Source organism: Paramacrobiotus metropolitanus, unplaced genomic scaffold (genome assembly GCF_019649055.1).
Source record: "Paramacrobiotus metropolitanus isolate TYO unplaced genomic scaffold, Prichtersi_v1.0 Parri_scaffold0000302, whole genome shotgun sequence".
Lineage (NCBI taxonomy): Eukaryota > Metazoa > Tardigrada > Eutardigrada > Parachela > Macrobiotidae > Paramacrobiotus > Paramacrobiotus metropolitanus.
Window position 1 is genome coordinate 1 of NW_026570522.1, and position 61829 is coordinate 61829.

The 61829-nt window shown below is 47.3% G+C and overlaps 6 protein-coding genes across 6 annotated transcripts; 2 read left to right on the forward strand and 4 right to left on the reverse strand.

Annotated features, from left to right (window-relative positions):
• Window positions 1-23311: 23311 nt before the first annotated feature.
• LOC129601940 (BTB/POZ domain-containing protein 6-B-like) lies at window positions 23312-25166 on the forward strand. The gene is made up of 6 exons (XM_055500882.1): window positions 23312-23379; window positions 23452-23574; window positions 23789-23954; window positions 24028-24203; window positions 24268-24403; window positions 24505-25166. Exons 1-6 carry the CDS (start codon window positions 23312-23314, stop codon window positions 24736-24738), a joined length of 903 nt encoding a protein of 300 aa, XP_055356857.1. The 3' UTR covers window positions 24739-25166.
• Window positions 25167-28963: 3797 nt separating this feature from the next.
• Window positions 28964-39975, reverse strand: LOC129601935 (uncharacterized protein K02A2.6-like). Its single transcript, XM_055500877.1, is given in 6 exon segments — window positions 28964-29101; window positions 36531-37243; window positions 37246-38016; window positions 38085-38759; window positions 38762-39382; window positions 39531-39975. Coding segments are annotated over 6 exon segments (3363 nt in total).
• Window positions 39976-44572: 4597 nt separating this feature from the next.
• Window positions 44573-48129, reverse strand: LOC129601937 (BTB/POZ domain-containing protein 3-like). Its single transcript, XM_055500879.1, has 8 exons — window positions 47959-48129; window positions 47672-47786; window positions 47227-47351; window positions 47034-47156; window positions 46798-46957; window positions 46008-46239; window positions 45807-45942; window positions 44573-45195 (listed from the first exon to the last, which is right to left on the reverse strand). Exons 1-7 carry the CDS (start codon window positions 47976-47978, stop codon window positions 45839-45841), a joined length of 879 nt encoding a protein of 292 aa, XP_055356854.1. The 5' UTR covers window positions 47979-48129; the 3' UTR covers window positions 44573-45195; window positions 45807-45838.
• On the forward strand, window positions 47866-50982 carry LOC129601936 (BTB/POZ domain-containing protein 3-like). The gene is made up of 6 exons (XM_055500878.1): window positions 47866-48110; window positions 48188-48310; window positions 48460-48625; window positions 48970-49145; window positions 49744-49879; window positions 50286-50982. The coding sequence occupies exons 1-6, from the start codon at window positions 47977-47979 to the stop codon at window positions 50784-50786; spliced, it is 1236 nt and encodes a 411-aa protein (XP_055356853.1). The 5' UTR covers window positions 47866-47976; the 3' UTR covers window positions 50787-50982.
• Window positions 50983-52253: 1271 nt separating this feature from the next.
• On the reverse strand, window positions 52254-54593 carry LOC129601938 (skp1-protein-hydroxyproline N-acetylglucosaminyltransferase-like). Its single transcript, XM_055500880.1, has 2 exons — window positions 53439-54593; window positions 52254-52837 (listed from the first exon to the last, which is right to left on the reverse strand). Exons 1-2 carry the CDS (start codon window positions 54341-54343, stop codon window positions 52522-52524), a joined length of 1221 nt encoding a protein of 406 aa, XP_055356855.1. The 5' UTR covers window positions 54344-54593; the 3' UTR covers window positions 52254-52521.
• A 789-nt stretch (window positions 54594-55382) lies between these two features.
• Window positions 55383-59033, reverse strand: LOC129601939 (uncharacterized). Its single transcript, XM_055500881.1, has 7 exons — window positions 58906-59033; window positions 57996-58094; window positions 57783-57905; window positions 57059-57504; window positions 56678-56824; window positions 56392-56605; window positions 55383-55870 (listed from the first exon to the last, which is right to left on the reverse strand). The coding sequence occupies exons 1-7, from the start codon at window positions 58979-58981 to the stop codon at window positions 55596-55598; spliced, it is 1380 nt and encodes a 459-aa protein (XP_055356856.1). The 5' UTR covers window positions 58982-59033; the 3' UTR covers window positions 55383-55595.
• Window positions 59034-61829: the final 2796 nt, after the last annotated feature.

Here is a 61829-nt window from a genome sequence, read left to right on the forward strand (position 1 = left end):
AGGCACACCTCTTCTTGTCTTCATACGAAAACTTGCTCACACATAAAACAGACATGTCACGGAAACAACACGAAAGTGCCGTGCTCTCTCCGTGAATGGCACCCGTGGCCGGGATGAAGGTATTGCACTAAACCTGGGGATTTTCGTTCTGGACTCGAATGATGGGGTGCTCTGGATGAAAGACCACCAGCTACCGGCTTAGCAGGACTGTTTGTAGGTACCGCAGCTACCAACTGATTCCGAGCAACCATCAGCCATATCGGGAAGAGACGAGATACTGGAGTCACATTTGTAGGCCCTTGTCGCACGGAGGAGCACACCTCTTCTTGTCTTCACACGAAAACTTGCTCCACACACGCACACACAAAACACACATGTCACGAAACAACACGATAATGCCGTGCTCTTTGCCGTGAAAGGCACCCCGTGGCCGGGGTGAAGGTATTGCACCTAGACCTGGGGATTTTCGTTCTGGACTCGAACGGTGGGTTGCTCTGGATGAAAGACCACCAGCTACCGGCTTAGCAGGACTGTTTTGTGGGTACCGCAGCTACCAACTGATTCCGAGCAACCATCAGCCATATCGGGAAGAGACGAGATACTGGGGTCACATATGTAGGCCCTAGTCGCACGGAGGCACACCTCTTCTTGTCTTCAAACGAAAACTTTCTCCACACACGCACACACAAAACACACATGTCACGAAAAACACGAAAATGCCGTGCTCTGCCGTGAAAGCACCCGTGGCCGGGATGAAGGTATTGCACCTAGACCTTGGGGGATTTTCGTTCTGGACTGAATGGTGGGTTGCTCTGGATGAAAGACCACCAGCTACCGGCTTAGCAGGACTGTTTGTGGGTACCGCAGCTACCAACTGATTCCGAGCAACCGTCAGCCATATCGGGAAGAGACGAGATACTGGGGTCACATTTGTAGGCCCTTGTCGCACGGAGGCACACCTGTTCTTGTCTTCATACGAAAACTTGCTCCACACATAAAACAGACATGTCACGAAACAACACGAAAGTGCCGTGCTCTCGCCGTGAATGGCACCCGTGGCCGGGATGAAGGTATTGCACCTAAACCTGGGGGATTTTCGTTCTGGACTCGAATGATGGGGTGCTCTGGATGAAAGACCACCAGCTACCGGCTTAGCAGGATTGTTTGTGGGTACCGCAGCTACCAACTGATTCCAGCAACCATCAGCCATATCGGGAAGAGACGAGATACTGGGGTCACATTTGTAGGCCCTTGTCACCTTTTGGAGGCACCTCTTCTTGTCTTCACACGAAAACTTGCCCACACACGCACACACAAAACACACATGTCACGAAACAACACGATAATGCCGTGCTCTTGCCGTGAAAGGCACCAATGGCCGGGGTGAAGGTGTTGCACCTAGACCTGGGGATGTTCGTTCTGGACTCGAACGGTGGGTTGCTCTGGATGAAAGACCACCAGCTACCGGCTTAGCAGGACTGTTTGTGGGTACCACGCAGCTACCAACTGATTCCGAGCAACCATCAGCCATGTCGGAAGAGACGAGATACTGGGGTCACATATGTAGGCCCTAGTCGCTTTTGGAGGCACACCTCTTCTTGTCTTCAAACGAAAACTTTCTCCACACACGCACACACAAAACACACACATGTCACGAAAAACAACACGAAAATGCCGTGCTCTCTGCCGTGAAAGGCACCGTGGCCGGATGAAGGTATTGCACCTAGACCTGGGGATTTTCGTTCTGGACTCGAATGGTGGGTTGCTCTGGATGAAAGACCACCAGCTACCGGCTTAGCAGGACTGTTTGTGGGTACCGCAGCCTACCAAACTGATTCCGAGCAACCGTCAGCCATATCGGGAAGAGACGAGATACTGGGGTCACATTTGTAGGCCCTTGTCGCACGGAGGCACACCTGTTCTTGTCTTCATACGAAAACTTGCTCCACACATAAAACAGACATGTCACGAAACAACACGAAAGTGCCGTGCTCTCGCCGTGAATGGCACCCGTGGCCGGGATGAAGGTATTGCACCTAAACCTGGGGGATTTTCGTTCTGGACTCGAATGATGGGGTGCTCTGGATGAAAGACCACCAGCTACCGGCTTAGCAGGACTGTTTGTGGGTACCGCAGCTACCAACTGATTCCGAGCAACCATCAGCCATATCGGGAAGAGACGAGATACTGGGGTCACATTTGTAGGCCCTTGTCGCACGGAGGCACTCTTCTTGTCTTCACACGAAAACTTGCTCCACACACACGCACACAAACACACATGTCACGAAACAACACGATAATGCCGTGCTCTTGCCGTGAAAGGCACCCGTGGCCGGGGTGAAGGTATTGCACCTAGACCTGGGGGATGTTCGTTTGGACTCGAACGGTGGGTTGCTCTGGATGAAAGACCACCAGCTACCGGCTTAGCAGGACTGTTTGTGGGTACCGCAGCTACCAACTGATTCCGAGCAACCATCAGCCATGTCGGGAAGAGACGAGATACTGGGGTCACATATGTAGGCCCTAGTCGCACGGAGGCACACTCTTCTTGTCTTCAAACGAAAACTTTCTCCACACACGCACACACAAAACACATGTCACGAAAAAACACGAAAATGCCGTGCTCTGCCGTGAAAGGCACCCGTGGCCGGGATGAAGGTAGTTGCACCTAGACCTGGGGATTTTCGTTCTGGACTCGAATGGTGGGTTGCTCTGGATGAAAGACCACCAGCTACCGGCTTAGCAGGACTGTTTGTGGGTACCGCAGCTACCAACTGATTCCGAGCAACCGTTAGCCATATCGGGAAGAGACGAGATACTGGGGTCACATTTGTAGGCCCTTGTCGCACGGAGGCACACCTCTTCTTGTCTTCACACGAAAACTTGCTCCACACACACGCACACACAAAACACACATGTCACGAAACAACACGATAATGCCGTGCTCTTGCCGTGAAAGGCACCCGTGGCCGGGATGAAGGTATTGCACCTAAACCTGGGGGTATTTTCGTTCTGGACTCGAATGATGGGGTGCTCTGGATGAAAGACCACCAGCTAGCTTAGCAGGACTGTTTGTGGGTACCGCAGCTACCAACTGATTCCGAGCAACCATCAGCCATGTCGGGAAGAGACGAGATACTGGGGTCACATATGTAGGCCCTAGTCGCACGGAGGCACACACCTCTTCTTGTCTTCAAACGAAAACTTTCTCCACACACGCACACACAAAACACATGTCACGAAAAAACACGAAAATGCTGCTCTCATGTGAAAGGCACCCGTGGCCGGGATGAAGGTATTGCACCTAGACCTGGGGATTTTCGTTCTGGACTCGAATGGTGGGTTGCTCTGGATGACCACCAGCTACCGGCTTAGCAGGACTGTTTGTGGGTACCGCAGCTACCAACTGATTCCGAGCAACCGTTAGTATCGGGAAGAGACGAGATACTGGGGTCACATTTAGGCCCTTGTCGCACGGAGGCACACCTGTTCTTGTCTTCATACGAAAACTTGCTCCACATAAAACAGACATGTCACAAAAAAACACGAAAATGCCGTGCTCTCGCCGTGAAAGGCACCCGTGGCCGGGATGAAGGTATTGCACCTAAACCTGGGGGATTTTCGTTCTGGACTCGAATGATGGGGTGCTCTGGATGAAAGACCACCAGCTACCGGCTTAGCAGGACTGTTTGTGGGTACCGCAGACACCAACTGATTCCGAGCAACCATCAGCCATATCGGGAAGAGACAAGATACTGGGGCCACATTTGTAGGCCCTTGTCGCACGGAGGCACACCTCTTCTTGTCTTCATACGAAAACTTGCTCCACACATAAAACAGACATGTCACGAAACAACACGAAAGTGCCGTGCTCTCGCCGTGAATGGCACCCGTGGCCGGGATGAAGGTATTGCACCTAAACCTGGGGGATTTTCGTTCTGGACTCGAATGATGGGGTGCTCTGGATGAAAGACCACCAGCTACCGGCTTAGCAGGATTGTTTGTGGGTACCGCAGCTACCAACTGATTCCGAGCAACCATCAGCCATATCGGGAAGAGACGAGATACTGGGGTCACATTTGTAGGCCCTTGTCGCACGGAGGCACACCTCTTCTTGTCTTCACACGAAAACTTGCTCCACACACACGCACACACAAAACACACATGTCACGAAACAACACGATAATGCCGTGCTCTTGCCGTGAAAGGCACCCGTGGCCGGGGTGAAGGTATTGCACCTAGACCTGGGGGATGTTCGTTCTGGACTCGAACGGTGGGTTGCTCTGGATGAAAGACCACCAGCTACCGGCTTAGCAGGACTGTTTGTGGGTACCGCAGCTACCAACTGATTCCGAGCAACCATCAGCCATGTCGGGAAGAGACGAGATACTGGGGTCATATGTAGGCCCTAGTCGCACGGAGGCACACCTCTTCTTGTCTTCAAACGAAAACTTTCTCCACACACGCACACAAAACACACATGTCACGAAAAAACACGAAAATGCCGTGCTCTCGTGAAAGGCACCCGTGGCCGGGATGAAGGTATTGCACCTAGACCTGGGGGATTTTCGTTCTGGACTCGAATGGTGGGTTGCTCTGGATGAAAGACCACCAGCTACCGGCTTAGCAGGACTGTTTGTGGGTACCGCAGCTACCAACTGATTCCGAGCAACCGTTAGCCATATCGGGAAGAGACGAGATACTGGGGTCACATTTGTAGGCCCTTGTCGCACGGAGGCACACCTCTTCTTGTCTTCACACGAAAACTTGCTCCACACACACGCACACACAAAACACACATGTCACGAAACAACACGATAATGCCGTGCTCTTGCCGTGAAAGGCACCCGTGGCCGGGATGAAGGTATTGCACCTAAACCTGGGGTATTTTCGTTCTGGACTCGAATGATGGGGTGCTCTGGATGAAAGACCACCAGCTACCAGCTTAGCAGGACTGTTTGTGGGTACCGCAGCTACCAACTGATTCCGAGCAACCATCAGCCATGTCGGGAAGAGACGAGATACTGGGGTCATGTAGGCCCTAGTCGCACGGAGGCACACCTCTTCTTGTCTTCAAACGAAAACTTTCTCCACACACGCACACACAAAACACATGTCACGAAAAACACGAAAATGCCGTGCTCTCGCCGTGAAAGGCACCCGTGGCCGGGATGAAGGTATTGCACCTAGACCTGGGGGATTTTCGTTCTGGACTCGAATGGTGGGTTGCTCTGGATGAAAGACCACCAGCTACCGGCTTAGCAGGACTGTTTGTGGGTACCGCAGCTACCAACTGATTCCGAGCAACCGTTAGCCATATCGGGAAGAGACGAGATACTGGGGTCACATTTGTAGGCCCTTGTCGCACGGAGGCACACCTGTTCTTGTCTTCATACGAAAACTTGCTCCACACATAAAACAGACATGTCACAAAAAAACACGAAAATGCCGTGCTCTCGCCGTGAAAGGCACCCGTGGCCGGGATGAAGGTATTGCACCTAAACCTGGGGGATTTTCGTTCTGGACTCGAATGATGGGGTGCTCTGGATGAAAGACCACCAGCTACCGGCTTAGCAGGACTGTTTGTGGGTACCGCAGCTACCAACTGATTCCGAGCAACCATCAGCCATATCGGGAAGAGACGAGATACTGGGGTCACATTTGTAGGCCCTTGTCGCACGGAGGCACACCTCTTCTTGTCTTCATACGAAAACTTGCTCCACATAAAACAGACATGTCACGAAACAACACGAGTGCCGTGCTCGCCGTGAATGGCACCCGTGGCCGGGATGAAGGTATTGCACCTAAACCTGGGGATTTTCGTTCTGGACTCGAATGATGGGGTGCTCTGGATGAAAGACCACCAGCTACCGGCTTAGCAGGACTGTTTGTGGGTACCGCAGCTACCAACTGATTCCGAGCAACCGTCAGCCATATCGGGAAGAGACGAGATACTGGGGTCACATTTGTAGGCCCTTGTCGCACGGAGGCACACCTCTTCTTGTCTTCACACGAAAACTTCCTCCACACACACGCACACACAACACACATGTCACGAAACAACACGATAATGCCGTGCTCTTGCCGTGAAAGGCACCCGTGGCCGGGGTGAAGGTATTGCACCTAGACCTGGGGGATGTTCGTTCTGGACTCGAACGGTGGGTTGCTCTGGATGAAAGACCACCAGCTACCGGCTTAGCAGGACTGTTTGTGGGTACCGCAGCTACCAACTGATTCCGAGCAACCATCAGCCATGTCGGGAAGAGACGAGATACTGGGGTCACATATGTAGGCCCTAGTCGCACGGAGGCACACCTCTTCTTGTCTTCAAACGAAAACTTTCTCCACACACACGCACACACAAAACACACATGTCACGAAAAAACACGAAAATGCCGTGCTCTCGCCGTGAAAGGCACCCGTGGCCGGGATGAAGGTATTGCACCTAGACCTGGGGGATTTTCGTTCTGGACTCGAATGGTGGGTTGCTCTGGATGAAAGACCACCAGCTACCGGCTTAGCAGGACTGTTTGTGGGTACCGCAGCTACCAACTGATTCCGAGCAACCATCAGCCATATCGGGAAGAGACGAGATACTGGGGTCACATTTGTAGGCCCTTGTCGCACGGAGGCACACCTGTTCTTGTCTTCATACGAAAACTTGCTCCACACATAAAACAGACATGTCACGAAACAACACGAAAGTGCCGTGCTCTCGCCGTGAATGGCACCCGTGGCCGGGATGAAGGTATTGCACCTAAACCTGGGGATTTTCGTTCTGGACTCGAATGATGGGGTGCTCTGGATGAAAGACCACCAGCTACCGGCTTAGCAGGACTGTTTGTGGGTACCGCAGCTACCAACTGATTCCGAGCAACCATCAGCCATATCGGGAAGAGACGAGATACTGGGGTCACATTTGTAGGCCCTTGTCGCACGGAGGCACACCTCTTCTTGTCTTCACACGAAAACTTGCTCCACACACACGCACACACAAAACACACATGTCACGAAACAACACGATAATGCCGTGCTCTTGCCGTGAAAGGCACCCGTGGCCGGGGTGAAGGTATTGCACCTAGACCTGGGGGATGTTCGTTCTGGACTCGAACGGTGGGTTGCTCTGGATGAAAGACCACCAGCTACCGGCTTAGCAGGACTGTTTGTGGGTACCGCAGCTACCAACTGATTCCGAGCAACCGTCAGCCATATCGGGAAGAGACGAGATACTGGGGTCACATTTGTAGGCCCTTGTCGCACGGAGGCACACCTGTTCTTGTCTTCACACGAAAACTTGCTCCACACATAAAACAGACATGTCACGAAACAACACGAAAGTGCCGTGCTCTCGCCGTGAATGGCACCCGTGGCCGGGATGAAGGTATTGCACCTAAACCTGGGGTATTTTCGTTCTGGACTCGAATGATGGGGTGCTCTGGATGAAAGACCACCAGCTACCGGCTTAGCAGGACTGTTTGTGGGTACCGCAGCTACCAACTGATTCCGAGCAACCATCAGCCATGTCGGGAAGAGACGAGATACTGGGGTCACATATGTAGGCCCTAGTCGCACGGAGGCACACCTCTTCTTGTCTTCAAACGAAAACTTTGCTCCACACACACGCACACACAAAACACACATGTCACGAAACAACACGAAAATGCCGTGCTCTTGCCGTGAAAGGCACCCGTGGCCGGGATGAAGGTATTGCACCTAGACCTGGGGGATTTTCGTTCTGGACTCGAATGGTGGGTTGCTCTGGATGAAAGACCACCAGCTACCGGCTTAGCAGGACTGTTTGTGGGTACCGCAGCTACCAACTGATTCCGAGCAACCGTCAGCCATATCGGGAAGAGACGAGATACTGGGGTCACATTTGTAGGCCCTTGTCGCACGGAGGCACACCTGTTCTTGTCTTCACACGAAAACTTGCTCCACATAAAACAGACATGTCACGAAACAACACGAAAGTGCCGTGCTCTCGCCGTGAATGGCACCCGTGGCCGGGATGAAGGTATTGCACCTAAACCTGGGGATTTTCGTTCTGGACTCGAATGATGGGGTGCTCTGGATGAAAGACCACCAGCTACCGGCTTAGTAGGACTGTTTGTGGGTACCGCAGCTACCAACTGATTCCGAGCAACCATCAGCCATATCGGGAAGAGACGAGATACTGGGGTCGTTTGTAGGCCCTTGTCGCACGGAGGCACACCTCTTCTTGTCTTCACACGAAAACTTGCCCACACACGCACAAAACACACATGTCACGAAACAACACGATAATGCCGTGCTCTTGCCGTGAAAGGCACCCGTGGCCGGGGTGAAGGTATTGCACCTAGACCTGGGGGATTTTCGTTCTGGACTCGAACGGTGGGTTGCTCTGGATGAAAGACCACCAGCGACCGGCTTAGCAGGACTGTTTGTGGGTACCGCAGCTACCAACTGATTCCGAGCAACCGTCAGCCATATCAAGACGAGATACTGGGTCCATTTGCCCTTGTCGCAGGAGGCACCTGTTCTTCTCTTCACACGAAAACTTGCTCCACACATAAAACAGACATGTCACGAAACAACACGAAAGTGCCGTGCTCGCTAATGAATGGCACCTGGCCGGGATGAAGGTATTGCACCTAAACCTGGGGTATTTTCGTTCTGGACTCGAATGATGGGGTGCTCTGGATGAAAGACCACCAGCTACCGGCTTAGCAGGACTGTTTGTAGTACCGCAGCTACCAACTGATTCCGAGCAACCATCGCAATATATCGGGAAGAGACGAGATACTGGGGTCACATTTGTAGGCCCTTGTCACGGAGGCACACTGTTTTCTCTTCACACGAAAACTTGCTCCACATAAAACAGACATGTCACGAAACAACACGAAAGTGCCGTGCTCTCGCCGTGAATGGCACCCGTGGCCGGGATGAAGGTATTGCACCTAAACCTGGGGTATTTTCGTTCTGGACTCGAACGAGTGGTTGCTCTGGATGAAGACCACCAGCTACCGGCTTAGCAGGACAGTTTGTAAGCTACTGCAGCTAACAACTGATTCCGAGCAATCAGCCATATCGGGAAGAGACGAGATACTGGGGTCACATTTGTAGGCCCTTGTCGCACGGAGGCACACCAGTTCTTGTCTTCACGAAAACTTGCTCCACACATAAAACAGACATGTCACGAAACAACACGAAAGTGCCGTGCTCGCCGTGAATGGCACCCGTGGCCGGGATGAAAGTATTGCACCTAGACCTGGGGAGTTTTCGTTCTGGACTCAGAATGATAGTTGCTCTGGATGAAAGACCACCAGCTACCGGCTTAGCAGGACTGTTTGTGGGTACCGCAGCCAGCTAACTGATTCCGAGCAACCGTCAGCCATATCGGGAAGAGACGAGATACTGGGGTCACATTTGTAGGCCCTTGTCGCACGGAGGCACACCTCTTCTTGTCTTCACGAAAACTTGGCTCACACACGCACACACAAAACACACATGTCACGAAACAACACGAAAATGCCGTGCTTTTGCCGTGAAAGGCACCCGTGGCCGGGATGAAGGTATTGCACCTAGACCTGGGGGATTTTCGTTCTGGACTCAGAATGGTGGGTTGCTCTGGATGAAAGACCACCAGCTACCGGCTTAGGTGTTTGTGGGTACCGCAGCTACCAACTGATTCCAAGCAACTCAGCCATATCGGGAAGAGACGAGATACTGGGGTCACATTTGTAGGCCCTTCTAGTCGCACGGAGGCACACCTCTTCTTGTCTTCACACGAAAACTTGCTCCACACATAAAACAGACATGTCGCAGAAACAACACGAGTGCCGTGCTCTCATACAATGAAAGGCACCGTGGCCGGGATGAAAGTAATGCACCTAGACCTGGGGATTTTCGTTCTGGACTCGAATGATGGGTTGCTCTGGATGAAAGACCACCAGCTACCGGCTTAGCAGGACTGTTTGTGGGTACCGCAGCTACTGATTCCGAGCAACCGTCAGCCATATCGGGAAGAGACGAGATACTGGGGTCACATTTGTAGGCCCTGTCGCACGGAGGCACACCTGTTCTTGTCTTCATACGAAACTTGCTCCACACATAAAACAGACATGTCACGAAACAACACGAAAGTGCCGTGCTCTCGCCGTGAATGGCACCCGTGGCCGGGATGAAACAATTGCACCTAGACCTGGGGATTTTCGTTCTGGACTCGAATGATAGGTTGCTCTGGATGAAAGACCACCAGCTACCGGCCAGGACTGTTTTGTGGGTACCGCAGCTACCAACTGATTCCGAGCAACCGTCAGCCATATCGGGAAGAGACGAGATACTGGGGTCACATTTGTAGGCCCTTGTCGCACGGAGGCACACCTCTGTTCTTGTCTTCACACGAAAACTTGCTCCACATAAAACAGACATGTCACGAAACAACACGAAAGTGCCGTGCTCTCGCCGTGAATGGCACCCGTGGCCGGGATGAAGGTATTGCACCTAGACCTGGGGATTTTCGTTCTGGACTCGAATGATAGGGTGCTCTGGATGAAAGACCACCAGCTACCGGCTTAGCAGGACTGTTTGTGGGTACCGCAGCTACCAACTGATTCCGAGCAACCATCAGCCATATCAAGAGACGAGATACTGGGGTCACATTTGTAGGCCCTTGTCGCACGGAGGCACACCTCTTCTTGTCTTCACACGAAAACTTGCTCCACACACACGCACACATAAAATACACATGTCACGAAACAACACGAAATGCCGTGCTCTTGCCGTGAAAGGCACCCGTGGCCGGGATGAAGGTATTGCACCTAGACCTGGGGATTTTCGTTCTGGACTCGAATGGTGGGGTGCTCTGGATGAAAGACCACCAGCTACCGGCTTAGCAGGACGGTGTTTGTGGTACCGCAGCTACCAACTGATTCCAAGCAACCATCAGCCATGTCGGGAAGACGAGATACTGGGGTCATTTGTAGGCCCTTGTCGCACGGAGGCACACCTCTTCTTGTCTTCACACGAAAACTTGCTCCACACATAAAACAGACATGTCACGAAACAACACGAAAGTGCCGTGCTCTCGTGAAAGGCACCCGTGGCCGGGATGAAGGTATTACACCTAGACCTGGGGGATTTTCGTTCTGGACTCGAATGATGGGTTGCTCTGGATGAAAGACCACCAGCTACCGGCTTAGCAGGACTGTTTGTGGGTACCGCAGCTACCAACTGATTCCGAGCAACCATCAGCCATATCGGGAAGAGACGAGATACTGGGGTCATTTGTAGGCCCTTGTCGCACGGAGGCACACCTGTTCTTGTCTTCACACGAAAACTTGCTCACACATAAAACAGACATGTCACGAAACAACACGAAGGTGCCGTGCTCTCGCCGTGAAAGGCGCCCGTGGCCGGGATGAAGGTATTGAACCTAGACCTGGGGATTTTCGTTCTGGACTCGAATGGTGGGTTGCTCTGGATGAAAGACCACCAGCTACCGGCTTAGCAGGACTGTTTGTGAGTACCGCAGCTACCAACTGATTCCGAGCAACCATCAGCCATATCGGGAAGAGACGAGATACTGGGGTCACATTTGTAGGCCCTTGTCGCACGGAGGCACACCTCTTCTTGTCTTCACACGAAAACTTGCTCCACACACACGCACACACAAAACACACATGTCACGAAACAACACGAAAATGCCGTGCTTTTGCCGTGAAAGGCACCCGTGGCCGAGATGAAATAGTTGCACCTAGACCTGGGAGATTTTCGTTCTGGACTCGAATGGTGGGTTGCTCTGGACGAAAGACCACCAGCTACCGGCTTAGCAGGACTGTTTGTGGGTACCGCAGACACCAACTGATTCCGAGCAACCATCAGCCATATCGGGAAGAGACAAGATACTGGGGCCACATTTGTAGGCCCTTGTCGCACGGAGGCACACCTCTTCTTGTCTTCACACGAAAACTTTCTCCACACAGAAGCACACACAAAATACACATGTCACGAAACAACACGAAAATGTGCCGTGCTCTCGCCGTGAAAGGCACCCTGGCCGGGATGAAGGTATTGCACCTAGACCTGGGGGATTTTCGTTCTGGACTCGAATAGTGGGGTTGCTCTGGATGAAAGACCACCAGCTACCGGCTTAGCAGGACTGTTTGTGGGTACCGCAGCTACCAACTGATTCCGAGCAATCAGCCATATCGGGAAGAGACGAGATACTGGGGTCATTTGTAGGCCCTTGTCGCACGGAGGCACACCTCCTGTCTTCACACGAAAACTTGCACCACACATAAAACAGACATGTCACGAAACAACACGAAAGTGCCGTGCTCGCCGTGAAAGGCACCCGTGGCCGGGATGAAGGTTGCACCTAGACCTGGGGATTTTCGTTCTGGACTCGAATGGTGGGTTGCTCTGGATGAAAGACCACCAGCTACCGGCTTAGCAGGACTGTTTGTGGGTACCGCAGCTACCAACTGATTCCGAGCAACCATCAGCCATATCGGGAAGAGACGAGATACTGGGGTCACATTTGTAGGCCCTTGTCGCACGGAGGCACACCTCTTGTCTTCACACGAAAACTTTCTCCACACATAAAACAGACATGTCACGAAACAACACGAAAGTGCCGTGCTCTTGCCGTGAAAGGCACCCGTGGCCGGGATGAAGGTATTGCACCTAGACCTGGGGATTTTCGTTCTGGACTCGAATGGTGGGTTGCTCTGGATGAAAGACCACCAGCTACCGGCTTAGCAGGACTGTTTGTGGGTACCGCAGCTACCAACTGATTCCGAGCAACCATCAGCCATATCGGGAAGAGACGAGATACTGGGGTCACATTTGTAGGCCCTTGTCGCACGGAGGCACACCTCTTCTTGTCTTCACACGAAAACTTGCTCCACACACACGAACACAAAACACATGTCACGAAACAACACGAAAATGCCGTGCTCTCGCCGTGAAAGGCACCCGTGGCCGGGATGAAGGTATTGCACCTGGACCTGGGGGATTTTCGTTCTGGACTCGAATGATGGGTTGCTCTGGATGAAAGACCACCAGCTACCGGCTTAGCAGGACTGTTTGTGGGTACCGCAGCTACCAACTGATTCCGAGCAACCATCAGCCATATCGGGAAGCGACGAGATACTGGGGTCACATTTGTAGGCCCTTGTCGCACGGAGGCACACCCGTTCTTGTCTTCACACGAAAACTTGCTCCACATATAAAACAGACATGTCACAAAACAACACGAAGGTGCCGTGCTCTCGCCGTGAAAGGCGCCCGTGGCCCTGATGAAGGTATTGCACCTAGACCTGGGGATTTTCGTTCTGGACTCGAGTGTTGGGGTTGCTCTGGATGAAAGACCACCAGCTACCGGCTTAGCAGGACTGTTTGTGGGTACCGCAGCTACCAACTGATTCCGAGCAACCATCAGCCATATCGGGAAGAGACGAGATACTGGGGTCACATTTGTAGGCCCTTGTCGCACGGAGGCACACTCTTCTTGTCTTCACACGAAAACTTTCTCCACACACACGCACACAAAACAGACATGTCACGAAACAACACGAAAGTGCCGTGCTCTCGCCGTGAATGGCACCCGTGGCCGGGATGAAGGTATTGCACCTAAACCTGGGGGATTTTCGTTCTGGACTCGAATGGTGGGTTGCTCTGGATGAAAGACCACCAGCTACCGGCTTAGCAGGACTGTTTGTGGGTACCGCAGCTACCAACTGATTCCGAGCAACCATCAGCCATATCGGGAAGAGACGAGATACTGGGGTCACATTTGTAGGCCCTTGTCGCACGGAGGCACACCTGTTCTTGTCTTCACACGAAAACTTGCTCCACACATAAAACAGACATGTCACGAAACAACACGAAAGTGCCGTCCTCTTGCCGTGAAAGGCACCCGTGGCCGGGATGAAGTAATTGCACCTAGACCTGGGGATTTTCGTTCTGGACTCGAATGATGGGTTGCTCTGGATGAAAGACCACCAGCTACCGGCTTAGCAGGACTGTTTGTGGGTACCGCATACCAACTGATTCCGAGCAACCATCAGCCATATCGGGAAGAGACGAGATACTGGGGTCACATTTGTAGGCCCTTGTCGCACGGAGGCACACCTGTTCTTGTCTTCATACGAAAACTTGCTCCACACACACGCACACACAAAACACACATGTCACGAAACAACACGAAAATGCCGTGCTTTTGCCGTGAAAGGCACCCGTGGCCGGGATGAAATATTTGCACCTAGACCTGGGGGATTTTCGTTCTGGACTCGAATGGTGGGTTGCTCTGGACGAAAGACCACCAGTTACCGGCTTAGCAGGACTGTTTGTGGGTACCGCAGCTACCAACTGATTCCGAGCAACCATCAGCCATATCGGGAAGAGACGAGATACTGGGGTCACATTTGTAGGCCCTTGTCGCACGGAGGCACACCTCTTCTTGTCTTCACACGAAAACTTGCTTCACACCCACGCACACACAAAACACACATGTCACGAAACAACACGAAAATACCGTGCTCTTGCCGTGAAAGGCAACCGTGGCCGGGATAAAATAATTGCACCTACACCTGGGAGATTTTCGTTCTAGATTCGAATGGTGGGTTGCTCTAGATGAAAGACCACCAGCTACCGGCTTAGCGGGACTGTTTGTGGGTACCGCAGCTACCAACTGATTCCGAGCAACCATCAGCCATATCGGGAAGCGACGAGATACTGGGGTCACATTTGTAGGCCCTTGTCGCACGGAGGCACACCCGTTCTTGTCTTCACACGAAAACTTGCTCCACACATAAAACAGACATGTCACGAAACAACACGAAGGTGCCGTGCTCTCGCCGTGAAAGGCGCCCGTGGCCCTGATGAAGGTATTGAACCTAGACCTGGGGGATTTTCGTTCTGGACTCGAGTGTTGGGTTGCTCTGGATGAAAGACCACCAGCTACCGGCTAAGCAGGACTGTTTGTGGGTACCGCAGCTACCAACTGATTCCGAGCAACCATCAGCCATATCGGGAAGAGACGAGATACTGGGGTCACATCTGTAGGCCCTTGTCGCACGGAGGCACACCTCTTCTTGTCTTCACACGAATACTTTCTCCACACACACGCACACACAAAACACACATGTCACGAAACAGCACGAAAATACCGTGCTCTTGCCGTGAAAGGCAACCGTGGCCGGGATAAAATAATTGCACCTACACCTGGGGATTTTCGTTCTAGATTCGAATGGTGGGTTGCTCTGGATGAAAGACCACCAGCTACCGGCTTAGCAGGACTGTTTGTGGGTACCGCAGCTACCAACTGATTCCGAGCAACCATCAGCCATATCGGGAAGAGACGAGATACTGGGGTCACATTTGTAGGCCCTTGTCGCACGGAGGCACACCTCTTCTTGTCTTCACACGAAAACTTGCTCCACACATACGCACAAAACCACACATGTCACGAAACAACACGAAAATGCCGTGCTCTTGCCGTGAAAGGCACCCGTGGCCGGGGTGAAGGTATTGCACCTAGACCTGGGGATTTTCGTTCTGGACTCGAATGGTGGGTGCTCTGGATGAAAGACCACCAGCTACCGGCTTAGCAGGACTGTTTGTGGGTACCGCAGCTACCAACTGATTCCGAGCAACCATCAGCCATATCGGGAAGAGACGAGATACTGGGGTCACATTTGTAGGCCCTTGTCGCACGGAGGCACACCTCTTCTTGTCTTCACACGAAAACTTGCTCCACACACGCACACAAAACACACATGTCACGAAACAACACGAAAATGCCGTGCTTTTGCCGTGAAAGGCACCCGTGGCCGGCATGAAATATTTGCACCTAGACCTGGGGGATTTTCGTTCTGGACTCGAATGGTGGAATGCTCTGGATGAAAGACCACCAGCTACCGGCAAAGCAGGACTGTTTGTGAGTACCGCAGCTACCAACTGATTCCGAGCAACCATCAGCCATATCAGGAAGAGACGAGATACTGGGGTCACATTTGTAGGCCCTTGTCGCACGGAGGCACACCTCTTCTTGTCTTCACACGAAAACTTGCTCCACACACACGCACACACAAAACACATGTCACGAAACAACACGAAAATGCCGTGCTCTCGCCGTGAAAGGCACCCGTGGCCGGGATGAAGGTATTGCACCTAGACCTGGGGATTTTCGTTCTGGACTCGAATGGTGGGTTGCTCTGGATGAAAGACCACCAGCTACCGGCTTAGCAGGACTGTTTGTGGGTACCGCAGCTACCAACTGATTCCGAGCAACCATCAGCCATATCGGGAAGAGACGAGATACTGGGGTCACATTTGTAGGCCCTTGTCGCACGGAGGCACACCTCTTCTTGTCTTCACACGAAAACTTGCTCCACACACACGCACACAAAACACACATGTCACGAAACAACACGAAAATGCCGTGCTCTCGCCGTGAAAGGCACCCGTGGCCGGGATGAAGGTATTGCACCTAGACCTGGGGATTTTCGTTCTGGACTCGAATGGTGGAATGCTCTGGATGAAAGACCACCAGCTACCGGCTTAGCAGGACTGTTTGTGGGTACCGCAGACACCAACTGATTCCGAGCAACCATCAGCCATATCGGGAAGAGACAAGATACTGGGGCCACATTTGTAGGCCCTTGTCGCACGGAGGCACACCTCTTCTTGTCTTCACACGAAAACTTTCTCCACACACACGCACACACAAAACACACATGTCACGAAAAAACACGAAAATGCCGTGCTCTCGTCGTGAAAGGCACCCTTGGCCGGGATAAAGGTATTGCACCTAGACCTGGGGGATTTTCGTTCTGGACTCGAATAGTGGGTTGCTCTGGATGAAAGACCACCAGCTACCGGCTTAGCAGGACTGTTTGTGGGTACCGCAGCTACCAACTGATTCCGAGCAACCGTCAGCCATATCGGGAAGAGACGAGATACTGGGGTCACATTTGTAGGCCCTTGTCGCACGGAGGCACACCTGTTCTTGTCTTCACACGAAAACTTGCTCCACACATAAAACAGACATGTCACGAAACAACACGAAAGTGCCGTGCTCTCGCCGTGAAAGGCACCCGTGGCCGGGATGAAGGTATTGCACCTAGACCTGGGGGATTTTCGTTCTGGACTCGAATGATGGGTTGCTCTGGATGAAAGACCACCAGCTACCGGCTTAGCAGGACTGTTTGTGAGTACCGCAGCTACCAACTGATTCCGAGCAACCATCAGCCATATCGGGAAGAGACGAGATACTGGGGTCACATTTGTAGGCCCTTCTCGCACGGAGGCACACCTCTTCTTGTCTTCACACGAAAACTTGCTCCACACACGCACACACAAAACACACATGTCACGAAACAACACGATAATGCCGTGCTCTTGCCGTGAAAGGCACCCGTGGCCGGGGTGAAGGTATTGCACCTAGACCTGGGGAATTTTCGTTCTGGACTCGAATGGTGGGTTGCTCTGGATGAAAGACCACCAGCTACCGGCTTAGCAGGACTGTTTGTGGGTACCGCAGCTACCAACTGATTCCGAGCAACCATCAGCCATATCGGGAAGAGACGAGATACTGGGGTCACATTTGTAGGCCCTTGTCGCACGGAGGCACACCTCTTCTTGTCTTCACACGAAAACTTGCTCCACACACACGCACACACAAAACACACATGTCACGAAACAACACGAAAATGCCGTGCTCTTGCCGTGAAAGGCACCCGTGGCCGGGATGAAGGTATTGCACCTAGACCTGGGGGATTTTCGTTCTGGACTCGAATGGTGGGTTGCTCTGGATGAAAGACCACCAGCTACCGGCTTAGCAGGACTGTTTGTGGGTACCGCAGCTACCAACTGATTCCGAGCAACCATCAGCCATATCGGGAAGAGACGAGATACTGGGGTCACATTTGTAGGCCCTTGTCGCACGGAGGCACACCTGTTCTTGTCTTCACACGAAAACTTGCTCCACACATAAAACAGACATGTCACGAAACAACACGAAAGTGCCGTGCTCTCGCCGTGAAAGGCACCCGTGGCCGGGATGAAGGTATTGCACCTAGACTTGGGGGATTTTCGTTCTGGACTCGAATGATGGGTTGCTCTGGATGAAAGACCACCAGCTACCGGCTTAGCAGGACTGTTTGTGGGTACCGCAGCTACCAACTGATTCCGAGCAACCATCAGCCATATCGGGAAGAGACGAGATACTGGGGTCACATTTGTAGGCCCTTGTCGCACGGAGGCACACCTCTTCTTGTCTTCACACGAAAACTTTCTCCACACACACGCACAAACAAAACACATGTCACGAAACAACACGATAATGCCGTGCTCTTGCCGTGAAAGGCACCCGTGGCCGGGGTGAAGGTATTGCACCTAGACCTGGGGGATTTTCGTTCTGGACTCGAATGGTGGGTTGCTCTGGATGAAAGACCACCAGCTACCGGCTTAGCAGGACTGTTTGTGGGTACCGCAGCTACCAACTGATTCCGAGCAACCATCAGCCATATCGGGAAGAGACGAGATACTGGGGTCACATTTGTAGGCCCTTGTCGCACGGAGGCACACCTCCTCTTGTCTTCACACGAAAACTTGCTCCACACATAAAACAGACATGTCACGAAACAACACGAAAGTGCCGTGCTCTCGCCGTGAATGGCACCCGTGGCCGGGATGAAGGTATTGCACCTAGACCTGGGGATTTTCGTTCTGGACTCCGAATGGTGGGGTTGCTCTGGATGAAAGACCACCAGCTACCGGCTTAGCAGGACTGTTTGTGGGTACCGCAGCTACCAACTGATTCCGAGCAACCATCAGCCATATCGGGAAGAGACGAGATACTGGGGTCACATTTGTAGGCCCTTGTCGCACGGAGGCACACCTCTTCTTGTCTTCACACGAAAACTTGCTCCACACACACGCACACAAAACACACATGTCACGAAACAACACGAAAATGCCGTGCTCTTGCCGTGAAAGGCACCCGTGGCCGGGATGAAGGTATTGCACCTAGACCTGGGGATTTTCGTTCTGGACTCGAATGGTGGGTTGCTCTGGATGAAAGACCACCAGCTACCGGCTTAGCAGGACTGTTTGTGGGTACCGCAGCTACCAACTGATTCCGAGCAACCATCAGCCATATCGGGAAGAGACGAGATACTGGGGTCACATTTGTAGGCCCTTGTCGCACGGAGGCACACCTCTTCTTGTCTTCACACGAAAACTTGCTCCACACACGCACACACAAAACACACATGTCACGAAACAACACGAAAATGCCGTGCTCTTGCCGTGAAAGGCACCCGTGGCCGGGATGAAGGTATTGCACCTAGACCTGGGGATTTTCGTTCTGGACTCGAATGGTGGGTTGCTCTGGATGAAAGACCACCAGCTACCGGCTTAGCAGGACTGTTTGTGGGTACCGCAGCTACCAACTGATTCCGAGCAACCATCAGCCATATCGGGAAGAGACGAGATACTGGGGTCACATTTGTAGGCCCTTGTCGCACGGAGGCACACCTGTTCTTGTCTTCACACGAAAACTTGCTCCACACATAAAACAGACATGTCACGAAACAACACGAAAGTGCCGTGCTCGCCGTGAAAGGCACCCGTGGCCGGGATGAAGGTATTGCACCTAGACCTGGGGATTTTCGTTCTGGACTCGAATGATGGGTTGCTCTGGATGAAAGACCACCAGCTACCGGCTTAGCAGGACTGTTTGTGGGTACCGCAGCTACCAACTGATTCCGAGCAACCATCAGCCATATCGGGAAGAGACGAGATACTGGGGTCACATTTGTAGGCCCTTGTCGCACGGAGGCACACCTCTTCTTGTCTTCACACGAAAACTTTCTCCACACACACGCACACACAAAACACACATGTCACGAAAAAACACGAAAATGCCGTGCTCTCGCCGTGAAAGGCACCCGTGGCCGGGATGAAGGTATTGCACCTAGACCTGGGGGATTTTCGTTCTGGACTCGAATGATGGGTTGCTCTGGATGAAAGACCACCAGCTACCGGCTTAGCAGGACTGTTTGTGGGTACCGCAGCTACCAACTGATTCCGAGCAACCATCAGCCATATCGGGAAGAGACGAGATACTGGGGTCACATTTGTAGGCCCTTGTCGCACGGAGGCACACCTCGTTCTTGTCTTCACACGAAAACTTGCTCCACATAAAACAGACATGTCACGAAACAACACGAAAGTGCCGTGCTCTCGCCGTGAAAGGCGCCCGTGGCCGGGATGAAGGTATTGCACCTAGAACCTGGGGGATTTTCGTTCTGGACTCGAGTGTTGGGTTGCTCTGGATGAAAGACCACCAGCTACCGGCTAAGCAGGACTGTTTGTGGGTACCGCAGCTACCAACTGATTCCGAGCAACCATCAGCCATATCGGGAAGAGACGAGATACTGGGGTCACATTTGTAGGCCCTTGTCACGGAGGCACACCTCTTCTTGTCTTCACACGAAAACTTGCTCCACACACGCACACACAAAACACACATGTCACGAAACAACACGAAAATGCCGTGCTTTTGCCATGAAAGGCACCCGTGGCCGAGATGAAATATTTGCACCTAGACCTGGGGGATTTTCGTTCTGGACTCGAATGGTGGGTTGCTCTGGACGAAAGACCACCAGTTACCGGCTTAGCAGGACTGTTTGTGGGTACCGCAGCTACCAACTGATTCCGAGCAACCATCAGCCATATCGGGAAGAGACGAGATACTGGGGTCACATTTGTAGGCCCTTGTCGCACGGAGGCACACCTCTTCTTGTCTTCACACGAAAACTTGCTTCACACACACGCACACACAAAACACACATGTCACGAAACAACACGATAATGCCGTGCTCTTGCCGTGAAAGCACCCGTGGCCGGGATGAAATAATTGCACCTAGACTTGGGGGGTTTTCGTTCTGGACTCGAATGGTGGGTTGCTCTGGACGAAAGACCACCAGCTACCGGCTTAGCAGGACTGTTTGTGGGCACCGCAGCTACCAACTGATTCCGAGCAACCATCAGCCATATCGGGAAGAGACGAGATACTGGGGTCACATTTGTAGGCCCTTGTCGCACGGAGGCACACCTTTTCTTGTCTTCACACGAAAACTTGCTCCACACACACGAACACACAAAACACACATGTCATTAAAAAACACGAAAATGCCGCGCTCTAGCCGTGAAAGGCACCCGTGGCCGGGATGAAGGTATTGCACCTAGACCTGGGGGATTTTCGTTCTGGACTCGAATGGTGGAATGCTCTGGATGAAATACCACCAGGTACCGGCTTAGCAGGACTGTTTGTGGGTACCGCTGCTACCAAATGCTTCCGAGCAACCGTCAGCCATATCGGGAAGACACGAGATACTGGGGACACATTTGTAGGCCCTTGTCGCACGGAGGCACACCTGTTCTTGTCTTCACACGAAAACTTGCTCCACACATAACACAGACATGTCACGAAACAACACGAAAGTGCCGTGCTCTCGCCGTGAAAGGCACCCGTGGCCGGGATGAAGGTATTGCACCTAGACCTGGGGGATTTTCGTTCTGGACTCGAATGATGGGTTGCTCTGGATGAAAGACCACCAGCTACCGGCTTAGCAGGACTGTTTGTGGGTACCGCAGCTACCAACTGATTCCGAGCAACCATCAGCCATATCGGGAAGAGACGAGATACTGGGGTCACATTTGTAGGCCCTTGTCGCACGGAGGCACACCTCTTCTTGTCTTCACACGAAAACTTGCTCCACACACACGCACACACAAAACAGACATGTCACGAAACAACACGAAGGTGCCGTGCTCTCGCCGTGAAAGGCACTCGTGGCCGGAATGAAGGTATTGAACCTAGACCTGGGGGATTTTCGTTCTGTACTCGAGTGTTGGGTTGCTCTGGATGAAAGACCACCAGCTACCGGCTTAGCAGGACTGTTTGTGGGTACCGCTGCTACCAAATGCTTCCGAGCAACCATTAGCCATATCGTGAAGTGACGAGATACTGGGTTACATTTGTAGGCCCTTGTCGCACGGAGGCACACCTCTTCTTGTCTTCACACGAAAACTTGTTCCACACACACGCACACACAGAACATACATGTCACGAAACAACACGAAAATGCCGTGCTCTCGCCGTGAAAGGCACTCGTGGCCGGAATGAAGGTATTGAACCTAGACCTGGGGGATTTTCGTTCTGTACTCGAGTGTTGGGTTGCTCTGGATGAAAGACCACCAGCTACCGGCTTAGCAGGACTGTTTGTGGGTACCGCTGCTACCAGCTGATTCCGAGCAATCATCAGCCATATCGGGAAGAGACGAGATACTGGGGTCACATTTGTAGGCCCTTGTCGCTCCGAGGCGCACCTCTTCTTGTCTAAACGAAACGAAAACGCAATCGAAGTACAGATTCATGGGACCTCCTGTGGGAGTATTCACTCGTACTTATGTGCATGAAAGATCTTCACTTCGCCATGATCGCGTCCCACAGCGAACTGCACATCACTCAGTTCGGCTGCAGTTAAGGCACGCTTCATACGACTGGCTACTCCATCCAGTGCGCCGCGACGTTTGTAATACACAGGGAAAGAAAAGTTGCCAGACATGGTAGATCATCCAATGAGCCTGCTCCGCGGATCGCGAGGGTTTGCGAAACAACTAACTGTTTAACGAGGAGCGTAAAAGATTGGGAATTAGGACTTTAAGAGGACAGCTCAAATACCGCAATTTGCAAGATGAGTATATGTACTCATCTTGCAAGATATCCAAACTGAAAACCATTGAAACCAAACAAGAAACGAAGGCGACGTCGTCAGGAAGCCAACTGTTCGTAAAATGTCTTGACGAAATTTCGAAAACGATGAAATCATAAAAGAGAGAAATGTAAGTTCGTAGAACCTAATAACCTATGCTAAGCAGACGCAAAAACGTACTTATTGCTGTCACCGGAAGTTGCAACCGGAAATGGATACCAACGCCACCCGTGGGGTGGGCTTTGCGCTTATTCTGCGCATATGGCATACCTACTGCGCCATAATTCTCGTAATGTGCCTCCAATAACGTTGTCCACTGTCCGGTGGGGCGGCGACTGTCTCCCACCCGTAACGGCAGTGTGTTGCAGAAAAGTCATTCAATCTTGTAAGTACAATCAGCTGTTTCGACTACGTGCCTGGAGTTTTTCAACTTTCTGGAGATAGGCTCAGATAGCAGATCACCTGATGTTTCACCAGAAGTGTTGCAGCTTAAAATATATTTCGTCATTTTGTGATCTGTTCGTGAACGGCTCTGTTAAATCATGTCGGAGTTTGTGCAGTTTGTTGTCGGGCGGAATCATGGTCAGGAGAAAACTTTCTCAGCATCCAAGTACGACATTTTTCCTTCAAGCATCATAATTCCGTTGCATTGTAGTTGGCAAAAGATCTGACTATTTTGCAGGTCTTCGTTGGATAATGCGAGCCCCATGTTTCGTGCAATGTTTTACGGTGATGCAACCCAAACTGATACCTGCGTTATCCGGGCTGACGATGTTCTGCCAGACGCTTTCTCCAACCTACTCAGGTACTTGAGTCAGCTGATGAACGTGAGTCAGCTACCCGGGTAGTTCTTCGAACCACAAGTCACAGTTGCTGTTACACTTATTACGCAGAACAGATACTTGACTTTACTAGCGAATTGTAATTTGTAAAGATCAACACTGTATAGGTAAGTAGCTGCAGAATTATTTATGTTTTGACTTTAGTTGAGCACATAGATAGATGCCTGGTGTTTTCAGCCATGTACAGTGTCGTGAGGATCCACTGGCTAATCTCAGCCCCCACAACGTCTTCGCCACGATGAACATAGCCTTGGAATACCACCTGCCGGCACTGTTGCAGCATTGCTGCGAGTATGTCTCCCGCAGTCTGCGCGCTAGCAACTGCCTGCTGTTCCTCGATAGTGTATGCCGTGTTCTGCACTGTTTACATTTTATAATGGTTTTCATTACGCGTGCTGTTTTGATTTGCTTTTCAGGCCGTGCGCTTGGGCGCCGCAGAGTGCGTGGATGCTTGTTGGGAGCTGGTGGACACTTACATTGAAGTGCTGTTCTTGGATGACTTTACTGCGCTGCAGCAGGACACGCTGATCATGCTGCTTCGACGCGATACACTCGTCGTCGACGAAAACAACGTCTACAGGGCGGCCGAGAAGTCAGTAGAATAATACCAGAATTTTGCATTTTTTACGACGTGGATAATTTCCTTTACGTTTCAGGTGGGCGTTCGCGGCCTGCGCTCGCAAGAATTTGGATCCAACCGCCGCCAACCGGCGGCAGGTTCTGGGTGAGGCCTTCTATCTCATCCGCTTTCCGCTGCTAACAAGCGACCTGCTCACTATCGCCTCTATGAAGGTAAAGGGCTTGCGTTGCTGCTGCATTAGTAGCAGGAAATGTTTACAATGAGAGGTACAACTGTATTTTTAAATAATTCACAACCTCTTTGGATTGCACAGATGGGTTTGCTCTCACAAAAGGAGCTGTCGGATATTAATCACTACAAGAACGCGACTATCAAACCACCACTCCAATTTCCCACGGCGCCCCGCCAAGCCTCCGTTAGCCGCATCGGCGGCGTGGAGCTCAGACACAATGAGCCGGTCTTCGTGAATCAGGGCGCGGAATGCTGGCTGCCGGCGAAAGTCATCGCGGGACGCCCCGCCGCACGTTGTTGTGTCGCTGTGTGCTGAATGCCTAGGTGGTGAGGTGGTGTTGGTTCTCCAGGAGAAAATTATTCGTGCTGCAGACTTCCTCGTCCGTGGAAAAGCGGTGCTGGTGCACAAGGAGGTGGCTGAGTATGCTCGTCCGCTTATGCAGGGCAGCGCACATAAGGTTCGATTCGCCGGACGAGGAGCGCGATTGGTGCAATTTATGGATCTGCGAATCCGGGATGCCGATGTCAGGGCGTGGACAGAGGTGCGGGGCCAAAGTACAAAGGCGCATCTACGTCAAGACAGGACGATGCCTGATAGAAATGAATTGAAGGCGTTAATACAGAGTTTTAAAGAGCGACGTAAACGACGGGTTTATTCGATGGACGTGGAGATGAAACTGCGGTTAGCGCATATATCGGACAGATTTCCATTCCTACAGATTAATGCGGCACGTGGAGGGTTAACGTAACCGATGAGGCATATATACAGTGGACTTCTTAAAAATGTACACCCACAGCCGATAGTGCTTTGCGTATGGATCGGTACTTCCTTAAACGTCATCATTTTGCAGGCCAGTGTGTCCATACCGTGTAGCAATGTTAGGCACATTTATTTCTGCAAGTTGGGAATTTGAGATGTTCTTATTTTGAGTATGACATTCATCTCTCTTAACATCTTTTACAGCCATTCATCACTTATTACTTCCGCTAGTTGTTTTAGTTTTACGATACGATATTGGTTTATTTGTTTCACGATAAAGGGGCCAGCCAGAAGCTTAACCGCGTTCGAGTCTAAAGACGTATTTTCGTTTTCTATGAAAGGCTGTTAATTATATAAGCAGGATGAGGGTGGTGGTTATTGAATGCCTGACTACATATTTTAGCTTTATCACGCTATTAACACTAATAAGATGATCGTTTGACAGTTTTCTACCATTGCCGAAGTGACCTTTACCACAGGCACGGGATTTGTGTATACCTTAATACCGCTGACCGCCGTATCGCATGCAGCATGTAACCCGTGTCTCGCCTCTTCCAGATTGCACTTATTAAGGGCGATTATTCGAACGAACACTGATAAAACTTCGTTTTTCCTCACCCTTTTTGCTGCCGAGCGCATCATTTTCGCCGCCGTGGATAAGTAAGCAAAGTTGTCTGGACGGACTGTAAATAATGATTATATCCATAAGACCATAACCGCTATGTACGAATACTACAGGCGCAGCGGGATATAAGTACGTATAAAGTGTTTAGTAGTTACGCACAAAGTATTAATTTTGGTAAATAGGTATATAGTACTATTTAGTAATAGGTGAAAGGTGACTTATGTGAGTCACTTATGTGCCTAATACCTAATACTGTGAAGAATTGTATGTGTATACTGCAATAAAGTAATACTACAGACACAATATACATTACGAGTACAATGTAACGATGTAAATGTAATGACAATTAAATGATGTAAACTGCAGCCAGCTGGTACCAGAATTACAGGAAGTGCAGCAGGAAGAAGTAAGAACTAAAAAGTGAAACAGCACATAGCTGCTGGGATATCGACGTACGCGACAGTGACCTGTGGCTGTACTTACTTGTAGTAAAATAAGTACTACTTACTGCCTCCATGCAAACAACTTTAGCTTTTTTGCGTGCACTGTTTCCCGTTACTCGAACTGCGTGGTCTAATCTGCAGGTGGGCGGCGGCTACCTGCGCCCGGAACAATCTGGAGCCATCGCCGACTAACCGGCGCGAGGCGCTGGGTGACCTCAGTTTTTTGATTCGGTTCCCGCTGATGACGGACAAGCAGCTGAACGACGGTCCCGCCAGTGTAAGTCGCTACATTTTTTATGGTTAGCCATGTTTCGAACCGTGTTAGACCACTTCAGAGAGACCTTTCTGGGGCGAATTGGCAAACCATTTTGCATTCTGCAGAATGGGTTACTGGACACATCCCAGCTGTCAGAAATCCACATATATAAGCACACCACACCGAAACCTTCGCTGCCGTTTGCTGCCCGACCACGTATTGCCGGTTTGCAGTTTCAAGAAAGCGAGGAAATTTTCGTGCAAGGCAAACAGTACTGGTATCCGGCCGAAGCGATCAGACGATGCGGAACCGCCGTCGTCTGCTGGTCGATGGAATTAAGGCAGACCACGAAGGTCGAAACGGAGAAAAGGGTTCGGGCCTCCGACATTCTGACCAGTGGGCAAACGATCGCGTGGTTGGATCCCGGCCGTGGGGGCCGCAAAATGGAAGCAGTTTATAAGATGCCGGATGTGGGCGCTCACGTTATCGATGTGGCTGGCAAAAAACGGATGGCGTGGATCGAGGAGATTGCTATAAAATGCGATCAGTCGAAGAGTGGAAAAAAGCGCAGGAGGCGAGCGGGGAGAGCAACACACCGGAAGTTGCCAAGCGAAAACGTTCACTGGATGCGGCTGACCTTATGTGACTTGCCGACTGCCATTACATTTCCGCCAATTTACAGTTAACAGGGGGTCGTCATTAGCGTTAGGGTACGGGGATTTTTTAAAATTCGGTTTCTGTAATAAGAATGGCTAATGATCGAGTTGTGTGATCATTAATGGGTACTGAAGCTCTAACAAAACTGCATGAACTATTGTGTACTGTATCCGTATCCATCCTCATTTTCCGTGTAAGCGCCGGAAGAAAAGTCGTACCATACATACGAGGCCATCGCCTTTATTTTATCGCAAGTTCGCAGCTAATCGACTTGTGTTTGTATGTATTTATCAAGCTACTCGAGAGCAAACGAAGGTCAGACGCGGTCACACTGATAAATAGTTTAAAATCCAAAAGATCTTAACTTAAATCTTGGGTGTATATCTGTGGGATTCGCTTCGACCTTGTACAAAGGACTCGCGCTTGTTCCTAGCGACGCTGTCCGTATTGCTGCTGACAAAAAGTGTCAGCAAAACCAGTTTATGTTTTGTTGAACTGTGTTTCACGAATAAAGAAATACTCAATAATTCTAATGATTCCAACATACACCACCACAATGCCGCAACGCCGCGTACCGTTTCCCAAATTACCAATCCCAGTTATATGTCTACGTATGCGTTTACATAAAGGAGCAAGACGTTTATATATACGCAATTTAATGCGTGCAACAAAAAACAAAGCCAATGTTTCTTACAATTATACAGTCATCTGGCAGTTTTCGAACTCGCCGTATGATTGTAAAGCGTACGTAAATCTGACGAGCGCTCGCCAGAACACTTCCGAAAGTTCCGGATAATAAATGACCTTTTCACCTCTCTCGAATCGGCCTTCCGTAGTCTAAATAATTTGAACTACAGTGACAACGACATCCGATTTACACATTCTTCCACTTGCGCAGGACACCAACTGCATTCACATGAATAGAGCTAACTGGGTATTGTTATTAATTTATGCTGGAAATGCCTTGAATTCCCGTTGCACCCAACACCGCACAAACGTTAACACCTGTGTGTGCCAGATCTTTCCGCCTCGCGCCCCCAAGAATATTGGCTGCACTCTGTATTCCTTTAAACAGCAATGCGATTACTGCAAAAATCTCTTGCGCATACGATTGCATGCAAATGTTCGAACAAATCAGAGCTAAATGTTTGAGACAAAGGGGTGGTAGGACTTCCAGTGGGCAATGCAACCGGTCTCACTCGGTCGTATCTGTACAGCGTGATTACGGATTGCATCCTAAAAGCTATTGAAAATTCACGAGCTCCTGCATCGATTGCATGAAAGTTACTATATTTTCCAAGGCGAATTGAACAGAGGAAAAGTCATTGTACAATAAATTGTTTTTTGAGTTTTTCTCGCTTTCACACCTTAAGTGCCAATTTCCTTCAGCAGTTTTTAACAGACAATTCTCTTATTACAGGTCCCGGCTGTTTTCATGTTTTAGCGCAGAGACAGTCGCCAGTGGCGCAAGTCTCGTAGCGTATGTTATTTAGAATAAATGAATTATAAATACTTAGTACTAGTTCTGCCATACCAGGTATCTGGCGACTGGTGGATGTGTCATGATTTGTAGGACACGTGTTGGCTCAGTACTGTGCGTTACTGGCTGCACAGTCGCTCCAGTCCAGTTTGTTCATACCCTGAGCGGACTCCGACCTTCGGTAATTATTATGCACGTTAAGGATTTCCAGGATGGTATCCCCGGCAGGGTTGGGAGTCGTCAGAGGAAAATATGCTATATCATTGGCGGAAGTGGCCTTGCACTTGCTTTTAGCGTCAGTAGAAAGGCTGGTGTCACACTTATTCGTACATCCGGCAGCGGCGGGAGTAGCAATCGCAGGGCAAGCAGGCGTCGAAGTAGAAGTAGTAGTAGTGGTACTGGTGGTTGAAGTTGTAGTTGTTGTAGTAGTTGTTGTCGTAGCGGCAGTGGTTCTGTCGCTAGTAGTCAACCTGATGATGGCGACACATTGACCACTGACTGTCGTGCTAATCGATGAGTCACAAATGCATTTAAAATTGTGACAGAGGGACAAGGGATTTTTGCAGCGCTTTCCATTTCCGGCACATGGACATCCCAGGGCTGCATTAGATGTGGCACCCATGCACCTGCTGATAAATGAAAGCAGGCTTTGTTCCGACGATGCGATCCCGGATGATGACGATAACGATCACAAGCTTCCAAAGGGACGCGCTCCAAAACCATCAGCTTGCCAAAATACTACACTGAACATGATGCAAGCATAATTTACCACGCTCAACATTTGAAACATACCTAACCATACCTAGCTAGACCTATGGATCGGAACGTAAAGCGAAAAACTCAATTGAAGGTAATCAGCGGGCAGGAATGTGATAGAGCTTGTATGAAGAGATTATGATTAGGAAGAGTAATGCAGGTATATAACCGATATATCTCTGCTTCTAAACACTTGGTGAAGTTAGCTGTTTTGCCATACCCTTGGAGCGACAGTATAACTGCATCTTTGCTGCTAATTATTGTTTCCGAAAAAGTCGTACCTAAATATACCGGCTTCTTTCTGCAGTCCTACTACACTCCTGCGCTTTGTATACCTATAAAATACAATACTGTCACTGCATGCTGTAATTATAATTAAGTATTTTACTATGCTTCAGGATGCTCTTGATACTTCATTAGAAAACAGCCGGTAATGATTTATTTCAAGGTTTAGTTGTGTCACCGAAAACTAATAAGAAATAATTACAAAGTATACTCGTATACAGTATCTTTATCAATAGATTCATATATCCTTACGTTCTTATTTTTTGGAAATTATCTCCTAAATCAAGATTGATTTTTTCAGTAGGTTGATAATTTTATAAAATAAAGCATCGCACAAACGTTGCTACCTGTATCTTTAAAAAAATTTTAAGTTTTGGAGAAGGTCTAAAAAAATTTTTAAAAGTTGTAGTACTTAAGGGTTATTAGTACTTAACGGTTGCTAGTTTTGGAAATTATCTCCTAATTCAACGTTGATTTTTCCACTAAGTTGTTAATTTTATAAAATAAAGCATCTTCCAAAGCTTCCTACCTGCAGCTTGGAAAAAAATTTCTGGTTTCCGGAAAGTTTTCAGAAACCCTTTCAAACTTTCTGTACTTAGCGTTTAAAGTTCATAGAAATTTCCAGTAAATTCTGGAAACGTCTCGAATGAGCAAATACAAATTTCGCAGCTTAGCAACCTGAACTGCAGACCTGCGTGTGTTATTTAAATTGTCAGTTCCATCAAAAATTCAAAATTCCAACTTTTTTTAAATTCTTGAAACATTTAAGACGTTTTTAAAACATGTTCGAATACCTCAAAATAACTATTAATTTTTCCAAAGTCGGCTGCAAAGCTTTTACATTTCCAGAATTTCAAAATATTTCTAAATATTTCGACTCGGCCCCGCTGCGCGGGGCCGTTACCTCTATTTTTTTAGCCTCCAGAGTTTCGAAATTTTAAAAATGTCTAGAAATGTCTGAGTACCTCAATATCTCGCAGTCTTAAGGGATTTGGCCCGTTACATACTACATAGCGCCAAATTTGTATGTATCCACGACAACTTGCGCTGTCGCACGCTCCTAAACCCTAATTCTCATAACGGTCCTCATACTCATAACCCTATTTCTAATTCAGAATTCCTACTCAAAACGGCTTTCATAATCATAATCATACTTTGATCCTAACGGTTATCATATTTTTGTTCGTATTCATAACTCAAACCTTTACCGCTACTCATACCAGTGCGCTACTGCGCTCAATGTTATTAGTAAAAGCATCATAGTAATTATTAATCGTAAAAACCGTAATATTGACACTAAGTTTTAATAGCTGTTGCGCAAATTGTGCACCGTTCTTGAATTTAAAAAAAAATTTTTTTTGATATCTACTTTTGTCCTGGGTAGTAATTTGCGTTATTACTGTTCCTGTGTTCCATTGCTGTACAGTGTACGCGATGCTTTTGTCGAAATTTAGTTTTGTGGAAATGAAAAGTTAACGGCCCGTTCACTTTTTGTTTGGTGGAAGCTACGTACAAGCCCATTAATATTTCAGGTTTTTTTTCATTAGCTCTAGTTTACAAATGGACGAAAGTGGACAATGGTAGATTTTCTTGCTCAGTTTTTATATGCAGATTAAATTACTTAGCTTTCGTTATTCAGTTCAAGTTTACTGAAGTCATGTTGTAATGAAGCCATTTTCTAATAAATATTTTTTCGCTACTAATTCAGGTGAAATAATTTTTACGAGTAGACGAAAGCGGGCGGTTGAGTAGACTTACATGAACACATGGTTGTAATTGAATATTACATTTTTGACACACCAGCATGAGTAATGGTTAAGATATGAGCAATAATTATAAATAAATTAATATGATGACCGGTAGGACCAAAGTATGATTATGATTATAAGGGCCGTTTTGAGTATGAATTCGGAGTTAGAAGTAGGAATATGAGTATGAGTATGAGAGCCGTTATGAATATTAGGTACATACCTAGCCTGGCTAGCCATGCAAAAAAGTGTTTAGGATTGCGCGACTGTGGAAGTTCCCGTGTATTTACCCGAATTTGGTGCTATGTACCGGGCCAAATCCCTTAATTGTCTAATTTATATGTAATTTCTAAGTATCTAAAAGCCGGCCCGCGGCCCGTTTACCGTATTCACTCACATGGCGGCTCTGTGATACTGGTGGTAGCTTGGGCATTCACTAACCTCGAAATCTCATAAACATGTATTTATTTTATTTTAATAAATACTGAAGAGCTTGACTGATGGCTGAAAAAATCTTACAATTAGTATCTAAAGATGCAGCCTGCAAGGACACCTTGGGCGACCGTTAACTGTTCCCCGCAAGTTTCCATTAATTCTGCGCTGAAAAAATGGTAAGTATTTTATGGGTATCGTGTATAGATACAGGTCGATCGCGCCAACTGTTTGCAGTTTTTTTTAAAAAATTGTAAAATGTCAGCCGTCAACAAATAAATAATTATTTCATTTTAACATGGTTGCAGCATCTGTCTAACATGTTTTGCACTTGAATCGCCCTGTTGAGAACGTTTTTCGAATCCCAGTGATATCGAAATTGTTTCCGACCGTCTTGCAAATGGGGCTTGACCCATCGGCCGTGGTTGCAGTCTTCCGACTTTAAATTTGTTTAGAGCTTTCGTTGACGTCTTATCGCAAAAGTGATAAGTTTGGGCTGTTGCCCAACCAGTACTCTTGCGAAACATGCCTGCCATGAACCGAGTTTCACCAAACCCGCCTGACCTTTGCAGAGTCAGTGCGGGCACCGTTGAAAGGGTGGGCAACCCCACTTCCGCCGTCTCAGTGCAGCCATGGAGTGTCTCAAATGTGCATTCTTGACAAAATCACGTGGAGGAAGTGTTCACTGTCCGCTTAAAACTTTTCATCAAAACAAAAGGCTCGAGACGTTCCAATCCGCCCACTTTCTCCAGCAGTCATGACTTTTTTTAGTCATCGCTTCATTAATTTTCTTCTCCATTCGTCCAGGACTTATATCTCCTTTCCTGTGTTGTAGATATTTGTCGACACCCCAAAATTAACTCAGGTAGTCCATGTCTCATTCATGGAAATTATTAGTTTGAGATTCCCCGCTCCTTGCGCTAGGCAACCACATTTCTCGGTAGGTGCTTTCTACCATACAAGTCTATGGGAGATGCCCTTTGCGTCGAGATCCCCTCGACCACTGATCACGCAAGATTTTGCTAATAACGCCAACGAACATCTTAGGGGCTGTACAATAACTTCCAGAAAACTCCAGGCAGCAATCTTAACGCTGAGATTTTCCCAAGGGTAGTTATTACCATGAAAAAACTGACAGGTGCCCCTTCCCCAAAAACACCGCTCGGCTCCCTACTAACACATTAAAAGATATTAGTTTTGATGGTGCTCGATTTGCAAAAAAAAATTTTATTAGAAATATGCCGAAAAAGCAATAAAACGACTTACAGAAATATTTTTAATTTATTTTTTGCAACTGCCCACACTTGGTGTGATCGACCTGTATATGACCCCACTCAATCCATTTTATCACCGTTAAAATATTATCTGTGGAACCAAAAAATTCAAGTTTTCAGTTCGTTAGATCGGTAATATAAAGTTACCCTAAAAACGCCATAAAGAACCATGAAAAAAGGAAAACTTACGGGGGCTTTCACAGTTTTCAGAAAACGGTCGAATTTAACCGGAATACTTGAAAAAATTCCGCATTCCTTCATGTTTAAAATGTTTTCGCAGCTGGCCTCGCTGGGTTTTATATTTGAAATATTTCTCAAAATTTTTTTTATTGCTGTACGAAGTATATTTTGTATTTCTTTCATACTTCCATACCTCAAACACAACTGGTCGCGCGCTAGCGCGACCGATACTTGTATTCATACAATCTTACCGACTAAAACGTATTTATGCGCCGTTTTTATAGACTCGTCAACGCGTGGTCAGTTTTAGTCCAGCTTGGTCTTAAAAAATCCATATTTTCCATAGGTTTGCCAATAGATTTTTGTTTTTTTTTTATTAACCAGTGGTCAGAAGATGGTTCTACTACGTTTTAAGTATAGGAAACGTAAAGAGCACTCGAAGACGTATTCGTGCACAGCAATAAAAACTACTTAACATATTGACTGTAACCACGGAGACTATAGCGGATGCATAAATACTCGTACTTGCTTTTTAGTGTAGATGATAATTATGGGACACAAATATAAATATGCAAACCCAGATAAGCACTTTTGTTCACGTCACAACGACCTCCCCTTTACGGCAGTTGGTCCATATTGCGTGACGCAAATATGCAGAACTTGCATATCCCGCCCAGAATAAGCAAAATAAAGAAACTACTCCGGAGTAGTTTTTTTGAAATGGCAACTCAAATAAGCAGCTTATTTGAACGTACATCGTACAGAAATGTGTTACGATCAAGAGGCTTATCAGCAGGTTCCTCAGGTTATCCCTGATGTTTCTCTCGCATACTAGTGATGTTATGTTTGAAATAGTTTTGTTTAGCACCTGACGACGGTAGTCTGTAACTCACTATTGTTTCTGAGCTAATCATGTTCTGCTCTTCGTCTCCGAGCCATCAGTATCTGAACCTGTGCCTGTTCCTACCCTGTTCCTACGGTAATCACAGTTCGGTCTCAAGAAAATACAGGAACTGGTCGAAACATGAAGAGCAAGTTTTAGCTAAACGGCTGGCAGAGCAGCTGGATTTGGTAGATGGAAGTCATTTCAATTTGGTAAACATCAGAAGGCAGGGATTGGTTCTAAAAGCAACGGAGAGAAACACACTGCCGTGGCCCGCATAATTGCTCAAATTTGAGATTTTGACAAAAGAAAAAGCTAAAATAGCTGTAGTTTTCACACATTTTAATTTAACATTTTAATTTATTAGTACTGTGCTTAACGGAGCTACATTAAATGCATCGGGAAGATTTTAGTTACAGACTGCAGTAATATGCTTACAAGCTACAGTAAAATGCAGTTTTGAAAAAGGAACACAAAGCTAGAAAGTGCGCGTAAATTACGCAACGAAGATGGGCAACGGTTTATTGGATGGTTCCGTTTTGCCTGTGACGTGAACAAAAGTGCTTTTCTTGGTTTGCATATTTATATTTGTGTCCCATAAATTATTGTGTTAATAGTACGCAAATTTACCTAATTTGGAAAACGTCCATAAAAGGTACAGCGTACCTTATGTCGCATATACAGTACTTATCTCAGTAATCTGCATACGTCAGAACGTAAAAATATCAGAAGATGAGAACGTCAGAAAACAGAATGTCAGATAATCAGAACGCAAAAAATTAAGAACGTTAGATGTCTGAACGTAAGAAATTCAGAACGTCAGAACATCAAAACGTCAGAACGTCAGAATACCAGAAGTCAGAACGTGAAAAATTTAAAAGGTCAGAACGTCAGAAATTCAGAACGTCTAAACGTCAGAACGAAAGAATATCAGAAGTCAGAACGTGAAAAATTTAAAAGGTCAGAAAGTCGGAAATTCAGAACGTCAGAATATTAGAACGTCAGAAAAATTAGAACGTCAGAACGTGTAAAATTAAGAACGTCAGAAATCTTGAACGTCTCAACGTCAGAACATCAGAACGTCGAAACGTGAAAATTCAGAAACGTCAGACCGTCAGAATATCAGAATGTCAGAACATTAGAACGTGAAACGTTTTAAACGTCAGAACATCAGAAATTAAGAACGTCGGAACATGAGAACGTCAGAACGTGAAAAATTAATATCGTTTAAACGTCAATACGTCTTATAAAATACGACTACGAAAGCCTATATGCGATTAAAATCATAGTCTTAAAAAACTTTTTTTTCTATAATTCTGGGTTTTTTATATTTTTAATGACCTTTCCAAATTAAGCTAATACTCTCCAGTACATACGTGCCGAGCGCGGATGCGCGAGGCTACCTTGTATGTATAATTATTCAACAATTAGGGAGAGGATATGCGACCCTTGTCAGCCATTAACAGTTTAACACACATTTGCACAGCGCATGACTATCACGTAAGGTATTATTATACGTCATTTATGAATAGTGTCGATCTGACGTCGTGCACGCACACCCATTGCACATCTTGTTTATACACGTCAATTAGTACGAAATTTATGATTTCGTACTAATTTATAAGAAAATAACCAGCAAATCGTTGTGGAGGCGAGCAGAAAACGAGACTATATCGCAGGTGCGCATCTGAGATGGGCTGACGCTTGCTCGCGAACAAATGTTCATTTGGATCACGCATAGACTGATATGCAGAATTATCCATTAGCTGTTTATGTAAAGCCGGTGTTCGCGGTAAGCCTGATGGACGCATCCGGCAATTTCCGGCACAGGATAGACAGCACAATTTAAAATGCTAATACCTAAGGGCCAGGAGATGTGACCTTTCAGGTTTTCGCTTTTCCCGCAACCGAAGAGCGTTTGGCTATTAACTATATGTCGTGACGTGATAATAAATGTATATTTATTATCGAACTCGCAGGTCGCTGACTGAATGTCAGCAAAGCACAACAATGACAGGCAACTTCTATGTTGCTATGCAAAAGGTCATGTGTATACACTGCACATATCTGACACCTCCCCCAGTGGGGAGACCCACTCAACTAAAGCCAAAACAAAGCTAGCGCCCGAATTTCGGATCCGCGATTAGTCGATCCGGTTCTTTTCTGTCTCTTCCGCTTCGTCGCACTTCTGGTTCCGGTGGCTTCAGTTGAGAACTGGTATCAGTTATCGCTTCAGGAACGCGTGGCGTTTTCTTAGCATTCTTCACATTCCCTGGCTTCACTGGTTTGGCGCTATCAACATTCGGTAATGTAAGTTCAGGTGCTTTACCAGTAGCGATCTGTCCACCAGCATCCTGCTTTGTGACCGCTTCCGGAAAGGCATCGTTAGACAGTGCAGCCGTCTGCACTGGCGATGCGACTGGTACTTTCGGTACATCCGGTGTCTTCGGTGCGGCAGGTGCGACAAGTGCAGCGACTTGCCAGTTGTGGCCTGTGGCGCGTTGCGGTACCGGAACAGGAATTCCCGCAGAGCTGTGGGCAATGGCTTCCGGTCGGCCATCAGCTTGCTGATTCCGTCCTTAAAAGTTTGAACGTAGCGCTCCGCCTGGCCGTTCGACTGTGGGTGGCCAGGTGGTGTCCGAAGATGTCGGAAGCCGTGAACCGTGCAGAAATCGGCAAACTCTTGCGAGGTGAACTGCGTACCGTTATCGGTGACGATTTCGGTGCAGGCTCCGTAACGGCTGAACAGGTTCAGGAGGGCCTCCAGAACGCCGTCGGACGTGGCGTGTTTCATCTGGACCACCTCCGGCCACTTCGACATGGCGTCCACAATCACCAGCAGCATTGTGCCGTGAAATGGACCGGCGAAGTCCATATGGAGCCGCTTCCAAGGTGCATGCGGCACTTCCCACTGCGCCAGCGGGACTTTGGCCGTTTCCTTCGCGCGTTCAGTGCAGATTTGGCATTCACTGGACATTCGTTCGATGTCCTTGTCCATGTTAGGCCACCAGCAGTATCCTCGCGCTTCACCCTTCATCTTCCCGCCCCCATGTGGGCGCCATGAAGGTATTCCAGGATCTGCTGCCGGTGTTTCGATGGCACGACGGTCCGGGATCCCCAGCATACGCAGCCGTTGATGGTGACGAGCTCATGCTCAAGTCGCTTGTAGGGACGCGCTAGGGCATCAACCGTCAACGGCCAGCCGTTCATGACGTATCCATACACGGTGGACAGTTCCGGATCTCTGGCCGTTTCTTCGGCAATCGCTTCCACCGACACCGGAAAACGCGACACGTTGTCGACGTGGACAGCGTTGACCACACTGTCCATCCCCAGGCCGGGCAGGCCATCCAGCTGCATCGAATGCAGTGGTAGGCGGCTCAGTCCGTCAGCTTGGCCAAACTCCTCGGTGCGGCGGTATTCGATGCTGAACGAATATCCCATCAGCATCAGCGCCCACCGTTGGAGGCGGTTTGCAGTCACCACCGGCACTCCTTTCCGTTGACCAAACACACTGAGCAGCGGTTTGTGGTCAGTGCACAAAGTGAACTCGCGCCCAGCGATATATTGATGGAACTTCCGGCACCCAAACACCAGTGCCAGGGCCTCTTTTTCTATCTGGCCATAGTTCTTCTCGGCGGCTGTGAGCGTCTTCGAAGCGTGTGCGATTGGCCGTTCCGTTCCGTCCGGGAAACGGTGACAGATCACGGCGCCAACGCCGTATTGCGACGCGTCCGCGGCGAGGACCAGCGGCATCCGCGGGTCGTAATGAACCAGGAACGTCGCGCGGACAATCTGCTCCTTTGGGACAGGAACTGCGTTTCGCAGTCCTTGGACCAGGACCAGGGGACTCCGGCCTTGAGGAGGTTGTGGAACGGCGCACACTTCCCGGACAGGTCGCGAACGAACTTCCCGTAATGGTTGACCAGACCCAGGAACGCTCGGAGTTCGCTGATGTTGGTCGGACGGGCCATTTCGCGGAGTGCCTTGACGCGGTCCTGGGAAATGTGGCGACCACGGTGGTCCACCACGAACCCCAGGTACTCCACGGAGTCCTGAAGGAAGAAGCATTTGCTGCGCTTCAGCGTGAAACCGTGCTCTTCCAGGCGTTGGAGGACTTTCTCCAGGTTTCGGAGGTGCTCCTCTCCCGTCGCCCCGGTGACAATGATGTCGTCGAGGTAAATGGCGACTCCCTCGCATCCCTGGAGGACGCTCTCCATGATCTGCTGGAACACGGAAGGACCGCAGGCGACACCGAAGGGGAGTCGGTTGTACCGGAACAACCCCTTGTGCGTGTTTATTACCACCAGGCTCTTGCTTTCTTCATCTAGCTCCACCTGGGCGTACGCTTCCGCCAGGTCTAACGTACTGAATTGCTTCCCTCCGTTCAGTTTCGCGAACAGCTCATCGGGCGTCGGCAGCGGGTACTGCTGGACGTCGAGAGCGTCGTTGAGTCCCGTGCTAAGGTCGGCACAGGTGCGGATGTCTCCAGCCCGTTTCTGCGCCGTCACCACTGGAGCTGCCCAGTCGGCCCGTTCCACTGGTGTAAGGATGCCCTCTCCACCAGGCGATCCAGGTCGCGCTCCAGTGCTTCGCGGAAGGCAAATGGGACTGGTCGAGCTTTCCGGAATACAGGCGTCGCGCCTGGCTTCAAGTGCAGGTGAGCCTTGTAATGTTTGCAATGGCCCAGTTCGTCACGGAAAACAGCACTGTGCTTCTTCAGCAGCTGTTCCACCTCCAGTGTGCCGGAAACTGTGGACACCATGGTCGACTGCAGGTCCCGCAGACTCAGTCGGCTGAGGTCCAAGGAGCGGATCCAGTCCCTACCCAGCACGTTTCCCCCTGTCGCCACAACCACAATCGGCAGTGCCTTGCGAGTGCGTGCGTGGGTGACTTCCACGGTCGCAGTACCAATAACCTTCAGCGTGTGCCCCGTGAAGCTCCGTAAAGTGTTCGTATACGGTGACAGCTTCGGGGATCCGATTGATCGCCACGTGTCGGCCGTAAAGATGGTCACACTGGATCCGGTGTCCAGTACGGGTGACACGGGCACGCCGTTCAGCTTGAGTGGTACGTGGATGGATCGTCCACCCGTCGTGTCTACCGACAGGACGTCGAATTCCTCCTCCACCAGGAATGTCCGCCGCCCATCTCTTCGTTGCTGCTGCAGGTTGCTTTCCGCTCCGACACACCTTCGCGATGTGCCCTTTTACCGCAGCTTTTGCAGGCAAGATCTTTCGCCCAGCACTGTGACCTCTCGTGCTGCATGGAGCCACATCCATCGCACGCATCTCTCGCGGAGCTGGCTTTCGGTCAGGACGGCTGCTACGGTTCTGCATGCCGCCGCGTCCACGACCGCGTCCTCTGCTGGTGCCGCCACCGCCACTCCGGGCATTGTCGACGCGCGCCACATCCGGCGCTGTCTGACCTTTCCTGTTGGACTTGCGCAGCTCATATTCTTCACAAATCTCCAGTGCTTTCTCCAACGTGTTGTACGTTTGGGACTGGAGGTGTTGCCGTGTGGTGTCGCTCAAAATTCCGTTGAGGAAAGTAGCGGACATATTCTTTTCTAGCACGTCCGCAGGGAATCCGCAGGGAAATGCCTTTCGGCGCAGCCGGTTCGAAAATTCTAGCAGCGACTCGCCCTGCTCCTGCTGGAGTTTAAAGTAGTTGGCCCACTCCGTAGCAGCGTTTGTTTTCTTCACAAATGCGTGCTCTAGCTTGTCCACAAGTTGCGAAGTGGTGAAATTGTCGGGATTCGTAGGCAAACACATTGAAAACAGCATTTCCCCGGCGTCAATTCCAAGGGAGTCCAGAAGCAGGTACTTGATCCTCCGGGTCGGTGACCTTGCGCAGTTTCACAAAATTCTGATATTGGAATTGCCACCATCGCCATGTCATCTTCGCGGGTTCAAACTTGATCAGCCTGATCCAGCCTTCTCGCTGGACGTCGTGGGGACTGATGGCGAAGCAGGCGATGTCGATGTCGTGAGAGACATTATGAGTGTGTAGGGAATTAGACCGCGTGAGGTCTTGTGTCCTTCACGCCAGTTTGTCGTGACGTGATAATAAATGTATATTTATTATCGAACTCGCAGGTCGCTGACTGAATGTCAGCAAAGCACAACAATGACAGGCAACTTCTATGTTGCTATGCAAAAGGTCATGTGTATACACTGCACATATCTGACACTATACGAAAGACAAATAAAGGAATGAATGTCAGAAAGTCCGAGATGGTTGTGGAAGCACATACCTAGCTCGAAAGGCAGAGAATTACATTGTATCGTATATTACTGCACTTCAGCAATCTCTACTGGTAGGGTGGGTGTATGTGATACATTTTCAAGATTACAGAATCTGTGTCTTCTTCGGAACTTGATTAGCTCTTGCGCTGGTTGAAACTTGAAATTCCTCTTGCTGTTAAGGAATGCCGGATTTGCACGCCGACAAATAAACCGGTTTCCAAAGTGCCGTTAGTATCTGCAGATGCTGTTTGCGCGAACCGCGAACTACCACTGTCCACCGGCATATTGTGAAGGCCGATAGCTCCGCCTTCATGATTGGCCATTCGCCGTTGTGTTTTGCTGTTCTGGGGATTTCCATCCCACACATTGCTGCTGTGTTTTGACGGATCTACAGTACAGCTGCGCTGGCTGTAGGATCCGATCTCAGGAGTCTGGTGTTTGCTGCGCCACGGTGCGCACCTTAGATTTCGGCATTAAAGCCTCAATCCGGGTTCGCCGCTGTTTCGCCGTCGAAGGTACGTGGGCGCCCATAAGGCCCCACGTTACAATATACTCGTATTTTCACCACCCGTACTTCTGTGTGAGTACAGTTCTTTTCCCATGTCAGTTAAGTACAGAGTGACAGAATACCGATACTGTACATCCAGTCAATTAGTATGTTGTTCATTGCGCGCGATTTTCTGTTCTTTCTCCGCCCAAGACCAAGAATAAGACATTTAACACTAAAGGATTAAGAATTTACATGTTTCAACACAGCACTAAAACTGTGGGGAATTGTGACGTTTGAAGAATAAAACAAATTTGGTGATGCTCGGTGGAATAAAACATAAACGCATCAGTCAAAAAAACACTATCTCTACATCGATAATTATCGACTGTGCGAATGCCATCTAGGCAGCTACTCATTACTGAACAGTGCGTGCTAGGTTTACTGAGTTCTCTCATTACCGAACCTTGACGCACTTAAAAAACACTGGAATTTAGAGAAGAGCATCTTCTGCAGCCTCTCGTACCGGTATAGCGGGCTTAGTTATAGGCTTATAGCGGGAATAGTTAACATTCTGGCCGATCAGCAGTCATCAAATTAAACAACAGAACCGCGCACGAGGATTGTTTTAAGACGTAGCCGTCAAGATGCACTGCTCACTGTACTAATTGTAAGTGTACTTGTATATGCGGCACATAATTATTGCAGCACCTCAGCAATTATTTTAAATGTACTGTACATTTGTCATACAGTCTCAAGAAAACATTACTTATTATTCAGCATCTACTGATCTATGCGGATTTCCGTATTATAACATAATATGGAAAACTGCGTGTTTATTTAGCTGCGCTGTTTGTAAATCGAAGATCTATTGAACGTATTGGAGGTTGGTTTGTCGGTACCGACCAGGCCGGCCCAGTAACTTCCCAAGCGAAAAACGTGCCACGGAACACCTTCGCCAACGGATCAGCATTGAAATTCAACGAGGAAATGCGGCATCGATCATGGGGACAGCGCCATTGGGAGCAAATTTAGATCAAATTTTCTCTGTAATTAGGCCGCCCCTCTCGATTGATGCTTAATAAGAGTGATTGCCTTCTAAGTTACTGTAAATGCTTTGGAATCCCCTGTAAAATATAGACAGCGATAAATACGTATTTGTATGAAAAAAAACTTCCCAGCGTTCTTTCTAATATTATGCCACTTTATGGGTACTTTAGCTGATTATAGCGTTGTACCGCACAGGGTGGCCATACCAGTGTACAAACGTGTAAACAAAAGAGCGCGCTAGAAACTACTGTACCTTCGAAACGCAGCTGACATTTGCCTTAAAATAAAGTCACGCAATACGAACGACACGGGCGGTGAGCGGCAAATGCACGATATGGAAAATTCATGTTGGCGAGTGGGGTTTTCGTGAATCGAATTCCTTTTCAAGTGTAGCACGGCACAATTAAGAAAAATAAATAACTCCTTACCGGGAAATAACCATACAGACTAGCAAGAGTTGTTATTTTTGGCACGCCTGCATTCGGGCTGTTGGCACATGTAAGTTGCACATTGTGCGTTATGCTTACTCGTACTTCGTAACAATCCGGTCCGATAATTATTCCGATAATTATTTCATCTGCATAATTATTTTAAGTTTACTTGTAAATTTAATTTGCCTCCGAGCTTATTCGAACTGAAGACACATAAATTTTATTACACCACCTCCGTACATTCGTGCGCACTCGGTATATGGTACATAAGGGTACCGATCGCTGACATTTTTCTCCCTTATTTCAGCGCTGGAAAACCTTGGGGAATTTAAATCACTGTTCTCTGCATACACACGCGTAAATTGCACGATCCGCAGCGTTCGACTAGTTTCAGCAATAATCTCATAAAACAAAGAAAAAACAACTACTATACAAAAATAGATTACAAAGAATTGATCAACAACATTCAACGGGTACCCTACACACCTTGCGCTAAATATCACCCGAACCGACACCTTTCTCTAGCACCACTAGTTTTTCGCTTGCTTCCACGATGCAACCACCTCATTCAGCAACATCAGATCCTCAATTTTCGCGCACTTTTCCCGACCACCGGCTTCCACCACGTGCTGCCCCCCGCGGCGGTGGCAGTAGCTGACCGCTTTAAACATTCCCGCTTCGAACAGGTGGACCCGTCGGCCACGCTGCAGAATATCCGCAGCACGAATGACGTCCTCCGGAAATCGAAATTGGTCACCACTGGCGGTCTCGCGCAGCCACTGAATGACGACCTCCCCCGGTTCATGGTACTCATCCACCTCTTCGTGCCCGATTACTAACGCCGGATACCAGTCGTCACCGTCGCTTTCCGCAAATACTATCTCACCATATTTGAACATCGCCCATCCAACACTGAACTGCACAGAACGACGCGGCGCACTGTCAAAACGCATCACCGGCTTGTCCGAAGTGTTCTTGTACATGTAGATGTCCCAGAGTTCTGTTGGAAGCAGCAAAGCATTCTGGAAGGAGACGATGGTTAACACCCTAAGAACTTCATAATTTCGCGAAGTTCTAAACTCTTTTTTGTATCGTTCAATGTCATTTTTTGTCTAAATTATCTGCTTACGCTTGCCTAAAGCCATCTGCGCGGGCAACATCCGGTTGCTGACAAATGATGAATTAAACGAACAAAACGTTCGAAACCAGGAAATCATCCGATCTTTTTTAAAATCTGTATTAAAAAGACGTAAGCCACTTTGTATTAAAAGATTTTAGCTATTAACTTCCGCCTGAAGCAACATTAAATTCATAGCTTGTTCCTAACATTAGAAGATCAAATGGTACCGTGAGCTTTTCAATCGGCAGAAACCGCGAACAAACGGTTTTCAGACCAATATAAGCAAAATCATTTGGCATTAGAATGATAAAAAACAATACTACAAAACAGTATTTCTAGGACATAAAACAATACTTCAAAAAACAAAGAGAGGTAATGTGAATGGATACTCAGTATAATGAAAAAACAACACTATTCGCGCATCAGTACAAAAATATAAAAATGCAAAACAACATTGATTTCGATAATACAATAATTATAAGCACACAAGTTGCAGTATATTTCAGTTTCTTATCTACTCGAGTAAGTGATTCAAACATGTGCATTGGAAACATGGTCAAGAAAAAAATCGCAGTAGGTACAGAATACTGTAGTAAGTGCGACCTTTCCTTTGCGCATCATATTACTCGTAAATCCCGTTGTTAGTGAAAAAAACCTTGATTATTTTGCAGGACTTCGTGGACGTGGCGAGCACAGTATTTCGTGCAAATGTCAGAGACACGCTCTCAGTGTAAAGCATTTCCGTAAAATGTTTCAGTACAATTTGTATGCTTTGTCGATGGCCCCGAGGCAATCATACCGGTCTAAAACCATGGTGGCGTGGTTGCGACTCCCGCGATTGACAGGTTTTTTTCAGAGCTTCTATGTGAGCTTAACCCAGCCCTAGCATGGTGCAGCTACTACCGATCCCGCTATCAAGGTATTCAGTTAATTTAAATCGATTTTCACTTAACCGAAAATAAATTACCATGTTGCTGACCGTTCATCATATTTATCACTAAGAGATTACCATAACAGAACGAGGAACAAGAAAACTAGAGTAGGATGATCCGAAACATGCCCATAACAAAACCGAAGCGAGATTACAAAGAAGACTTGCTCAATAAGCAGCAAAACAGCCTGCGCGTATTACCGGTTAATGTTATACGAGTACTGCATATAATGGCATATTTTCAACCATTTACTTCGTTTTTGTTGGCCGCTTCCCACGCTATGACCTCGTCTTGACGCAGCAGCAGATCCTCCGTCTTAAACGACATTTCCCGCCCATCAACCTCCACCACATGCTGGCCCGCCCGTCGGTGACAGTAGCTAACCACACCGGGCACACCCGAAACGAGGATATGGAGCCGTTGGCCACGTTGCAGAATATCCGCAGCACGAATGACGTACTGAGGGCTCATGAAGGGCCAGCATTTATTGTTCTTTCTCATCCAGTGAATCCTGACATTCTGCTCTGACACTCCGATGACCTCCGCCGGGTACCAGACGTCATCGAGGCCCTGCGCAAATACCGTTTCGTTGTGTTTGAATACCGCCTCCCCGACTCGGTATTGCAGGTAACTGCGCGGTTGACAGTCAAAAGGCAGCACGAGATTCTCGTTGTTATGTTTGTACATGAAGATGTCCCAGAGTTCCGCTGGAAGCAACAAAGCATTCTGAAACGAAGACACACACATCTGAATTATTAGATATGCGGGATCCGCTTGTACCGTAGATCCTGTGATTATATTAACGTTTTCTGTCGCTTTAAAGGAAATAACCTTCTACACATCCACTAAAATGTCCGCGTTTGCTCACTCAGGCACTTGTTATTACCCGTTCTATCTCATTCTACAGCCGAATGATGATCAATGATCTGTACACCTTGGCGCGAAATAAAGAGCAAAAAGTCAGCCGTACAGCCATGCTCTAAATGTCCCGAGTAAAACAGTTTTTAAAAAATACGTTAGCTAAACGTTAGTTAAAGGCCAAAATTCGAACATGTGGCCTTTAACTAACGTTTAGCTAACGTATTTTTTACAAATTGTTTCACTCGGGTGTCATCCTATCACCCGATTTTTGTAAAATGGCACATAACGTTCAATGAAGTGTAAAGATTTCGAAACAAGTACGAGTTTCGCCGGTTACACGTCGTAAAACAACGGTAACAATGTGAAAAAACAAATTTTTTAAGCTGAAGAAAAAGTAGGGCGCACTTCGAAGGCTCAAAATATAAATATGACGTAAACCAATACCAACGGGGATGGCTGTACCGGCACGTACTTACTTTGAGAGGACCGCTGGCTAGCTCAACATCGGTCAACAGCGGAAAGCGAACAAGGAAGAGAACGGCACCCAGGATTTCCCGCCGGTTAATGGTGGATGGGTCCACATTCTTGCGCTTGCAAGCCTCAACAGCCCATCTAAGAATACTTAATCAATTAGGAACAACCCAAATCTTAGTCACATTTCACCGATTGAGACTGACGCAGTGCTCTCCACTCGCTCCGGTCTAAAAATGGCAAATGCCACTTAGCCTCGACAGCTGTGTAGATGATGTATTCGGGCGCTGCCAGTGTGGGGCGTTGCACAACCATCTGCAGCGTTCCATGGCTCAGTCCCGTGAAGTATTCCGACTGGAAGACGGCACCGTCCGAGGCGTCTATCAGATCCAAACATGCCTCCACAATACTGTCGAAATTCGGACCCCAAACGTTAATCTGCAAAGTGCAAATGAAAGTAAAGTAGATCAAACGTTTCAAACGCTTCAGTTTTTTGTGTGTAAGAACAATCATTGTAATATTAAACGAGGCTTCGTGTTTTTGAAATGGGAAAAAATAGCATAAATCATTAATCAAAAATAAAAAAATATTCAACAATAATTACCATATTTCACCACACTATTAATTTCGACTCGGAAGTCCGGATAATCGTTATACAGAATTCAATGCCATAAATTTCGAACGTCATAAATACAGCATCTGTATTCTGTAATAATTTTGTGATAACTGGCAATTTTTGGGGAAGTTATAGTAATTCCTGTGCTGAATAAGAATACAACGAAAAAACTGGAGAAACGATGTTAAAAAGAATAAATATCCTTATTTTTAGCAAGTAAATTTCTTGCTCGTACGTCCAGATTCTAAATTTCTAATCAAGTCATTGGATTGCAGATCATTTTGAAATCGCTTCAAACTGTCTGCTTTCAACCACAGAAGGATTCAATTACTTAGTATCGAAATCCAAACGAAAACAAGCTTCTGATCAGTGCAACTTACATTTTCCAGAGCTATGAGACAGTTCTTTGTGTTGAGTTCCACCTGTATATAGACGCAGCAGATCTCCGCCAGCCATGGCAGGTCATACATGTCGGCGCAGTATAAAGTGGGAAATACGTTCTGCCAATTCAGATCGTCCACGGCATTCTCATATATGTAACTATCAAATTCCCCGCCGCATGGTAGAAAAACAACAAAATTCATACTTGTACTGAGTTGTACACTTTCTGACCGACCTGAGCATGTTAGCAAATGCTGCGGACGGAATCTCGGGGATCTGGATGATGTCCTGATTGTTGTCAGCCAAATTCCCGAAGAACATGGCGTGAAATACATCGCTGCTCAGGCTCAAGAATATGCTACACAAAATCACATTTTCTATCAAGCTGAAAAGGATTTTCTTCGGTGAAATACACCGTCACCACGTACTTGTGAGCATGAAAAATCTTCTCTTGGCCATGATCGCGTCCCACGGCGAACTGTACATCGCTTAGTTCGGCGAGGGATAAGGCACGCTTCATGCGACCGATGACCCCGTCAATGGCGCCACGACGCTGTAAATACGCAGGTGATGTTGAATTCAGGGACATGGTCAATTACACCAAGGGGCTCCGCGGAATGAGAAACTGTACAACTGCCACAGTGGCAGAGGATCAGTTATGACTTATAACAATTCAGATATATTGCAGCCTGCAATTTTAGTGCTTAATTTAGGTCCGTCTAAACATACTTTAAACAAGTTGGGAAACGAGAACTACGCTGTAAGAAGTTTTCTTCACTAGTGACTAGCTCGAGAACACTACGCAAAAACTCTACATTAAACCGGAAATTCAAAATACAGTATGTTGCTCAGCTTGCACTTGTTGCTGCTTACAACCGGAAATACAGTTAGCAACCGGAAGTAGGTTGACTGCCTCCAGCGGGGGTTTGTGCAGCAGGAAACCGCGTCAGCGGCTCCCATCCACGGGTGGCGTTGTGTTTCAAACAGCCTGTAGACTAAAACAAGCGTGCTCAGTGCTCACTACATTCCTTGATAATCAGCTGTTTGACTGTAGGTTAAGTAATTTCTCAGTTTTCTGTCGATATGTTGTAACTTGCAAATCGTTAGTGATATCGACTTGCACTGGTATTTTCAGTTTTGTATTTTGCGTTTTTCCCTACTTTCGGGTGTAGTGAGCCATGTGCGACTCCGCGATGCCCCGCGATCGCGGCGCGGTGGATCCAGTTCTGCACAAAGAGGAACTAGCAATCCGCGATGTGGACTTCGTTGTTGGACGGGATCATGGCCAAGAGAAAATCTTCTCTGCTTCCAAGTACGACAGCACTGTGCAAGTACCCTGCGCGCGCGATAATACCACTGCATTTGGAGAGAGCCTTGATTATTTTACAGGGCTGCGTTGGCCAGTGTTAGTCCCGTGTTTCATGCCATCTTCTACGGAGGTTCCAGCGAACCTGCTGTCAACATGGTCCAGGTTCCTGATGCTCTACCGGATGCCTTTTCCCATATGCTCAGGTACTGAAAGGTGGTAGCGACCATTTCTAATTCCTACAAGAGTTCTTCAAACCATAAGCTATGCTGCTGCTTATTTTTGATTAAAATTTAAAATCAAAATCAGTATAAAATCAATCAGTTTGCTGTTTGCATGTGTTTTCAAATTTCAGCCATGTACAGTGTCGTGAGGATCCACTGCCCAATCTCAGCGCGCACAACGTCTTCGCCACGATGAACGTGGCTATGAAATACCAGCTGCCAGCACTGCTACAGCACTGCAGCGAGTTCGTCAGTCACAGTCTGCGCGCCAGCAACTGTCTGCTCTTCCTTGATAACGTATGTCGACAATCGCATTCTGCAGCACCGTATCTCAGATTTGTTTTGTTGATTATACAGTTATAACAAAAATTTCTGATTAGTTCTTATGCAAGTTGTATTTCGTGAAAGCAAAACCAAAAAAGCACAGTTTTGTTCAAAGTTGAAAACATAATTTTTGCAAAGATAACAAAAGAAAATTTCCCAAGAGCTCCCTTAATAAAGCAAAAAATATTTATTAAATGAAAAATATTTCTGGTAAAATGTTTTCATTAAGGAGGTGAGTCTGTGACTACTGTAACTGGAAGAATTAAGGATAATAAACATCGCAAGCAGGTGCCTGACTCTTTGGTCGGTTTCTGCAGGCCGTTCGATGGGACGCCAAAGATTGCCTCCCGCTGTGCTTGGAGATGGTGGACGCCTACAGCGAAGTGCTGTTCCTGGATGACTTTGCGGCGTTGGAACTGAAGACGCTGGTGTTGGTGCTCCGACGCAATACACTTACCGCCGATGAAGACAGCGTTTACAAGGCCGCCGAGAGGTCTGTACATTTAATGACATTTTCCGCACCAGTTGGCTGTACTTCTCATTTCATAGTAAACGAAATATTTACCGAAAATCCTTAGGGTAATGAAATAAATATGATGCTAGTGTTTGTTAATAAGCTTATAAACTAATTGTTAAGAAATTAATGCCACTTACTGCAAATACTGTAAATAAACAGAAAAAAATAATAAGTTAAACAAATATCAACTAAAATAGTACGTAATAGTATTAAATTGTATTGACTGCAAATAAAGAAAATAGTATTAAATCCAAATGAAATATAAAACAGTAAATACAATAGTAAATAATAGTAAATTAAATAGTTGGTTTTTATATACGCAGTGCTTGTGCTGTTCAGTAGCACCTGGATCGACAAATGTTGCATTGGTTGAGAACTTGAGTAAAAGAAGCCGTTGTACCGCGTCGTCGCATCGATAAAACATTTTTTCTGAAATTATTGGCTGCATTTTTGCTATTTTGGACTTTTTATTTGTTATTGTATTCTTTATTTTTATTGCGTATTCGGTTTTCCATTAAACAGTGGGAACTGTACTGCGTAACATGCGATTTCTCCATTACTGTTAATGTTGCAGTTGGGCGTTTGCGGCCTGCTCTCGCAACAACCTGGATCCATCTCCCGCTAACCGGCGCCAGGTGCTGGGCGATGCCTTCCGCCTCATACGTTTCCCGCTCCTAACCGACGCTTTGCTGACTGACGCCTCGATGGAGGTCAGGATCTCGCGTTAATTTACTTCATTAGATGCAGCAGTAACCATAATTAATTACTTTAAATTAAAATTAGTTGGTTTAAATTAGAAGTGCTTAGTTATTTTCAGCCGCAACCAGTAACAATAAACAAAAACCATAATGCAACAGCAACGAGAATTATTCATTTTGAATTGTGCAACAGTAGCTAGAACGAATTATCGAAAAATTAATTAGAACGAATTATCGAAAAATTAATTGGCCGAATTAGAAATGGTTAGGTATCTTGGCTTTAATAAATTTGGAAGTACTTTATGTAAATAAAAACAAAAAAAACTAGAGTTTGTTTATTTGATAGAATTAATTTACCTGTTCATTTAGAAAAAATAATTTAATTCGGATTAAATAAGTTATTCCCTTGGATGCGCAGTTGGGCTTGCTATCCCAAGACGAACTGGCGCAAATTTACTGCTACAAGAACGCCACGACCAAACCGTCCCTCCCATTCCCCACCGCACCGCGTCAGCCTCCCGTTATTCGTGTCGCCGGCCTAGAGTTCAAGCACAAAGAACCGGTCTTCGTCGACCGAAACGCTGAATACTGGCTGCCGGCGGAAGTCATCGCGGCAAGCCCGCCGCACGTCGTCGTGTCGCTGTGCGATGGATGTCTGGGCGGTGAGAGGATACTGGTTCACACGAAGAAGGTGATTCGCGCCGCGGACTTTCTAGTCCGTGAACGAGCGGTGCTGGCGCAGAGGGAGGCGGCGGAGTATGCCCGGTCGTGTTTTGGTCGCCACATCGTTAATTTCGCCGGACAAAAACCGCGATCGGTGGAGTTCATTGATTTGCAAGTGCGGGATGTGGATGTGAAGGCGTGGAAGGCGCGTGGAAAGAAAGCGGGGACTGGGGTGCAGCCGGGGTGTGCCGGATGAGAAAGAGCGCTGATATTTGAGTACAGTATTTTTCTTCTAGTATTCCCATGTTCTTCGGTCTCTCTGGAGTTTTGTTTTGACAGTCGGTTGGCAACCAAAATTGGGTTGAATTAGTTCGGTATTTCAGTTGCAGAGAATGTTGACTGTCGTCGAGTAGCTAGATCGGAAGGTGTCAAAGGTAATGCACATAAAAAGGTCGTGGTGAATGAGTCTTTATTCGCAACGAGACTAGACAAACAACAGAAACACAAACAGTAAGCTGGTGCAATCTGCTGACGAACAATCTGTTACGCGAGTAAGCTGGAAAAGTAATGGGCCAAGATCATAAGCATAAAATCGCTACCGACTGACCTAGCTGTTTATATCCGCTATCGCATCAGCCGTACATTACTGGTACAAGCTTGTTCGGAGATTTCCTATATAAAGGACTAAAGGTACAGACAGCCAATGCCGCTCTATAGTAGTATAGCACAGTGGGACAACAGTAGTATAGCACAGTGGTACGAAGTTTAGGCTATGGCAGTTGCCACTACACTACGTCATGAATTTGTATATAATATAGATATTCGCTGTACTCGTATCGATTCGTCAGACAAGCTCGTACAGTATATACGGCACATGCGATAGCGGATATAAACCGCTAGGTCAGTCGGTAGCGTCAAATCAAAGAGCATGAACAATAATTAAGCGCAATGTACGTACGCCCGTACATCGCGGTACTACCACCTTGGTACTACCAAGTAGCGCACCGCACGTTCAGTCACATCTATAGCGTATGTAGATCAGCAGTGCTGCATCTGTAAGCGGCCAAGGTCAAAACGCCGACAGAATTTTCTGCCGACCGACTTTTTGTGTGATCAAAACACCGGCACAAGTTTTTTATGGTCAAAAAGCCGGCAAAATTTCCTGCAAGTATTTTGTTATCGCCAAAAAAATATTTTAACGGAAATACAAAAATAGATAGAAAACCAGCTATATTATATATACAGAAGCATACGATTCATACAGAAGTATAAGGTTAATACATCATGTACTTTATTCGTTTCAGAAGAAACTTCCGCTTTCACCCAAAATGCTCCATCGTTCAAGAGCAGCGGCCAGCCAACAACAATACAATTCAATCAAAACTGGAACATTCCGCCACTTAAATTTTGGCGCGAAACTTTGCGATTGCCATCAGCTCTTCTTTAGTGAATTTAACGGCGCCATCGCGAGATGACTTGCAAACGGTGCTTCGAAGAGCGGATGACGCCGTTTAATGCACGCCGCACGTGTACAGATACAACTTCCTTGATTTTGCTCGGTCAGTTACCCCTTGCCGATATTAAAAGTGAAAGTTATTTAATACATAACCAAAGTCTGCGCAGTGCAGCCACGATTCTGTCTTAGAGATTTATTGATAATTATTCGAACTTCTGCTTAGATAACGAAATCGGAAATCGCGAACGAAGATAAATACACTTTGTGGCTGGCCAATTATTTTCTACCGAAAAACGAATTAACATATGTATACAATTAGGTAACGATTGGACACATGTGCTTACGTTAATTTTTCGGCAACTTGTTCAGGAAGCCGAAAACAAACCATGGTTGTTAATTTGTTATCACATTCAAATAATACACATGTGTCAGTCTGCAGTGTAGTACATATTTGGTACACCGCCAAATCCATTGTTTACGGTGAGTGTAAACTTTGACGATACGAAAACATAAAAGAAAAATTATTACTTATTAGTTATTTGTACGGAACGAAGGATAGTTCTCCACAGTTGCTGAACTGATGATCCTTGCTTGCATCAAATGAAGCCCCTGGGTCAATCTTTGTGAAGTTCTGCCATTGCGCGAAAGTCCTTCGTTTGCCTAAACCAAACTTTTTTAGCCCGAACTCATCAAAATCACGGCTGGAAACATTAAGCCCCATCATGTAACGAATTCGGCGGCGCGACTTTTTCTGTATTAAGGATCGTTCTTCCCAGTCTGTCTCCCAGACAACTTTTCGGGTCTCGTACCAGTGGAACACAATATCCTGTGTAGGCGCGTAGAAGTCATACCTGTCATACAGGACAACAACATACTGCAACCTCTGCCAATACGTTTTTCGATAAAAATGCGATAAAGAACTTTGTTTTGTTTTACAATGCGATGAAAAAAATTCGTTTTGTGTCCATTTTGAACGTCAGCTACTCTACATACGTACTACGTCACAAAGCACATACTTAGCGAATTATTGTTAATAACAGTAGCGTACGGTAAAACTTGTAGTACTTCCATGGCATAATAATGTACTCCTGTCACCTGTACGAGCAAATATACGAAAAGAAGCATACCCGTACAAATTACAGCCGGCAAGCAAATAATTATGTTATAGTACATGTACACTGACACTCAGCTGATAAAACAAAGAATTCATACACGAAAATGACGTACTGTACTTTAAACCGGTATATTTATGTCCAGTTATGATAAAAATATTCTAGGACAAATTTTGACTTTTCGGGGACAAAAAAACACTGATTTATTGACAGATTTAAGGGTAATTGTGATCTATTCATTTCAGGTCTGAGTAAACGTCTAAATAAAATTAATAAATGTACCGATATTACTATGATAAGTAAGATTCATATGTCTCTTATTGATGGGGTTTATGTTTACCCGCGTGTCCATAACCGAGCTGCTCGGGAATACTCCTCCCCGTGGAACAAAAAGGGCGTGTAGGGGTCACTGCGGACTTCCTTGGCGTGCTCACAGCTTCCAAAATTGAATCCGGCAGCAAACTGCGGCATTAAACGCGGCTTGGACGCCCTTGTTACCGAAACTGCCGACCCGTACTGCACCATAGCGTCTGCATCGGCTGATTCTATTTTTGCATTGCACATGTAAGGAACCTGATCAGAAGCAGCATCAACCAAATTTGGAGCTGATTTGGGATATACTGTAAGAATTGCCTTTTTATTCGCTAGAGAGAACCAATCATGCAGCAGTTTCTGATCCCATCTATCAGTAAATGTAACGTGGGAGTCAACGGACAAACAAAATTGTTCGTCTCCTATAAAATTTTCTATTTCGTATCTTGCGCGCGTTGGACCGGTAGCGTTAGCAGCGTCCGCCGTTTTATTGACAATCTGGTCCCGAAAACAACTGCTTTCACCAATGAGGTTGCAGAACACATCAACGCATCGCTCTTCACCTTGTTGTAAGTAGATTTGGTCATATATGGCAACTTTTAAATTTTCCGGATTAACTGCGTTCGAAAACAACGAGTTCAGTGTTTCTGAACACCGTCGCGAATCACGATAATTCCCAATTAAAATTATAATGCTTTCTGGACTCCGAAAGCGACGGTTCCGCTTTGCTTTGACTGATTCTGCTTGTTCGGTAATACAGACTGTACGCACTTCCGCTGAAATCCCTTCGGCATTTGTAAGTGTGCTCGACAAACGTGAATCATAAACCAGAAGCACAAACGCTGAAGCTGACAAAAGTGTCAGTACAACTGTTTTAGGGGTATCCTTAGCACGGCGGAAACCAAAAGGAGAACGCCTTGGGAAACGAATCATTCTGGATGACAATCAACAATCCACGCAACGTCGGTAATAAAATGCCGCATTGCATCGATACTATTCAAATTTTGCCACACAAAAACAAAAGCAATACTATTACGCTATCGCAAACATTACCGAATAGCTTTTCTGATGTTCATAAAGCAGCAAAACGTATATTCCATGCCGCCGAGCGTCACACCAACAGTCTGCTGATAAATGAAACGCCGTCTTGCTGACCTACAACTTGCTAACGACTCTTTGCTGACCGACGAATGTTTACCCGACAATAATTTATTGAAGCGACAACTCGATGAACGAAAAGTTGCTGAACGACAGTTTGCTGAGCCCCGACATCTTGCTGTCGACAATCTGCTGGCTTCAGTAAATTTTTTAAAAAATAGAGAAATCATAACCAAACACGAGGAAAACTTCAGAGAAACATAAGAACAACATAAGAAACGTAAGAAACGTAAACTCCTATAATTACTCCATTGTTTTAATTTTGTGTTAATGACCAGACTTAATGACCAGAATAATAATCATACTTAAGATTATTACAATACTTCACCAGCTCGAAACAAGTTTCACCTCCCATAATTATGAATTATTGGAGTACTTTCGTAAGAAAAGTAAAGAGTAGGTAAGTTCTGTTACGGTAGTACGGTACTAGTACCGCACAGTCGGTGCTATAATATTATTCACCCTTTCGGTTTTTCCTAAAGAATGTTGGTTCCATATTATGAAATACGAAGCTGTGACATACGGTGATAGCAAAAGGCTATTGCCGATCCTTGCGCTGAAATAATTAAATACAAAGCATCTAATAATTTGACGGCCATTGCGTGCCGGAATTCTCTTCGTAAAGAGGATAATTATGTGTACGATCGGCATTTACCAGAGTTAGTGCGGCGGAATACAAAGTGATTATTCTACCGCAGAAGCTGTGACAAGAGAGCCGTTTCTTTGTTTTTTCGCTAAATTTGCGTTGTTATTCTTTTTCTTTGCCGTAACATTGGGTTGTTATTTTTTTACTTTGCCGTAATTTGAAGAATGGTGCAACCTTTATGATCATTTCGTACCGTGACTAGTACCGTAATCAATACCTAGGGAAAGATAAGTTACTTAAAGTCAAGAAAATATACCAAGCATCTCTAATGTTAATACTGCCTATCATCTCCAGTCTAAAAAATTACTCTAGGATTTTAAAGCCAGCATGTTTATTTAAAAAAAGACGATGAGATAATGCAGTCCTGTTCTAGTCAGGTAGTCAACACTCCATTGATTGTTCTGCGGGTGGAATGATTGACAGCACATCGCGGAAACGCTGACCACTACGCAGCGTCATGGGCATTGCACCGGAATCCAGTTGCAGTACGTACCGCTGATTTATCTCTTGGTATAGGCGAAATACTGGCCACAGTTGCTCGATGCGGGACATGATATTCTTGTCACCGGGGCGATTGCTCGTGACATACGTCAGGACGTCCATGTAATATTGGTGCAGAACGGCCAACAGCCCTTCATCTTTCCCCGGCGCCGCGGCTGCAATATAACCATCAGGGTTGTACGGGTTACAAGGCGTACTAGTTATCTTATAATCTGGTCAACTGTCGGTCAACATAATCTGGTTAATGTGGTAATAATCACAAAGGCGCAAAAGATAGCATTTTGTTCTCAGTTTCAGAAAAAAAGTTGTACGTACATGGAAAATTAAAAAGAATAAGGTAGGTTTGTAGTATACAAAGCGTACGCATATACTGTACGTATATCATATAATTATGTCACTATGTGTACACCTTGGAACCGATTTCCTGTGTGACCGAAATCAACATGTACGTCGTCCGCCGTATCTATAATTTATGGTCAGTGGCTTATGGATCTGAAATCTTACAAGGCTGTAGCTGTATTTTTGCTCAAGATTATGCAACTAATCACTACGTGATGTATTGTACTAGTGTTATGCTAACAATTTAGAGGAGTTATTGCAGGAACGTTCCATTTATATCAAAAAAGAGAAAAGAAATGCCTTAACTTCCGGTGGCATTAATTATGCCTGCACTTACCGGGTTCGAACAGTAAAACAGCAAACAGCAGGAACTTCTCCACGATATTTAACTGCAGCGCTTCAATGCGGACGGATAACTGCACCACAAAGTCCACGTAGTCGGCTTCGCATACCCAGTCGAGATAATACGCCTTCGATGTATCTTCTTTGTGGAGGAACACCAATAGTCGCTGGTCGGGGTCTTTTTTGGACAGGGCGTCCAAATAAAACATCTGAAAGACAATAATATAGCGGAAAATTAAAGAGAGAGCTGGTTAAAGTAAACGCATTAGGGCGAGACATACCACCCAAAACACCGAGTATTTTTCTGCTACGCGAATCTGCTGAGCTTCATCAGTGAGATCAGTAAAGCCTGGAATAGCCATAGCGCATCGTTTTATGATCGCCGTCCAGAAGGCAATTTCGTCCCGAACCGCTGCGCCGAAATCAGGCTGCAAAGGTCATACGGAGTGTTGTGTTTTTTAATCAAATGAAGGCAGAACATTATAAGTTTCTATATGATCCATCGACTTTTGAATTTGCAGACCAAAAACCATAATGACTGCAAAATTTACTTGTAGAGTCGAGCTGAATGCCGGTTAATGCAGCCTTTTATTTGTCGGTTATAACATGCTGCCGTTGCAAACGATATTTTGTCAGTAAAAGATTATAAAAATGCTTCTTACCGCAGAGTAATGAAGAATTTGGGCTTGTTCCTTTTGACCCAAATAACGATCGCACAGTCCACACAGCGAATCACGAACGATGCGCTGTACGTTTTCGAAGGTGACCTGCAGCAGAACGTTGCGCCGGCACACCGCACCGACATACTTGTGCATAAACAGCGGACTCTGCAGACGATATCCCGACTGGACGAGCTCCTCTACGCTAAGCGCCGAGATCGTGTGCGGACTGAGACCATCTAAAGCGAGATGCGTATTGCTCGATAACCGGTCGGCCCAGATATCTCTGATGTGGTCCATTTGGTCCACCCCAGCGCTGTTAGCATCCGACCAGAGGATGATACTCTTCTCAGGAAAGGGCGACGATTCTCTTTTGCCAGATGTTACTATACCGGCCCGGCTGCGCTGGATATCCTCTAGCTCTTCCAACCATAGCAGTTCCGCCGGACCTGAAGCATTATTCACTGTCTCCGAATCGGAACGATTAAAATTCTATGGCATTTAAAAATTAATACTAAAATGTTTAAAAAAATATATACGAATATGGCGCGATGTACGTACATATTACTGACATACGCAAATAAATGAAAGCGTTTAATCCGTATTGCTGTGCACAACTGGGAAAGAATTACTGTAAATGTTACACAATTTTTAATAAACTTTGTGCTGCAGTTCAAAGCTTTGAGCAGTTGTAATGACAACACAACGTTTCGAAACACTCGTGTACCAGGTGCATCCTTTGTCGTTAAATCCTGATCGGTAAGCGCTGGCTCCCTCCACAGGGATGGCGGTTCCAGTTCCAGGGAGGCAGCACAATTTGTGCTGGACACCGGGCATATCCGGCTTATTTCTAGAGATATTCACCGGTCAGATAGTAAAATACTCGCACTGATACTAATATTGCGCTGCGACATTTTAATTGTAAGTATAATACGAGTACCAGAGTTTTCGGGCATGGGTGATATTCCGGATGTGAATACGTCAGATTTTCTTGAAGAGTTCTTTGATGAAATATTTCGCTTGCCTTTCAGACCCATTGCTGCAAATTTCTGGCCGTTCACACAGGTAATTCATACAATTATGTACGTACAACTTACAAGATCAACGGTAGCATGTACAAGCCCGTCCGGAGTTAGAGCATGATAGAAAACAGCTAACGCATAATAAGCGCGATGTTAGCGCTTAGCACGATGGCCACTGCACTACGTCTACCACAATGCGTTAATGCGCTCCGCAGTTAGATTGTCCCTTACTGCACCGACTGTTTCCTAGCCACCTTTCGCCAGACAATTACGATTATACTCATTAAAATATATGGCGTGCACCAAGCCACCAGTCAGCCAAAAGCATGTTACGTGTTTAAAGAGTGTGACGTGTCGTGGCGTAGTATGTTGTTTGGCGTAACCCATGGATTTACATTGTTCGCTGTTCTCTATCATGCTCTAACTCCGGACGGGCGTGTACCGTACATTACTGGCAAACAAAACTAATACAGAATACAAATCAGCACACCTACGAAATGAACTGGATCAGTTGATCAAACAATTAAAAACTTAATATCACGACAGAAATACCTCATTCAGCTCTTCTACTCTCTCCTTTGCTCTAATTTTATGTCATGTACTTCTGCTTTCTTATCTGTATAACTGCCGTAATCAAATCATTGCAAATTAACATTAAATGCCTCAAAGCTACTCCAGACGGACGTTGTGCCTGTTCTTCTAGGTACCGCAAAGACTTTTTTGGAATTCTAAGAGCTGATAACCTCATGCTTTTGAAAACCGTAACGTCATGCTCATGACCGTAACTCTTCTGTAAGTACAATCATTTCCGGTGCTGGTACTCTTTACCGTCGACGCTCATTCCCTCCTCCTCACAGCGGCGGAAGCGACAGGCTTTGCAGCGTCCGCGCGTCGACGACGTCATGGCACATCGCGATGCAAAGTGGCAGGTGTATCTGATGGAATTCTTTATCCCGCGTTTGTAAAATGCCTACAAAAACAATTAAATATTGTTTTCATGAATCTTAGGTAATGCAGCTCACCCGGCTGTGGCAACTTCCGGTGCTATCTTGCATTCAACTTTTTTTACATTGTGTTCGTACATTATGTTCGTACTATATATACAGTACAACATATACAGATTCACAGTAAAAATTGTCTATAAATTTTTCCAAAATCGATATTTTGTGACCGCAGAATGCACTTGAGAGTCCGGATTAAGTCCTATCGATCGAGTATTAATACTTATTCTGCGATATGCAGTATTTCAGGTACACGGAAATCTGGTAAAGCCTAATTTCGTATTTACTGTATAAAAACTAAAGTCTTTATCTGTCTAACTGTCTAATATGTAACAGGCAAGCGCGAGGAGATCACGAGTGTGCTTTATTGACAAATAAAGGGAACAATGCTGCGTAATAGCAGGGAAAGCAAAACAAAGCACTGATGGCTAAGCAAGCAAGTGAATGCTAGAAGAGCTCTTGAGCGTTCGTCAAGGCGTGAAAGAAGCAACTGGCGGCAAGCACGTGCTGTGCCATCAGCTGTGTGATGATGCGCAGACTGGACTCAATCCAACGCGAGCGTACGCTGGAGTCATACAGCGAGAGGGACGAGAGCAAGTATGCGCAGTGTGTGCGCCGCATATATCCGCTTCAGCGGATATGAGTGCAGTGCAGCAGCACACGTACGTACAGCGAGAGAGGCGATATGGCAAGCATGAGTGCAAATACGTCCATGGTGGTCCATGCACCAGGCGCAGTCATGTGCCTCTGACATGCCTCTGGGCGGGAATCCGAGCTCCTGCGAAGGATGCTCCGACTCACCGCACCAGTACCGCACAACTCTCCAGTCGGACCCAATGTGGGGTCGCTGGTACGCGTCCTCTGGCAGTGGGAGTCCGGTGTCTGGTCGACCGTCCCTTCTTCACTTCCGAACCCATGAGTGGAAGCCACTCACGGCCGAAAAAATCCGGAAGCCGCTCGGGCGTTTCGTTGGACCGGTGTTGCTTCTGTTGGCTGGCTTCTTGCTTCTGTTGGCAACGGAGAACAATGTGAAAGAAAAGTGTAATGAAAGTTGTATACAGCGCGCGAAAGAAAGTATGAAATAAAGTTTAATCACAATTCCAGTGAGCAAAAAGGGTTACAAAACAGATCTGTCAAAGAGATCGAAATAGAAAAATACAATTCCGTTTGTTAGGAAAATGCTAAAAAATGCAAAAATCTGTCCGGGGTCCTATTCCGTAGGATGACGTCCACAGGGCAGTTGAGTCTCCACGGGTCTCCTGTCCACTTTCATCCGGTAAGTTGGGTCCGGGGCATCGGTTCCCGAGTTACCCGTTGTAACCGGTTAAATTCACCGAGGCCGGATAAGCACGGTTAAACACTTCCGACTCGTATCCGTCCGTTCGGGATAGAGGCACTGTTGCGGTTGCAAATGCCGAGGCATCCTCTCTCTGAATGGGGAATAGAACCGAGGTCGGTTTGACCAAGGTCGGCCTACCGGTAAGTCGACCGGCGGCTAAGGAATTCGGCTATGTTCCGGGTTGCTAAAGTCCAGGTCGAAGCTGTAAGTGAATCATGCGGCCTGTGTGGTCGTCATGGCACAGCAGTTCCGTTCAAAAGTGGTCGGTTACAACCGTTCAATCTGCTACCACGAGCCTGGTTTGTAGTAATCCGAGTCGAACTGGCTCGAAGGTCAGTCGGAATTTGAGTTTCGGCGATGGAAGTGTCCAGTCGACTTCCATCCAATCTGTTCCGTTGTTATCCGACCTTCTGTCGAGGTCGGTTATCCTATCCGTCAGTGGTCGACTAGGGTTAACCTGCAATAACATGCCCATGTGGGGCTAAACAAGTTCCTTCAAGTGGAATTCGTCCACCGCAGATATCTGTCGTTCTTCTTCCGTCATGTTGACTGAGTTGCCGACTTCCGACATGTGGTCGGTTATAGTCGACTTCGGAAGGTCGGATGAACTATGTTTCCATCCGTCCGAAGGTCGGATTTTTCCGTTAGGAGGTCGATTCTCGACTTCTAAATGCCTTTGCCGACTTGTTGTCGTATCCTTCCAACTTCTGTGCGGTCACTTCCGACTTCGGCTCGAGGTCGGATATCCATGTCCAAGTTCGAAGGTTGGCTATTTTCCGACTTCCTCAAGTCGGAAAAACTTTATGTTTATCCGACGAGCTAAATTCTTCCCACTAGGAGGTCGATTCCATACTTCTGGTTGATTTTCCGACTTGTTGTCGCTTACTTCCGACCTCCGTCTGATGGTTTGTCGACTTCATTTTAGGAGTTCTGTGCGTTCGGCTACAGTTGGCCGGGTCCTTGTGTCAGGACATCCTTCGGTCAGTTCGGACTGGCAGAGGATGTTCGGCAACATAACTCCGTTCCTTCTGTGATTTCTGACGTGAACTCCAGGTCGGATCCGAGCTACTGTTGAAGTCGGTTAATCCGAATCACTTGCTTCTGGGCCGCCAAGTCCTGCGAGGTGGGTTTTCCTCCGGCATCTGTTGGCCGATTGACTGGCGTTTCATCATGCACTGCGCTCGCTCACAACGCCAAGGGTCTTTGTGGCCCCGGTTGCCGAGCCGAGCTCTTTGGTTTAAACTTCATGCATGCAAGTCCCTGAGGTCGTCAGATCTGATTCTTCCATTTTGTTTTGTCGCGAACCTGTGACGCCTAGCCGCTTCTGTTGGGGGTAGACGACCCCATGTCCACGGGAAATTTTCTTTGCCGCTGACAAAGGCCGTATGCTGCCACTTTTGTTGCGGCCGCAT

Coding starts and splice junctions, on each gene's coding strand:
- LOC129601940 (XM_055500882.1), top strand. CDS start 23,312: ATGTCGGAGTTTGTGCAGTTTGTTGTCGGGCGGAATCATGGTCAGGAG. Junction 23,380..23,451: donor AAAACTTTCTCAGCATCCAA/GTACGACATTTT, acceptor ACTATTTTGCAG/GTCTTCGTTGGATAATGCGA. Junction 24,404..24,504: donor TCACTATCGCCTCTATGAAG/GTAAAGGGCTTG, acceptor TGGATTGCACAG/ATGGGTTTGCTCTCACAAAA.
- LOC129601936 (XM_055500878.1), top strand. CDS start 47,977: ATGTGCGACTCCGCGATGCCCCGCGATCGCGGCGCGGTGGATCCAGTT. Junction 48,626..48,969: donor GTCTGCTCTTCCTTGATAAC/GTATGTCGACAA, acceptor CGGTTTCTGCAG/GCCGTTCGATGGGACGCCAA. Junction 49,146..49,743: donor GTTTACAAGGCCGCCGAGAG/GTCTGTACATTT, acceptor TTAATGTTGCAG/TTGGGCGTTTGCGGCCTGCT.
- LOC129601937 (XM_055500879.1), bottom strand. CDS start 47,978: ATGGCTCACTACACCCGAAA. Junction 47,157..47,226: donor AAGATTTTTCATGCTCACAA/GTACGTGGTGAC, acceptor GATTTTGTGTAG/CATATTCTTGAGCCTGAGCA. Junction 45,943..46,007: donor GAGCGAGTGGAGAGCACTGC/GTCAGTCTCAAT, acceptor AAGTATTCTTAG/ATGGGCTGTTGAGGCTTGCA.
- LOC129601939 (XM_055500881.1), bottom strand. CDS start 58,981: ATGACGTCGTCGACGCGCGGACGCTGCAAAGCCTGTCGCTTCCGCCGC. Junction 58,095..58,905: donor GGAGGGAATGAGCGTCGACG/GTAAAGAGTACC, acceptor AGAAATTTGCAG/CAATGGGTCTGAAAGGCAAG. Junction 55,871..56,391: donor TGTTTTACTGTTCGAACCCG/GTAAGTGCAGGC, acceptor GTTATATTGCAG/CCGCGGCGCCGGGGAAAGAT.
- LOC129601938 (XM_055500880.1), bottom strand. CDS start 54,343: ATGATTCGTTTCCCAAGGCGTTCTCCTTTTGGTTTCCGCCGTGCTAAG. Junction 52,838..53,438: donor GCTCGGTTATGGACACGCGG/GTAAACATAAAC, acceptor CCTGTATGACAG/GTATGACTTCTACGCGCCTA.